This window comes from Diadema antillarum, unplaced genomic scaffold, assembly GCF_040938485.1.
Source record: "Diadema antillarum isolate AM-2024a unplaced genomic scaffold, OU_Dant_1.0 seq00000565_RagTag, whole genome shotgun sequence".
NCBI lineage: Eukaryota > Metazoa > Echinodermata > Echinoidea > Diadematoida > Diadematidae > Diadema > Diadema antillarum.
In genome coordinates, this window is record NW_027271504.1 from 254,809 (window position 1) to 314,631 (window position 59,823).

Consider the following 59,823-nt stretch of genomic DNA (forward strand, 5'->3'; position numbering starts at 1 on the left):
ATAACAAACCTTTTGTAGCGCGTCATTTCGGAGGCTCGTTATTCATACAGTTTGTCAATACGAAAATTGATAGAGTTCGTATAATTATGAAGCTTTTTTATTCGGTAAATGATAGGAATCTCCGAAGGTTAACCGAAAGGCTTATTTATTGGAACATGAAAAATTATGTTCGCTTATCCAAATGTGGAGAAACAAGTTAACAACTAAAATCCTCCAATTTCAAAACCTCATAATAACTGTTTTCACCTAAGCGAATATCAGGCCCATTCCACTTTTAGAAGAACGCTTAATATCTATTTTTCGAAGAACATTTCTAATAACAAATCTCCTAAATTAACTACAATTTTTTTCCCATTTTGGAATAAGAAACCTTTGGACATCGGAGTAACGAATCTTTGGAAGAGCGAACGTATCAAAATGGCAACCTTAAACCTATTCTTAATCATTACTTTTTTAACATGTGTTTTCAAAGTAAGCACAAAAGCACAAATAAATTGACGATCTCTCTGTCTCTTAAATGTAAAATGAAAAAAAAAAATCTTGGAAAAAATTACAAATGAATATTGCTTTTCATTGATGAGTATAAAACAACACCATGTGATGATAAGCGGAGGATTTGTGTGTTTTCATCAGACAATAATTGTATACTGCATGATTTTTGTTCGCTTGTGACGGCATTTCGATGAATAAAAAAACATAAACAAACAAGCAAAAACTTCTCCAGAGGAATTTGGTATAACGGGAGTGCACTGGCAATTCTTTTCTCTGTGTGTTGGAGCTCGATCCCTTCTCTGTTTCTCAGTCATTTTCATTCAACTGCTTCCACGTCCTTTTGAAACTTTTCCGTTTCTTATTCAACACATGCTCATTACAGACTTCGCCCGTCATTATCCTGAATGTGATTAAGTAGCACTTTTCGAATTTGTTTTGGTTTGTTTTGTTTTGTTTTTGTTTTCTGTTTGGTCGCAGCATGTTCAGGCTACTGAGGGAATGAGAGAAAATCGTCATGAAGAGAAAAATAAGAATGAATTAAGGCATTTAATATCATGACAATTACAGCGAACGTCCGTTATGGAGACCAAAACTGGATGTGTTCTGTTTGAGACGGCAGCTACCATACTCAAAAGATAAACACTTAGAGCACCTGTCACTAAAATGTGGCACTGATCCTCTTTCTCCTACTATGTAATCCACTGACTTATTCAACCAACGAACATCCGTGAAAAAAACGTTTTCCGTTTGTTATTACAGGTAAATTGAGTGCTGAACGCTATTCACTTTCGGGTATGAGCGGCTCGGTGATTTGGTAATATTTTCAACTAACATTAATCTTATGTGCAGTGATATATTTGTAATTGTCAGAAATTTCCTTTCTCGGACAGAACGTCCGTGAGCGAAACTTTCAGAACCTGTAACAGTACAAATTGTCTCCAGAACCTCATTAGAAAGAAATTTAAACGCACAGAAATTACAGATTACGCAAAATTCCATTTTCCAATAACTTTGTTTGAAGTGTTTAGCTGTTTTTTGTATAATTAGAGGGAAAACAAGCGTAAAATTGTGAGTAAATTTTTAATTGTTTGTTCATCATAATCACATAACGCCTTAAAAATTCTGAAACTACTGCTCTAAACTCATTTTCTACTTTGTAAAACTTTATTTGTCGCTATTCGAGCCAAAAGTTTTAAAGAATACAGGACACTTTAGGGACAAGTTATCCCTATCGGAGGGATTGCATACGTCACGGACGTTCTCTGGAATTATCACGGACGTTCGTTCTACTACTAGGGTCATGTTACAGGACGGATAACTAATCGGCAGAGAGTACCTAGCCTTCCTAACGCTTTCAAAAATTTGAAAATGTATTGTTAATGCAAATTATAAGAAATTTGACATCCTTACAACATATGTATTGCTCAGAGGGGGATCAGGAGGTGCATTTTCAGAGAAAATATTAATTATTTGCTTGGTTTTTGATGAATTGCATGGTCCAAAAACTGCGGACGAACCTCAGTCCACTCCAAAAATGGCATGCAGCTCCTCGGCTAGAGAGCCAAACGTAAAATGCACCTTCGCCATCAAAGCAAGATGGTGTCCCACTCGAAAACGTTTTAATCATCACGGACGTTCTTTTTTTCTTGGAGGTTCGTCTAAAAATATAATTTCGGTTCCTATTTGACAAAGGATGGACAGAAACTCAAAACAAACATATTATCGTGTTGCTAGATCTTAGTTGATTACGACTCAGAACAATATCGCCAATAACGTTTCATGGGCTACGATCTTTATTAGAAAATAGCGGAGGCACGTCCGTGACGAAAACTCAGTATAATTTTGCATAAAAGAATATTACGTCCCATGTACAGCCAGCAGACGTACAATTTTTGCAGGATATGTTCATTAGGTGGAACACCAAATTTTCGTATACGTTACAGTTGGGACAACAAAATAGAATTTGCAGCAGCGATAGAAATGAAAGCATCACGGACGTTCGTCTGTTTAGGACTTTGATATTTTAATTGTTCTCTGTAATTTTATACGTGCTCATAAAGTTCTTATAATTTTGTGGTACATACCCATGATATGTCAGATCCAGAACATGGTCAGATATTAGATGCCACGTACCATTAAAAATGCACATCATTAGTTTGAAAAACAAAAATTATTGTGAAAATAGCGTTTTTACAGTATTTTTACGCTTTAAGTCCTTGTGAAATGAAAAATATCAGGCAAAAGTCAACCAAACCATATATTTCCTGAAAGGAAATTTACCAATCTTTGAGATGACATGAAAAAAATCGGGTTTCTTAGATCATCCTGGCGTGTTCCAAGGGAAAGAATGTCATAAGGTACGAAAATTGGCAATTGTACATCGTTCAAAATTCTCACCCATATATATATGTTGCAGAATATGTTAAAACAATACAGCTGCTTATTTTTGTTTATATTAATGTCATTGTATACATGGGTCTCATATCGAATTAAATTCAAATAAATAATATCATGAAACAAAAAGTGTTTGCGCGCACGCATAATGTGTGCAGATAGTAAAATTTGAATGTCAAGAGTCGTTAAAGGTTTAGAGTTGAAGAACAAGGTCCTGTATACTTAGTTTGACTTGTATGAACTGACTAGTATGAAAAAAAAAGAAAGATGATGTAAAAAAACTGTTTCTTTGTTTTTTATCAATAACCCACAAAGAAAGTTTACAGGGTACTGCAAAGTATTTTTTCGTAACTTTCTATATACAAGAGTACGTGGATTTTCCACTGCTTAGCTTAAATTAAAAAGAAACATGGGATTGAATAGGCCAGTGGTTACGTGCGGGGTACAGACAGAATCCGATACTGCGCGTACAGACACACATTACCATAATCTCATGATTGAATCGAAGACTGATTCGGTATACCGTAACGCACTCGTAACGCACACGCGGAAAGTGTATGGATGGTCCTTACCTACATTAATACGGAGATATGTAACGGTTTAGTCCTTTTCCGAGGGGCACCCTAGCTGGATAAAGGCGATAAGCATGCATCCATGTAATCCCAAGGATTGTCGAAGCAATCAACCTTCCTCCCTTTCACACCTCGAGGTGTGTTAGATTTCACCACTGATTAGATTTCATCCGATTCAATTACATCGCTGGGGCTATCATTTTGCCGAATTGCTCGGATCTCCTAAAATTTTCCCCTGCCAAAGCACAGGCCGGCCCAACTTTCCCTGTTTCCTTCAGAAATACACTATTATTTTCTTAATAATTGTGATTTGACATAAAATCCAAACGTACTTTTCCGTGAAATTTCTTTCGAATTGCACTTTTCAACTACATTTTCAGAGAGAGAAAGGGAGGGGGAGGAGAGAGAGAGAGTGAACATTATGGGTCGTGTTTGTGTGTACAAGTGAGTTCGAGGATATACTGGATTAAAAATATTCTGATACAGATGTATTTCATTAAGAAGTCGTTTTTATCTTTGTGTGTATGTTGTTGTTCATGTATTGCGGAAAAACATTAAAAATGGAAATAATAATAATAACAAAATCCGTCCTCATTCCCCTCGCAATAATACCAAACAAAACAAGTACAAGAAGACAAGTCAATTCTTTTTTTCTGTCTCAATGTAAGACTCGTCACGATTTGTTCACGCAGGATGAGTAATCGTTGCTGGGATACCTAAGCCCTTAACCTCTAATATCACAAAGCTTAGGATCACGAAGAAGCCTTGACATGTCTATCACCTTGACTACAAGTCATCTTGGGGGCGGGGAAGGGGTAAGGTGTGTCATTATGTGTGTATGTATATAAAAATTAGTGCGCGTGTGTGTATTTGTTCGTTTGTTCGTTGGGAGCGTCACGGGGCTCACTTTATCCAACAACGAACGACTAGTTATAGCATCATATATGTCTTGCCCCCCCCCCCCCTCCCCCGCACGTACACATACACACACGCACACACTTACGCACACGAAAAACAACAACCACAACACAACAAAACAAAACGTTCCGCGGCCCTTGATGTGTACAAGTTACGAGTATAGTCTTCTATTCAACGTTTTCTATTTCTGATATGGAAAGGTGAGATCATGTTCCAAAATTTCATGGACTCTTCTCCCATTGATACCAAGTTATTCTTGGAGATTATCACAAAATATGACAGATTATGTCGGTAAGACTGAGAAGAGAGAAAGGAGAAAAAAAGGAAAGAAGAATAAAGGCAGAATGAGAGCGAAAAACAGACAAGCAGACTTTAGCAATTACATCATGACTAAGAACAAGGGCTATGAATGGTTACACATTTCAAAGCCATCCACCAAATTATTCGACGCAACCATTAATGATCGTGTTTATCTCGTCTTCGAAACCATCAATACTGAATGCAAAGTGTAATACCTAAAAGAGTGTGCACAACTATTCAGGACAGAACCGCTTCCGAGTTTCGAAAATGATCAAAAAGAAAATAATTTATTTTCTATAACAGAAACGAACGCACTGCAAAAACCATTACGTCCGTTGAAAAATAATGCAAGTGAATGTGTGATTCAAAACTACTGGTTCATCACAATAGACAGAAATGACTTAGATATCTAGGGAATGATGATATATACTTACAAATGTTGAGGAAAGGATAAAAGCTGTAAAGAATACAATTATCACAGAAAACACACAGTACTTCTGTTTCGCCTAACACACATAGGAGTATACACCAAATGTCACCTGTATAAAATGGGGCGCAGCAAATTATGTTTGTTAGTTCATGTAATTTCCATTCAGCACTTTTGTTCAGCTCATATCCTAAGTGTTAACTGAATTCATGCACTTGCTAGACACTAATGAATGTGAATAAACGACAACCTTTCGCTGTTTCTTGTTGAGCTTTACTTTTCTTCTTCATGAAAGTAAACTGATCACAACATCCAAAGTTACTCGTTATTTGATCTATTCTATTTTAGAATATATCTATACAATGTAATTTGGGATTTTGCACAGAAAACAAATTATCCTAATATTTGTTTATACAAATAGATTAAAGAGCTTCCAGTATCACTTTGATATTACGTCTAGTGTTTGTTTCTTTGTTTGTTTGCTGTTTTTCCCACTCTTCTCAGTGGTGGAATGAAGAAGGCGACATTCATGATCGTACAATTTGGAGACGTTTATAAACTCTCAGTTACTATTGCCTAAAAACGAATCAATAAGGAAGAAAAGACTGATTGAAAATATCCGACGTTTGGAATATCTGCGATACTATAATTTTGCGAGTAGGATATAAACGTATACTATAAGATATGGGCGAAAATGACAAAGCTTTATTTGGCTTTCTATGTGCCACTTGATGACACTACCGGAGATTTCATTGTAATTATACAATACTGGTAGCGTTGATCGCTATATGACTATACTATGTATGGAAAAAGGCACGATGTAAACAACAACAAATGCACCCAAACGTTGTATGGAAGGCCATAGGTCCCATATTTAGATTATACAACTGCCCGCAGTTGCTGTTTGTTGCTATTTTCTGTCCCGGCAGCATTGGGCGCGATGAATCATGGGACGAAACGATTCCATAACAAAAACAGGGCGGCGGATTAGAAAACACACGAACACAACATGCAGACAACGACACGAAAAAGTTGCGGATAAGAGCGAAGGTCTGAATATCCCACTGATATAATAATCTACCGCGACCTTTGCGGCAGCCTATAGCCATGAACAAAGCGAAAGCACGCCAGCTGTGACAGCTTCATGTTAAACCAGAAGCTTTGTTGCCATGGCTAGGTGATAGGATGTGATATAAGATGAGATTCTTTCAGAATTAATCTAATCACATGTTATAAATCAAAAGGAATATTGATAGCAATAGCTACATGCAATTACATTGATATCAGAGTGAAGGCAAACTACACGAGCTTTTCAACACAAACAGTCGTACTTACTGCACAACCACAAGTCTTCGAGTAATTTACTATACAAACGTTAAAATGAATAAAAACAGATATTCCTGCATTATAAATGATACTAGTGTTGTACAATTAATTACATCACCTTGCCAGCACTTATTCCAGAAAGAAAACACCTTTGGATTATCAACATTGTACACTTAACATTGGAAACATTGGAATATCGTAAAGACGGAATCCATATACAGTACGTGGTTTGCATTGCAGATAAAAGGCACCACGGTAAAGGCTTACCTGACGATTACAATACTTTCACCTCATTGAGAGACTGGTGACGTAGAATGTGTGGTGACATTGCACGCGTTGATTGGATGCTCGCCAGCGAGCAAGTGACGTAATTACAACACACGCGAGTGGAATCATGATTAGAAATGATGCAGCTAAAATGTATTTACAGCACACTATCAGAGAGGAAAGCGACTTAAAGTAATGTAAAGAGTTAGCATGACATAATGTGTTGGTTACACAAATCAGCTCTACAGGGTACACACATCATACACCCATCTCTGCACAGTTTACGATATCATTTCACAAACGAGGTCCTATTATTATGCAAGTCAGTATGTCTTCATGGAAAACAAATTAATGACAGCACTTGATCGTTGCCAAGTGAACATTATCACACAACACATACCAACAACGATCTTAAGAATCGCGATGGTAAGAATTTCATATTATTGGATTTGTTTGTTTGTTTGTTTGTTTGTTTCCAGCTTGTGCCTGCCGGCATAATAAGAAACAAAACAAAACACGAACTTGCATCTAAACAGTATCTCGGCTATACTTGATACTGCCACTTACAAGTGATTTAGAAGTGAATGCAAGTCTTGAAGGAAGACAAAATGATAAAATCTAATCATCATGTAGTTTTCATTGGAATTAAACAGCTATCTATAAGCAGTAAACCGCTTCTGGTATTTTCACCATTACTAATGCCATCGATAACGTTGGTCCGGATTCTCAACGAAGGAGCAACGTAACCTCTAAATGCTCCTCCATGTCTGAAAAAACCCCACAAAAACAATAATATAATAACCACAGTTATCATGTTTTCCTTGTCACTTAGGAAGTATGAAAGCTTAAGACTAACTTTAGAAATGGATGCTAAAGACCTGAGCAGAACCTCGCAAGTAGGCCTACTTGTGAAAATTTCTTCTGTTTGATGCCATTTATATAAATATTCATGTCATTATCATAACCCCTTTTGGCAACTTTTACATTGTAGTCCTGGTCACATGCCTATACAATGACATTATTTGTGTAAAATACTAGTATTGCTCACTAGATGTGTACTTACTGCAGTATACAGAGGACCACACCATGAGTTAGTCACAATTGTACAAAGTAATCAACATCCCATGTCTCGAAATATGAGTAATGCCGTCGCAAACACCACGCGTTTATATCACAGATCCTTTGCATACCCTGAAAACGCAGAGAAATGTAGCGTTAAGGCACGTTTACACCGCATCCTGAATGGCAACACGGCGCGGCAAGACGTTTTCCCGTTTCCACAGCACGTGGCACGGCACCCTTGCAGTGTGAATACAGGATTTCGTGGAAAGCTGTGTGCCGTGTTGCCGAACGGACCTTTAGTCATACAGCCATTATCATTAAGAAACAAGAATATCAAGTATTATTGCGCGAGAGCTGTCATAATTCTGAGACTTGAGACTCCATATAATGATATGTCAAATGAGTAACCGACATGCAAAAGATCATAAGAATTTGTTTTACTTCCTCATCACTGTTATAAATTCGAAGTTGCAGTTATACTAAATTCGTAGACTCTAAATTCCTTCTGGGAAGTATATCCCATTAGAATGGGTGTCTTCGTGACGTCACCGTGACGTGTATTGGCGTAGTACTGCTTGTTTGTTATGTGAACAAAATGCTGCCGCGATTGTTCTCTCCAAAGACATAATATTTTGGTTAAAACTTTGTTGCTATGAATTCGTCAACGGAGAGAAGGACAATTCCTCCACAGGAATCACAGGTAAAATCATATCTTCCTGGGTTACAAAACAAAAATAAACCACTGCACTGAGCATGATGGTATCTGGTTGGTGAAATTACTTGTAACGCCAAGTAAATACGGTTCTTGATTTAATGAATGCCCAGTAATGTCTGACTTGATCAAGCGCCATTCTCTTCATTGTTGTCGTTGTGTTCTTGGACATACTGGACATCCTGAACGTCTAAAAACATCCATCCAGTCAGTATGAGAGTCTATCGCAAACTGGCAACTAAAAGAGCCAAAATTAGCGAGATGGTAACGCAGAGGTTCCCCGGGCAGAGGCCGTTACCCTTCCCAGTTCCGCCACTGTCCGTCGAATTCTGACCTAGATCGACTAGCTTCTGCGGGTCGCAGCCCAAGAAGTCCACGCCGAATCGCCGCGGATAGCCATCCTCCACTCGCTTGAGCGTATCATTGTAGCGGTAGTATTCGAACCCCTTGAGAAAGTACGCGGCTCCATCTAAAGTACGGCAAATGTAAGAGAAAATAAAATATTCATGATATCCCTAGAGAAAATTGATTTCTAAAATAACGAGTGTTTTTTTTTTTCACTCTTGACGAGCTATGTGAGTCTCCTGTTTATAATATTATTATACAACACACTTCGAATATTGAAATTTTACTCGTTTTTTTTATTACGCAATAGTTGTTGCTGAGTCGGTTATGCATCGTGGATGTCTGAAGCAATGTATTTAAATTACATCAAGACTGAAGACTGATTTATTTACTAATTTATCAAGGGGAGGGAGGGAAAGAGTATACAATTGTGTTGATATTGTTGTTGTTGTCGTCGTTATATGTTTGTGGCCGATTGCATATCTTCCTTTCCGGTCAATTTTCCTGGTATACCTGGCCCCATAGTGTCTGTGCCACAAATGTGATATGTTATATAGTTTTTATGTTTGCATTCTAAAATCCTAGTAAGTATTGTTCATAGTATCAGCATCATATATCAATGAGTAAATGTACAAGAGTATAAAATGAACATGTTTTATTGGTATAACAAATTGGTGCTGTTGTTGTTTTGTTCCAGTGTTCCACGTCTTACAAACTTGGCTTTTTTAGTGGAACACTGTTTTCCATCATTGTGATTATTTACTATTTCTGTTGCCATGGCAAAGTGCATTGTTTCTTTTTTATGACATCATTCGTGCACATACTTTATATTGTATTTGAAAAAAAATCCTTTATCAGACGAGTGTAAGAAAAATGAAAAAATTGTATCACTTTGGATTATTTCAACTTTTTCTTTTCTTTTTGATGATGGAAATGAATAAACTATTGAATTGAATTGAATTGAAAAATTGAAAAACAATCATGACAATGGGGATCGTGCTGCTGAAAAAGTCATGTCGGATATTGAAAATGCTACATGAAGTCCAGTTGGTTTACAAACTAGATATAATTAGCTTTATGCGAATATTGCTGACCATAAAATTGTGCCCTGGCTATATCTATATTTGCATCGCATTAAACATTTCATGCAAGGTAACTGTTATATTCTCAATGTTGGATGGTGGTCTAACTCCTTAAGAGCGTAATGTGCATTTACAAAGTTACGTAAACAAGTAAAAGTACAATTTTCATTGAAATCGTGACCAAGAGAATTTGGAATCATGCTCCATAAGTTTCAAATACAAGACTATTAATGATACATATTTTGTATTTCACGTATTACCTAAAGAAACCGAGCATCTTAAAGGGATTGTATAGTTTTGGTTGACACCTAACTGTAGGTTTTTAACGTGTTTTTTTTTTTTTTGAGAGAGAGATAATGAGAAACCTCTTATGAAATGCGAAAGAGCATGTCATCCAGGAGGAACTCCTGGTTTATTTGATGAAAATTTGGTTTAAAACTTCTGAGATGTCAAAAACAGAGCGATCCTAATAAAAGGTTGACTCCCCTTTTATTACGATCGCTTTACTTTACTTTGTTTTTGGATGTCTCAGCCATTCCAACCAAATTCTATCAAATATACTTTGAATTCCTCCTACAATGGTACGCTCTGTACTATTTCATAGGTGGTTTCTTAGTATCTTGCAAAAAGTTAAAAGCCGAGTCGTCATTTCCACCAATGTACCCACTATACCATCCCTTGAAATAAAGCCACTTCAGTTCTTACCTTTATGGAGAAAAGCTGATGATACAGGGGTTGGCACGCCCGGAAATACTCTCTTGATGTTGACCGGATACCCAGCATCCACGGTCTTCAGCTCTTCATCATACCGCCAAACCTTTCGCCCCTTTATAAAATATGTCTTGGGATAATCCCTGAATCCGATAACCGCATCCAGATTGCCTGGCAGATTCGGGTCGAGATCCTTGATTGGCTTCGGATATCCGGGCAGCATCCTCAGTCCATCGTACTTGTAATACTTAGTTCCTGTTAGCAATTAGACAGAGAGAAAGTTTTGGGCTGATATTATCATAAACAGTGCTAAACAAGCAGAACACTATCATTTTATCTATCTATTTTTGATGGGGGCATAATTACTCACTTACATCATTTCCATAAAGGGTAACGACTGATCTAATGCTCAATTCACTGAGCGAAACTCAGTGAATCGAGAGTAAGATTAATACTGATCGTAAATCTGCCTCACGAAGATACTTATGCTAGATTAAAAAATCTCGGCAGGTCGAGAGGTACTTTTGTCGATACATTCAACTTAAGATCAATCTTACGATCAATCTTTATAAAACAGGCCCCAGTTTTATGATGTTTACGTCAATCATAAAAACATAATGGTATAGGGTATGTTTATAACCAGACTACTACACAGATATGAAAAAAAATACATTGTCAAACTAATATATCAAGGCATCTTAAATTATATCAATCGAGGTACTCCAGGGGTAGCTTTTGGCTTCGTCACAATATTATATAGGAGTGCTCCAGAGAAGGCACAGAAGTGTAAACACTGTCACTACCTCATGATCTCAGGCTTACGCACAGGGATAAACATTACGCATATCCAAAACCGTTTTTTATGATCTGCGTATATGAAAAGTGTTCTAGATGACATTATCTTTGCTTTCATTTATGGCAAGATTATATCAAATACGTTGACATGAAAGGACAAGTACTCTCTAATTATTCATTCCTGACACTTTCAATGTGCCTGCGTCACATGCACATTACAGTGAATGGTTGATTATACCATACTACGCAATAATCATTTTTATAATTTTTCAGCTTTGCATTGAGGTTTCTTGGCTTTGTATTTGATTTCGCCTGAGCACCAAAATAAACGATGGGGTGATTGCGTTCAAGTGGTGACGCCGTAATTTTGAAGAAGGGAAAGGGGGATGGCTTAGTCAGCAGCATTAGTCATTAATAGTCTATAAAAGGCCTGGATTCGAGGCCCAGTGAAACCAGCTGAGCAATGTTATGTATATATCATTATGATGTCCCCTTTGACCAAAAAAAAAAAAAAAATATATATATATATATATATATATAGGCACGCACACACACACACATACACACACTCACATCTCGCAAAAACGCGAGTGATGCCGAACCCTTTTAATTCGCCCAAATATACAGTAGCACAAGCGCTAACTGTGGCAAGCAAATGAACTAACATTATAAGGGCAATGTTAACAACAGCAATAACAATGATAATGATAACAATGACAACAGCAATGATAATGGTAATAATAACAAAAATAGTAAGTGAATAGAAGACAAGAGAAAATTATACCTTTAAAGAAAAATATCTTCTGGTCGTAGAATCTCTCGTAGGCGGCGTCGATGTCGTTGGGGAAAGCCCGCCAGAAAAGCTCGGTCAGCTCCCCGGTAGATCGCGAGATCAGCTGCTGGGGGAATCGGAGCCGCCAGTACTTGGCCCCCTGGATGGATGACACATGAAACAGAGAGGGAGGGGGGGGGGGGGGGGGGGGGGGGGGGGGTAACAATTATCATTCATACTTACTCATCACTTTGATGAAAATATATATTTTTTTCCAATAGAGGGAAAATGTGACATACATGTCATATATGACGGAAGCGTAACAGGACACAAAGGAATTCTGATGACAAAGATTATGCTGCGTTTACACCATTCCCGGCAACCACGGCAGCAACGTTTCAGGCCACCGTGGACAAAACGGGATGGACGTGAAAACCGCGGTGAGACGGGATAGGCAGACCGTGATTGCCGTGGATGCCGCATCAGATTTTTAAACTGTCAAAGAAAAAATAATAATAATGCCTCCGGCACCCTTCGGCCGGAGGCATAAAAATGGCATAAAAATGCCACGGCAGTCCCGGTGCTACTGAAGAATCTTGTATGCCGTGATTAAACGGGGTGAACGCAACGAAACAAGATGGCACGTAATAGGTTGTAAAAAAAAAAAAACAAGCTTGGAGGCGGTCCGTAGCGGAACGTGACGGAAAATATTGATAGTCTAACCTAACCGTACGCTGTGAGAACAGCGTCTGATAGCTATATTACTATGTTCACAGGGACGAGGACTGGAACGAACAAGACTAGAATGCGAAGGAGGAGAGGGGACAGGAGGAATGTCTCATCTACCCCCGGCGAACTACGTCTCGGGCAAATGTGGCTGCCGTGGCTGCCGGGAGCATGGTGTAAACGCAACTTTAATTGCGAGGACCATACTATCCACGAGACAAGTTATTCACAATTGCCCAAAAGCAGGTGATGGCGCTGTTTCTCTTTACCAGTCTTCTTCTGTTGCGTCTTTCGCACATTTAGAGAGAGGAAAATGGGGTTGATACTCCATCAAATCGATATTCAAGAGAAAATGCTTATTTGCTTATTTTGATACATCCCCTGTGAATTAGGACATGAAACTGAAAATTTTCTCCTCGTGGAAATCACTGCGAAGCCCGCCGGTTCGTAAAGATAGGTTTTCATGCTGTAGGAAGAACGTCTGATGTACTTATCGTTGCCCGTAATAATAATGGAAGTAAAGGTGATGACTAGCATGGTAGAGAGCAGAGATAACAACTCATACAAAGGATCTAAAAAGCTAATGAGAGAGGTTATTAGTCCTGGGACAAAGACTTCATAATAGTGATAATGATGCGCCAGTCTTCATCTTTTCGCACGTCGCTTTTTTTTTCGGTTGGTCATTTCCAGTTGTCGCTTGGTAAACGTGGCCCGTTTAATAGCGGCACGTCCGTGCACAGCTGCATGTTGCAAATGGACACGGCCATGTCCACATGGCTGATGAGTGGTCCAAAATATTGTCAAGTTCTCTCAATGCAAATGCTCTTTCTTATTTCTTGAATTCATTTGTTTAACGAGATGTCGGGTGACACTCTTCAAGTATTTACAACAATGTCTTCTGCCTTGATTTTAGAGTCATGGGGAGAGGGTGTAGTTAAATTGAATATATCTCTGATACATTACTTTACTGCAGTCAGAAAAGATAATTCAGATGGCACTCAATACATTTAGCCAGTTGGCAATCTTGACGCTGAGCAGATTGAAGGTTGAGATGACGCATTTCCTGACATACTACTCTACACAGTGTTTGGGCAGAGACGAGTTTAGAAGGGCCTCTGGTGTGTTTGCAGGACAGAGTGCATTTGTCCCTCTATGGACCTAGGACCGGCTTGACGTACGATTGGCTGACGTAAATGCTTTTCAGGTCTTATTACCCCGTCTATCTCTTAACGAGTAGTGATTTTGGCTCAAGATCCAAAGGACCCTGGTTCTATTCTCGAGTCTAACTGAGCAATTTTGTGAGCAATCGTACCGTCCTCTCAATAAAGAGGCAGGTTACTCTGTTCCTCGGATAGGACATTGAAATTGGAGGTCCCGTGTGTGCGAGAGTCACAACTCACACAAGTAAAATATTCCGCTTCAATCATTCATGGTGCATAACCCAGTGAAGTGGTTCCGCCTAATATCTTAATGGACCCCATGGAAGACCGACTATTGCAGCCGAAAATGGGCTAGCCAGCCATGGAAAAAATGAAATAAACTAACAAACTATGTTAGTATCGGTGTTCAATTTAAACGTCACGCTTTTGGGTACGGATGAACGAAACAACTTATGATTTAACTGGATTGGCAGCGAAGCTTCAGGATATTGCTGCAAACTCTGTGGCTGCAGAGCTGAATTTACATTCGGAAATGTTAGAGCTTAGAGAAGACATAATTTCTAAAGAAATGTTTGACAAGAAATAAGTTATTTGATTTCCTTTCTTGTAGTTTCAGGTTTATGGTAGCGTCTGGCACAATAGTCTTGATTCCCGTGACTTTGGGATTAAGAAATAAGTTACCTGGAATGCAAATAGTTCTCCTCTGATGAGAGAGATAGCATCGTAGTCATTTCGGCATCGCGAGTCCGGCGATTTCGTTGGAGGAACTGGAGTTGAGCCAGGATCTGGGCCGGGGTTTGGGCCGGGGTTTGGGCCTGGGTTTGGGCCTGGGTCGGGCTTTTGGGTCGTAGGATCTGACGGTCTGTCGGGTGGGCCTATAGTGCAAAGAACATGACGGAGTTAAATGTAGAGTTAGTTAATTTCTAACGAACTAGTAATATCATATAGCTCCATAATTCGGTACAAATCCCGCACGTCATACAATTACCAATTGTACCAATTGATTATAAAGACCTGACATAATATCGGAAATTCATTTTTAAAGATATTGCATGTATCTCACAAAATAGCACTACAAAGTTACTTGAAACTGAGATCGCATATTCGCATTTATTTTGACCACTTACTGAACTTTTAGTGGTCGACAGCAGACGCAGACGGCCGGCGACCACTGTTCTGGTTTAGATACGTGAATTAACTATTAGGAGTGACACCGACATTGGTTAACATTATGCAATATCGCCCTCACCGTAGATCATCTGTATCCCGAGCTGGTCGTCGTAAGGAAGCCGGAAGTTTTCGATGTAGCCCGGGTAAAACGGAGCCATGAGCGCTCTGCTATCCGTGGAGTGGGCCAGACCCAGACTGTGGCCGATCTCGTGGGCGGCTACTTGGAACAAGTTCGTGCCTGGAAGTCGTTTCGTGGTCCAGAAAACGATAACAAGAACAACACACAAAAAGGGGGGGGGGGGGAGAGACAAAAACAAAATACATAAAAAACAGGTTAGTTACCATAGAAACTGTTGTGGCTTGGCATATAAAACAACCCAGAGGACCCTATTTTGAGCGCCCCTGGTAGCAATGGTTGTGCCCCTAGGCAAGGATTTTATCCTCATTGCCTATTATTGAAGATGATTACAATGCCGATGATTTCCATGTTACCTACGTATAATCACGGTGATAATACTCTTTTACTTAGCGTCCACATGAAATCGTTCACATTTTAACTCAATTTAACTACAGCACTATACCCCACAAAAACATCATTGTAAAACATTGAAAGGTCAAGTTTCAAAGCTATAGTTTTAAATGAAGTGGTGTTGCTAGTGGGAGTTAAGAGTGGACAGACGTGTATGTCAAAAACAATGAGAGACCGAAGACAACAACAGCGACGAGAATGAATTACTCTTACTGTCAGATAATTTCGTATTATGGAGTAGTATTCGACTACACTTTACGATCGCGTAATTCACGTTTGCTTGTACATTTATCGATGAACAGTCAGGATGGGATCTAAAGCCCGCCGCACACTACACGACTCACGATTATATGACTGACAAACTTCGGATCTGAAATAAACAAGCGTGTTTATTCTGAGACTATTGTGATTTATTTTGGATCCAAAGTCAGTCGTATAGTCGTGAGTCGCATAGTGTGCGGCGGGCTTAATACTGAAAAAAAAATAGAGAAATGGGTTTGGATATAAAGGATTTAAAACCCTGAACAGATTCATCACAGACTTCTTTGGAAAAGGATTTAAAACCCTGAACAGATTCATCGCGGACTTCTTTGGAAATGACAACCTACCGTCGTAGGAGTTAATGGTGAATGTTTCTTCGTCATCGAAGTGGACGTCGCCGTCGAGTTCGCCCCAGCCACTCTGGGGAGGGTAGGCGTGGGCGAGGGTGAAGCCGGGCCCATCAAAAGGGTACTGGTCACCGTGGTCTCTGACGCCGAAGCTGAGGTAGATGTCGGCACGCCCGCTCGTCACCTCGGTGAACTGCAGAGGGGTGACTTTTTCCCAGATCTTAAAGGCCCGCCTGAGCTCCGTGTCAGTATCTCTAGAGGACATATCCGCGGTTCTCCTCAAAATACTGTTAAAATTGAAAATAAGCACGTAAGGAGGAGACCGAAGTGATTCATTTGGGAATAAAGGCTTTGTAGAAGTGTTTTACCTCGGGACGGTCCATCCCACTTTATTCTGTTGTGAATTCTTTGGCCTCTGGAGCGCAAGTATATGTCCCCTATCAACTTCATATCCTTGCTTACGAAATTGTCGGCGGTAGGTATAGCATTTCTGGAAAGATTTTTTAAATTCCATTTGCAATATCATCTTTGAATCTAGAGACTTCTTGTGGATAAGATGCTCTGTCGATCGGTGGTTTAGGTATGTCGTGGACTTATGAGAAAATTTGGTGGGAGAAATCTTGATGGATGAGTGAAAAAGAAAAAAAAAACTTGATTCCAATAAAAGGCAAAAATCTGCATTTCTGACAAATTTTCAAAAGAATACTAAAATATTAATCACATTTTCTTTGCAACAACAACAACAACAACAAAATCACATTCAATCAAATTCACCGTAGAAGAAACTGGATATGTCAATGCGCTTCTTCAAAATAACTGAGACCCATGAGTGATGGATGGACATGAAGTTGGTGTGATTTTCACATTGCAACATACCGGAATGTCAGCTTTCTCTTTGTCCATTTGCCTCCTGTGTGCGCGTATCTGCGCATTCTTCCACCGAGGACGTGTCCGTCGCTATCCTGGCCCGACGGATCGGGGACCCCGCATCGTGGTTGGCGCATCTTCGCGAGAGTCACTTCGTCAACGCGGCCCGTCAGGGGCACATCCATGTACAGCTGCATGTTGCGAATGGACGCGGCCATGTCGGCGTGGCTGATAAGTCTCTCAACGCTGGATGGATCGTTCAAGGGAAGGCCCTGGTACTTCTGCATGTAGTTCTATTGACAGAAAAGATATCAGAAACACATCCACAGTTAGATTTTATTTTGAGATGCGATTTATTGCACAGGAAACGTTAGTAGTGTTGGATCAACGAGCTATTTCCATGAAACCTGAATGATCAATGAAAATAAGAGTCTCATATGATTTTTTTTTCCAGTGCATGGAAAAGAAGCATTGTTATCAGTAGCGGTACTGTGGAATGGTGAATAAGACTCTTGACTTTCATTGGAGGCTAGGTTCGAATCCCGAGTTCGAATACCGTCATGTGGCTACGTCCTTTGACAACACTTTTTTTTACCGCTATGTCCATCTCGACCCAGGTGTATAAATTGGTACTTGGGAATGCTGGGCCCTCTGGTAGCAGTGGTATCACTGAAAAGACTTCGCTGGATAAAGAAGACCATATTATCATTATAATCTTGTCACATATCTGATTAGACTTTCATATTCTAATATCCCATGCCCCCCCCCCCCCGATCAGGTTTACTATGTGCAGATCAATGAAATAGAAACCAAAAATGTCACCAGACAGACAGTTTCCAATCCCTCTGAAGGACTGAGCAATGAGGACAGTACCTGGCCTTCGGACACAATCACTGCTGCAAGCAGACTTGAACCAAGGACATCACAATCAGAAGTTCATTGTCTCATATGCACTGAGCTGCAGTGGCTCCTCAACTTTGGTGATAATGGTGTTGACACGAGGCTACAGGAATTAACCCATCACGTGATCGTACTTGGTGATGATTCAATGTCATGTGATCATTATCAAGGTCACACAGAGTGTGACAATGACCGGGGTTTCCGCGAGTACGTGGATGAATTTATTTCTGACTTCAGTCCGTGGTAAAAATCCTCGGAGGCCAATAATGAAATTACAACAAAACAAAGTAACTAACTAACTAACTAACTAACTAACTAACTAACTAACTAACTAACTAACTAACTAACTTACTAACTAACTAACTAAATTAATGACAGAAACTCTACTACACATCACGTGTCCTTTGAAGACTACACCGCATATCATCGAGTCTCCGTTTTGTCCACATTTCCAGTAACTTGTCCAGGGGTATTCTATTGTGTCACTTTGAATCAAACACATCTCCATCATCAAATGATAAGGGTCAAGGGGACCAGGATGTTGATTACAAGCTTTTGTTTGTTTGTGTGCTTGTTTGTTTTTATTCTTGTTTTGTTTTCTTATTCTGCGTTTTTGCAGAAACATTTTTCATCTGTATCAATATTGGTCTTAAAATTCCGATGTCTCTTTGAGAGAGAAAGGTCCCTTTTTCACATGTCTCAAGTAAATCTTTGGAAAGATTACTTCTACTTGGTTCCATATCCAATTGGCAAAAACTTTATTTGTGCTTGAGCAAGGGAAAATAGCGATGTGACATTCTTAACAGTGGTTGTGGAGGTTTCGTTTTAATCATAAGCACAACCACACGCACTGGTATAGTTTTACCACGGGAGAGTTCATTTATGACGGAATATTGATTTGAAGGCAGATAAATACAGTGAAAACAGAATGAAGTTCGAATGTAAAAGTATTCCTACTAAATGGGTCGACACACGATTTACTGGAAGTTTAATCTCAAAGATAAGCTGTCGGTGTACGAAGGGTAGCATCGGGAAAATGAACCCTACTTTTGTATCTTTGTTTCCCGCTGTTGGCGGTTTCGGAGTAATTAGACCACCGCCCCTTTGTGATTTTCGGTATTCTGGTTTTCGTTTCGACACTTTTGTCTTCTCGACCTGAAAGTATAAAACAATTTCAAATAGATGTATTTCATATTTTCGATGAATAATCACTGATATTCAAAAATACTGAAAAGAACAATCACAGGCTTTGGTAGCATCGTTATTTAAGGCAACGCCCTGAAGTACACCTCTTGCAAAACACAAGTGTGAAAGTTCGTAAAAAGTCTAATGACATGGGTGTCATGTGATGTATGATAGCTGTCAACTTTGCCTGCCATTCAAACTTTCAACAATTGCCGTCTCTTGATACAGAAGAACGGAAGAACTGTAGGGGAGTTCTGACACGTGTGTATTGTAGATGCTCATAGGCTACTAGCAACAGTACTTCATTGATTCCAGGCAGCGTGGAATCTTCGAATTGGGAGTTAAAATATTATGTCATGATGTAACCATACGTCATATAATATGGCAGGCACGTGAAGGGAAGGGAACGCGTATTAGTTAGGGGAAGTCTCCTTGGTCAGAAATGCCATCCAAAGGAGTTATGCTATACGTCTCTCTCTCGGCGGATGTGCAGGCTCGGAGTGCCCCGATTAAAATAGTCATAACCTGACAACTTTAGACAAGAAATGATGCCAATATCGATCATGCTTCATATTTGACTCACATTGGAAGATTGGGAGATATAGTGAGGGTTGATAAAATAAGATAAGATCATGATAATCATGACGATCATGAAATGTCACCAGACGCTGTCACACTTTCCTTTCTACTGACAGAGGCAATTACCTCCTCACTACACAATCTCATTGATGTTAGTTAGTTATTTGTTTGAGCAAGTTTTTTTTTATTTGTTTGTTTTTGTGTTTTTGCGAGGTTTTTGTTGTCTTTTTTTTTGTTGCAAAAAGCCGTACGGCTGAGGTTGCTTTTGCGACAAACCCGATGAAGAATGCACCAAACCAGTGATCGAGGTGGAATCCACCTCCCTGGTACCACCCGCCGTTGAACGGAACGCGCATTTGTCCAATATGAATGACATTTCAGAACAAGGTACACTATAGGCCTACTTCCACACAATACCTATATTTATAAAGCCAAAGCATCGTGGTAATTACCAACAGTTGAAGAATTCTTCTTCTTTGCCATACCCGTTACATTTTGCCGCTCTGGCGAGGTTTTATCTACAATGTAGTTTACGGATGTTGTATGAATCCTGTTTAACATGCTTGATCATGCCATTTTCGGTCAAGTCAAGAATGAAACAAGCATATCTATTTACCAAGAAACGGCTAGCCACGGCTAGGTCTCTGCAATAATCTTGCTGAATTACATTTCTCACATTTCAGCCTTACATGTACACATAATCTATAAAACTTCATTTTAGTTTCCTTTATAGTTAAGACATTATTTTCTTTCGTTTATTCTTGCCTGATCATTTCACCTTCAAACTGCGACATTTTTATTGCCATACTCCTTCAAGACTGTATATGAAGAAGAAAGTGATTAAGAAACCTACGCCTGCTGGGGATGCGAAAGCCAATAATTAGAAAGGAGTCGATCTATACCTTTGAATTTATACCATAAAATGCCTTCTTATCGCAGGTTGTGCACTCTCGTCATTCCAGCTATTTATCTACCTTCCACAGCAACCAAGCTGCTTCGTGCGGACCTCCTATCTTTCGTATTGTGCATCTATTTGTTGTTATTTTCTTTCCTTATTTGGTTAGGGACACTGTTGTTTTAATGGGTATACTAGTACGTATTTCGGACATTTACGGCCAAGTGCTTCAGTAGATACGATTGGATTTACAAACAGTTTCTATGGAATGGATGAGCAAGTAATCTATTTTATTGTGCAGGTAGGTCAAATCGGTTCGCCGCTCCGCAAACAAAGGCATAGGTAATAAAGATTCGCCAGTCCTCATTCTATCCGGAGCCCTGCATCAGGAGTGACAGATAACTCTTCCACAAAAAGCCCAGACAAGCGAACAAAACAAAAAGACCAAAAAAGTTTGAAAAGAGAGAAATATACCCAAGAATTGCGAAAGGAAAGGAGAAAGACAACTTTGAGAACCCTGCACCACATTTTCACTCCCTTTCCATATTCCCTCTCCCTCTCGCTTACGTCAGTGTGACGGTCCCACGTGCTAAGACTTGTGTATGGTCATTGCTCCAAATGTCACAGCATCCCACACGCATCCCGTTGACAGAGTACGAGTCTCCAAGGTGCTTGGTGGGTATGATGTGCGTTAGTCACATGCCCCAATATAGATTGTGTGGTGAAGTTTGCATCAGTTGTCAGTGGCTGGTCGGAAAGAGGTTATAAGGGCAATTTAACCCCGGTTAAAGGGTTCGTGCAGCCAGCAACCATAAGAGTTAATCTCTTTGCATAAACTTTCAATAATAAATAATGATATGAAATTCAAGGTAGCCCTGAACGCCGGATGGACCTAGCACTGCCTGGATCATTTTCAACTATAAAATACGTGTGACATCTCAGAGCATCATCCTGTTTCCAGTCTTAAGAAAGGTAGAAGGGAAACACGAAATTACCGTGACTGTTAGGACGTACACATACTGTATCACAAAATTCATACTGATAGGATTAATATGGACGAAGACTTTGGTGTGCTTGCAAGCAACAGGGGTTCCCTTTTACAAATCTCACTTATACAATTATGCACTTTGAAACTGGTCATCAGGAAGTGTTGCCAGACATCTGAACAAGAGACTGTTGCTACAATCGCAATTCTTCATGCTCTTTATTTGCATGAGGAGCGACATGTGTTTCTAAAGTTTCCTTCCGTCCATGATTATTGTGTAATTGTTCAACGCGGCTTTCACTTTCGTTAGAGGACAAAAGACCTGCTGCATATCCGTTGATCGAGGGGAGGTGGTGATATTCTTTAAAAAGCAAAGTACATTATACAAATAGTCAATGGTCATGAGAGGAACGGTGCAGGATTTCACACGATCAAATAGATGAGGAGATCTAGTAAGCTGAGTATAGATTGGATATACTGCATCTCGCCTTTCACCGAGTTCAAATTGAAAACTGTGATGAATTGTACAGGCAAATACTTCACAGGTATTCGACTATTTAAATGGTTTGATACCCATCATATAAACCCGTCCAGTGATTTGAAGAATGAATGAATCATCGTACGATTTGTAAAGGGCACGTTTGCCCAAAAAAGAACACTTCCGCACAGTCCGTCTCAGCTCAGTTAATTCAAACCGGGAGTCATCAAAAAATAAACAATGAATGAAAAATCATATTGGATTCGGCAGTCTGCGCGTGTGATACTCTCACTTGTGACGTGACAATCAAGTTCCCGTTTCGAATCAATACAAATTGATTAAGTGGAATTTCCTTTGTGTTTGGTCAGGAATCGGATCGTTTTTGTACTGTAATTGAGTCAAGTCAGTGACTCACATGAAATACGAGGAGTGAGTCGACGTGTGACCGAACTACACTTGAACCTGCGTACAGAGAGCTGCATATAATTAATCATTGAATGAATGTCATGATTGTGACTAAAGGAATATTTTGTCACTTTGAATTCGCATTTACAGTAGTGAACATCAAAGAAAGGCATTAAATGACGGCCACAGTATTCTTCTGGTCTTCCTTTATTCGAAAAAGATCTCATCATGAAATAGGCTAACACTCTTACGGTCATGTTTTTTTTTTCTTTTTGTTCATTAAGTCATTTCCATCAATTCTGATGACGATATAATTCACAAATTCGTTGATATATCATGCAAGCCAGCTATGGTCTCAATACCTCTACACTCCTCTGTGTAAAGGAAGCTGATTTTCTCCGGAGCTCTGTTCTTGTGATATTACGTTTGGAAGACAGCGTGAGGATGGGGGGGGGGGGGGGAGGAGAAAGGAAAGTAAAGCAAAATGAGGTGTCATTGGTCTAATCACCTCGCTAAGTGCTGGAAACGAATGTGAGTTTGGTGCGTCTTAACGCCATTTTGAGATGACCCCCACACATCTACACTCACACTGAACTGAAAGTCATCTACGTTGAGTCATTAGAATCACCGGATATCTCACCTTTTCTTCTTTTCTTCTTTTTCTACATCTAAAGAAATCTAAGTCATCAGGTAATGCTTAAATAGAGACGGAGAGAGAGAGAAATATGTTAAAGCTGTAATATTGTGGGTTCGCTGTTTAAACACAGCGGTTTGTCTTGCTTCACTTCATTTCTTACGCGGGACAGGTAGTATAATTTGTCCCATTGTCCGTGAGCTTAATCAATTCAAGCAAATACAATATGATCTGCTGAACCAGAAAAGAGGAAAGTAAGCTAGGGACTGAAATCTCGTTTCTTCTGAGCAAACTTTCAGATTCTGCTCAAGGAATTCCAACGCCAGGCAACAATACGAATTGAAATTCAGTGTGTACAATATACAGCTCGTAAAAAAAAAAAATGACGCATTTTATAACGATTAGTGGTTTCTACCACAATGTCATCAGCGACAGCGGTTGACATGTTCACAAACAATCAACTATTTGAAACGATTTTAATCTCTCTCTAAGTATGAGATAATGACTCATTTCAGATACCTATCCTGCAACAAAACCTGAATGTAGACCAGCCTGTAAACCCTATTCACACAATAAAAAGGATTTAATGTGATAAGAGTAATGTGATAGGAGTAATTTCCTGGGCATAATTTATATCGAATGGTGGCTTGAATCAAGGCAATGGTGCAAATCAAATTGGAAATCCGCTGTTTTTTTAATTTCATGTTGGCTTTAACGAGAAAAAGCAGTTAAACAACCCAGGTAAGCCGGACTATAAGCTAGGAAAGCTGCCGGATTTCGAAGTATCGAAAATCACGCGGTTTCACGACTAAGTCCGCCACAATCACATAGAAAAATCAGACGAGGTGACGACCTAGATCACATGTAAAAATCTGTCCATTATCACACTAAAATATAGGAGTGCAAATATGGACCTCTAGGGGTACAGACACTTGTCCCTATACAGGCCACCCTAAAGGTACACATCTGCACCCCTATTTTTGGTGCAGACATGCACAATATGGGGCACTTATTTACACCTCTGAGGTGACAAGGGAGTACCCCTAGGGGTTCATTTAAGTACCCTTGATGATACAAATCAGTACCCCTTAAAAAAATGCAGAGTACCCCTGAGGGGTGCATAAAAGTACCCATGATGATACAAATTATTACCCTTGAAGGTACAAATAAGTACCCCATAGGGTGCATGTCTGCACGCTAGGTAGGGGTGCAAACTGTGTACTCCTGTATGGGGTGCAGATGTGTACCTTTAGAGTGGCTTGTATAAAGACAAGCATCTGCACCCCCATAGGGGTCCATATTTGCACCCCTATTTTTTTTAGTGTGTAATATATAGTTACACTATTGAGCTACATTGTTTTAGTAGCTCCATGGTTACACAATCTGTAACCCTACCTCCATTTCGACAAAGTAGACATTGCTATGAGTTGTTATAAATCTGAATCAATTTGAAGGATATCTTGTAGTCTTTCTTCAATTAATGTTACTTAAGAGAAGGAAGCAAGTGACGATTTTGTGTGCTTGTGTGTATGCGTACTGAATGTGTGAGCGTGCGTTTGTTCATGTGTGTGTGTGTGTGTGTGCAAGTGAAAGGAAACCGTATAGTCATGACATCATCATCCTGCTATGTATTACAGCTATCACTATTCTGGGAGGTATGGAATGCAAAATTTTGAAAATGCATTTTCGTTTGTTTGTTTGAGTTTACTTGAACTTGGACGGGAATATCCCTGAGCGCGATGTTCTAAGAAATGGTCTATCACATAGGTGGTGCGATTGCATTGCCAAAGAAGGAAATATAGTTATAAAGCCAATTTCTGTATTCCTTTCTGTCTCGATCTCGAAATAATAATTAAAATGATAATGATTAAAAAACAAACAAACATGAGACCAAGTACGTATATAAAGCGCCCCGGAGTCCTCTGAATATTGACAGTTCACCTTGCTGGATGATGTCACGTAATTTTCAAGAAGAAAAAAAAAATGATCTCGTTCCGGTCCTGTATGATAGCATGCCATATGATGCACTGGAATACGGAATTTCCGAAAAATATACAAATTCTCTACGAGAAAAATAATATATGTGACATCAGAAGGCGAGACTAGAGCTAAAGGGTAGGCCCCCTTACTTATGACCACTATCAACCACAAGTTGAATGTGTGATTATGTGGTTGCATCTACCGTCTAATCACAATGACACGTCCCTTAACTTGCTGACGCAGATGACTTCACAAATTACTAGACTAATTTAGAGAGCCCGCTGCTTCCGTTGCTCGATAGTAGGCCTGGTGTGGTATACTGCACATCAACACAAAGTTCAAATCCAATTCCACCGTTAAGTATATTGAGCAGATTAAACAAACAGAATAGAGAAAATTCTAGCGATATCGGATATAAGTTAAGATCTCACGAAATAGTTTATTACATGAGATGAGATCGTGATGTGATCACCTCACGAGTCTCCGACTAAACCGCACATCAATCTGCATTAAATTGTTTCCTCTTTGACAAACAGTCAGGAGAAAATCTAGCAAACTAGGCCCAATAACTTTGTTTTACGAACTTAACAGCCATAAGTCTTTAAGGAAATGGGTAAAAATTGTTACAATATTGATCGCAAACACATCATCTCTTTTAGAACTTCAGAATTTTGACCATAAAGGAAAATTTTTGAAATACTATAGTCACCATGACCACATGAAGTGGAAATGTGCAACTATCAACTCAAAAAAGAAACTTCCCTGATGTATTCCGTAAACGCTGTATAAACGTTGAAGGCAAAAAAAAAAAAAAAATAGACGTACTGCTCCGTCTATAATTCTATGCGCAATAATTATTGTCACGTTAAGTATTATTGCCACTGTCTGCAGAAATAATGTTAATATTTCCAGATAACCAAGACAACAACAACAACAAAGAGCCTGGAAAATGGCCTATACAGTGATGACGTAGACAGCGTTACAAGTGAAACCCTGATGACACAATGGAAACCCTGTAAATGGGTAGGCCGATACAACAGGTGTTATAGTTTATCCTTATATCGCTATACAATGCTACATCTCTCTCGGCCTACACACGTGGGTGGGGGGGGGGGGGTTGAGGAGGTAAAGGAAGGGAAAGGAAATACGCGAAAGATGACTCATAAAGAGTGAAAGAGAAAAGAAACTATTATTCCAGCACTCTTGGAGACACGTCCGTTTCAATAAGTGTAATTGATACTACTATGGCCTTCAGTGTGATCAGCTTCCTGTCTAATCAAATGACAGAAAGCAATTTGATTTGGTTAAAACAAGATCAGAGTCAGAGGAGCTCTTCCACTCCCCATTAGAAAGACTGGTATAAAAGTGATCAATAGAGCGAAGTTTATTCGACACGATTACACCATTTTCGGTCTATTGGGACTTTTGCATTCTACATTACGATGGTTATCATGTTCACGCAGTTATTTCAGTATTCTGTAGTGTTAATGATATAGTCATTAATCTGTTGCATTTCATAATTAGATTCTTATTGGCCAGGCAACTTGCAATTTTATTCTTTCTCAGTAAAAGGGAGGACCTTCTTTACAATCATGCATTGGTGAAGGTTACGTATATGCTAAAGTCAGTGCGATGATTGAACATGGATGAACATACGGATTTAATGAATGTTTGAAGATTGTGAAGCTGCTGATTTGTTTGCACACCCTTCGTAGTTTTGAATATGTATAAACGTACGTGTGTAATATGTGTGTGTGTGTGTGTGTGTTCGTGTGTGAGTATGCGTTTTAATGTCAAGAGTTCGTTAAAGGGTTACAGTTAAAGAACAAGATCCTGTAATTAGTTTAACTTGCATGAACTGACTAGAATGAAAAATGTGTGTGTGTGTGTGTGTGTGTGTGGGTGTGTGTGTGGGTGTGTATGTGTGGATTCTATGGTTTGTCATCATAACATATGAAGTGAAAAACCCCATTTCCAGCATTTCAGTATAATCAAAATATTCTGTAAACGTATCTTTTATTATGTATTCTGATGTAATTTATGTCTCCAATTTCTGTAAAATATCTATATGTTTCTGCTGGAAATGGAAAAATGAATGAATGAATGAATGAATGAATGAATGAATGAATAAAGATGTAGTAGGCCTATATGATATGTGATTTACGCATGACTATTTGAAAGTCAAAGAAAGTCATCTTGGGGAGTGTGTGTATACGTGTGTGAGTGTGTACTAATCAAGACAAGTGAGAGAACGTTGTGTACCAAAAATAGAGAGACTGTGTGATGAACAACAACAATAACAACAAAAACAACACACAACCAAGACATAAAAGATACTCGGAAAGGTCAGCACCAATTTGTGATACATCGCCTAAAGGATTTCTGGTGTATATCCTGAGAAGATATTTTTGACAATAATAATTGAGCTCTGCTGTTTCTCCCTCATTACAAGCAAAAATTGTGACCATGACAGTTGTTTCTTTTCACACCATAATTGTGTCAGTAGACTTTAAAGTCTGGAGATTTTCGATGAGTAACTTTCCCTGCGACAAAGAAGGGAAATCCAGGCCTTCGGGCATGCGTCATTTCGTTGCCATGGTAACACGATCACAGAACCGCTCGGATGTTTACCTGGATTATGCCTGCAGACAAAAGGAGGGACAATACACAACATCCGGGGATCCTCGTACAAATGTGGGGTCAAATGTCATTGGTGTGATACATACACCGGCCATCAAAACAATAACAACATTACAGATACATGAATAGCAAAAGGAAATCTGTAAAAACATGAGGAGGCGTGGTTTTATCGTACCCTTAGTGGGATTAAGAGATCTGTTTTAAATTTCATGGTGATAAAGCATGATGCCTATTGTTTATTCCTTGTCCGTTTGTTAGTTGTGGTTGTTGTTTTTTATTCTGCTAGACATTGCCTGAAAACAACACATAGCATAAAGCACAGTGAAAAAATGCCCTGGTCTAAGAGCAGAACTTCTAGAAATCATTCTAACTAATTCAATTCAATTCAATTCAGTCATAGCTTATTTCCAATCAACAAAATCAAAACGTAATACAAAGTATACATGTCATGAAATGATATTGTCCAAACGTTTAAAAAAGATTCATGTAGTATAGGAAATAAATTATATACAACAACATAATGTACAATAATTACGAGGAACAATGCATGTATACTTCGTGAACGTTCGGAAAATAACTTCAATTATGGAAAATAGCGATCCACTAAAAAGCAAAGCTTGTTGGACGTGGATCGCTAGATAAATAATAAGTAAACAATATATTATTCAAGTTTCTTTTTTTTTTACAGCTGTTGTATCAAATGTAGATTACTTAAGTCATTTGTAATAATATAGTTATTTTGAGATACGCTGGCTTCGGCAATGATAAGAAATAAGAACAGAGTATCAATGCTAATGCTCAGACAGTGTTCACTGAACTGCGTGTACCGGGAAAATAAGGACGACACACTCGTACAGACCTATAATCCTTCAGTGCACTCTTTTAGCACAATATGAAGTAGTTTCATACATACTTATCAGCTTATCGCGATTTCTTTCTTTTTTTTAGTGGAAAAAGACACAATGATATACATCCTTGAATTAATTTGTACTCAACAGTATTACGGTTTCACTACAGTCAGCAGTTCTCTTTTATTATCGTTCATTGCCAAGTTGTGATATGGAATCAAACCAAACAGGACTTTATTAAAGAAGGACCCTCCACGTTTTGAAGGCATGAACATTGATGACTTTATTTCTACTCAGAGAAGAAACAAATTATAGTTTTGATCCTCGCTCATCGCTCATTCCAATTAGGAGCTGTGCCAGCATTTCCTTGTGAAGATGTATAGATAAACGTGCCTTTGCATAAAACACCATTTAATAACCGATGGTAATAGCTATCTTTAAACTGCAAATCATCGACAAAAAAAAATATCAAGACCTGCAGCATAGATACACTGCATGTACCAGGAAGTGGGGAGCAAGATGAGAAATGAGAGCAAGCAAACAAGTTAAGGATCGGCGTCATCTCTTAATTAAAGAAAACCTCGCACATCTTGTCACTGAATTCTTCTTACTCGATTCCAATGCGTTGTTTGTTTGTTTTTTAATAAAGCACACAATAACAAAGATACGAAGAACAATACGGTTACAATAACAAGCTATACATATTATACCCTGATAAATTTTATGCCTCGAATAGTCATGATGCTGTATTTCATTTGGCGAGGGGTGAGTGTGGGGTTTAATAGTGATCACTGTTGCGCAAGTAGAATTTGTGAACTTGCAAATTGTTATTCAAATTCATGAAATTCTTCCGTCGAGATGTTTTCATTGCAACTGATTAACAAATTGCCCTACATCGACGTAAATAAGTCGAGTATGTACGCCCATGATTTTTTTATCATGGCTACTACTAAAACACTGATCAATTCAGTGCTTATTTACGTATTTACGATGTAGGGCAATTTGTCAATCAGTTGGAATGAAAACATCTCGACGGAAGAATGTCATGAATTTGAATAATAAAGCAGTACCCGCTGCATGCTATAAGGATTAGAACCAAAACTTGCTGTCGGGCGAAAGCTCGGTGGTCTAGTGGAGATGACACCTGTCCGGTGATCAGGAGGTCGTAGGTTCGAATCCTGCTCGAGTATGTACGCCCATGATTTTTTTTTTTAAATCATGGCTACTACTAAAACGCTGATCAATTCAGTGCTTATTTACGTCGATGTAGGGCAATTTGTCAATCAGTTGCAATTGCAAATTGTTGTGGTCGAATTTAGATGTCAATCTGAAATTTGATAGCTCTTGCATATAGCTGTTTATAGCCATGATAACACAATGTCACGTATACAACGCATTGCACAGATGTCTTTTTTTTTTCTTACTATGATCGTTGCCACTGAACCGACTTCGTCTTTTTGAACCACACGGAAAAAAGGAAGAAAGAAAAAGAAAATAAAGAATTAAAACTTAGTCGTGAGGCCTTGCCTACCTCTAGCAGTCTCGTGATCGGATATTGCATTAGACATTGACTATATTAGGACTTATACGAACTCGGTCAATTTCGTGATTTGTCTCGGCAACGAGAACGCATTTGGCGGTTCTCCTCCGGGAGCGGAGCAACTGATTTAAATGGCTGCAGTGTGGCAATGAATTGCACTTTAAGCAGTGTACATTGTAGAAACATCTTGCAAGTGCACCTTGACGTGGTTATACCTGGCTTTAATATCCTCTGTAGGGAAAAGTGTGGTCCACTGAAGGATCGAATTTCATACCAATGACCAGAACTGGGAAACGTTTCCATTGCCGCTTTCAGGATCTGTGCTCGACATTAAAGGTATACAATTCAAAATAAAATTTATCTGATGGAAAAAAAAAGAGAAGTGAGTTCCTCATGCGGTCGACCTTCACAAGTGCAAAACTGTGAAAGTAAGAGGAACTAATTGTATAATTAACAAGATGTGAGACCAAACGAAATGAAGATTATAATGGGGCGAACTTCTGCAGTAGAGAGCCCGCGGTTCAGTATTATCGAAATATGGCTGATATTTTGTGGAGAATGCTATACAAAGAGGGTTAAGAGTCGTCAAGATGACGAACAAAACGAGGTGTTCCATGTTCGAAAGGACACTTAATAGCGCGCATCGGTGCGTATAATTTCCTGAAAATAAGGGGTATTTTGATCGTAGGTATTGCTTTGCATTAAGATTGAAAACATATAATTTGCATGCCTGCAGAACTGTCGATTATAATTGCTCCAAAATCTTAACGTACGCCTTAAAATCTGTGAAATGACGCTGTAATAACAGTACACGATTTAAGACAGGTAACTACGCAAATGCTATAAAGTATTAGCAAAAGGAGGGGGGGGGGGTATCGGAAAATATACTACAATGTTATAGGCTGTTCAAAGCTTTGAATACCCGATCTTGGTTACTACGCATTTTTCGAATCAATTGTCGATAATCGACAAATCGGGACACAACAGTATCCACCGATCTTGCGCGCTAGACTGAATCGCATCCAACTTGTTGGAAAATATGATTGCTAGGGGAACGTTCTATCTACCCACAATGCTGAACGGAGAGGGCCCTGTTGTGAAAACAAGAGTCATAGGCATACGAAATTATTCTACACTTTTCATTCAAAATACTCCAAAACAACTCATCATCCTGGCCAACCGCGTCAGTCAGGTAAGTTTCTTGGTAGACCCCTTCGATCGATGTATTGCGAGCAAATTCCAAACGGTGGAAGACGAATTTTGAGCCCTCCTGCACTGTTTTAGTTTTAAACATGGCCATCGTATGGAGACATCCGTGTATGGAGACATCCGTGAATGAGTGTCAAGTTACAAGATATTCGCATTCTGCTGGCACTGGTCATGTTGGGAGGCCCAACGCAGTCATTGCATCAGAAGACAATCTACAACATACAATGACAATCCTACCACAATGCCAAACCATAACGAGTGTGATGGCACCGTGTTGCTGGTATCATCATCTTTAATAATGTTATGCAGCAATACGGATCTCGAAATCCGTTTTCATCAAGTGTATAGAGATTTGCATAATTTTGAAGACAGAATTACGTTCGCGGAAAATCATATATACAGGTATCTCGGACCAAGCGTACATAAAAGCAGGCACAAGACCGAAGGCCTGACTACCTACAGGTCGCTCCCTTTAAAACGAACAGGGTTAATTACGAAAGTCCATCGCATAGAAGTAAAAATGTAGGTTCCCAAATTACTTTCTTTTTAATTTATATAATAATAAAGATAGTAATTTGGGGACCTAAACAGAACATGATAATGAAGTACGAATAAGATATTATCTTCCTTACATTTAATCGAGGATCGCCAGTACTATTAATATTTCTAGAGTTCTATCAGCATTGACCAGATGTTACAATGTTAACAAGTCGAACCGCTAAACATCCTTTATTATAATTAACCTGGTCGCTACGTATACAGCGGATATGATTAAAAAAAAAACAAGTTATTAAGAGAAGAGCTAACATTCCATTTCCGATCGGGCTGCGTTTTGTTTCCGGGAATGTCTCTAAAATGAAAGAGGATACGGAAGGCACTGAAAAGAAATGTCTATGACGCCTCCATACACGCTGGGTTCTTCTTCGCACCTGAATGGCTTAGTTAGATGATACATGTATTCTCATGGTTCTGTAAAATCAGTTGTAGGATACAGTTATAGAAGAGCCAGAGCCTGTGTATAAACCATAAAAATGTTTTTGTACGTCATGAAAACTTATTTGCATGCATCCTTTTGCGACTGTAATAATTTCTCCTTTTTTTATCTTCTTGCTGCATATCAGCTCATGAGATATCAACAAAACAGACAGAGATAAAGATAAAGACGTATTAAATCAAAAAGGACGTAAATATATGAGAGAGTCGTGGTCATTGCAAAGAGTGGGCCGTACGTTAAGAACGAGCGTTAATTGGAAGGTAAATGAAAGGTGATGTACAATCGAATTGGCATTTCCACAGTCGAGTGTGATAACACTCTTAGTCTTACCCATGTTATCCTAGAATCATATCGGTCTGAAAGAGTGTGGGCCTATGCCCGATCGTGAACACTTTGGAGTTCCTTTGTATTTTCACGTTTCATCATTTTTCATACCTTCAAAAATTACCAGAAGTGCAGGTGAGAATACATATAGGCATAGCGATGATTGACAGATGAGCTCATCAAAAAGAAGCGAAAGACTCACCAAGAAGGAGAATGCGTGAAATTCAATTGCCTGATGCGTGTATAGTGTCGCGATTGTGTGTGCGATTATGCATCTCCGTCAATGAAACCAAGGAGTTACCAGTGAACTGGTAACTCCTTGATGAAACTATGTCTGGAGTCAAGATCACGAAATCACTTACCAGCGCCTCAATGAAATCAGCTTGTGAGTTCGCAACCCCGCCGACAGAGCCCTGACCGGACACTGCTCCGATAACTGCAAGCACGACGAGAAAGAAGTTCACGAGAACTTTCGTACATTGTATCGACAGTTCCATGGCTGCAAGCAATACAAAGCCGCCAAGTTCACGAAGTGACCTCTGATTGTAACACTTCACCAGTTCACCTTACACAGCGAGAGGGAAATATCACCTCTCCTTTTCAAGACGGCAAAATAGGGTTTGACCATCCAGTATAGATTGCACCAATCGACTGTTTCACCGGATCTCTGTTCTCCTCCTTCGAAAAGTCAATCCTTGACTTCAGTGACACGGTCACTCTACTATAGAGTCTTAGTCATCCGATTCTATTCGCAGATGATGTGATATGATTCAGAGCTGAGCTGTCGATGCAAAGAATTCAGCTTGACCAAGATGTTGGCCGTACCGTTTCTTCAAGCAATCTTTCCAGCATGCAATTTTTCAGTTGGCTCGTTTAAGACTCCTCGGTCCTGTCTGAAGTTTTTCGAGCCATTTTTAAGGCTTTATAGCCCTGTGCCACATCATGCATGTGTGCGCACAACCTCCGTGTCTCCGTGTATACAGACCGCACTTGTGGTGAATGAATAGTCTCTGATTTCGAGTCGCTTGAACGTAACCCTTACATGCAAACGAACTCGTCAGCTTCCTTGGCGTTTGCCAGAGCGTGCGTGCAAAGAGACTGAGGTTTGCATCAAGTAGTACTTAAAGAGATGGGTGTATGTTGAGATGAGGAGTGAGCTTTTAACTTTTTTTTTGCAAGATACTAATACATCACTTATGAAATGTTAAAGAGCATTATAGTCTAAGAGGACTTCAAAGTTTATTTAATGAGAATCGGTTTTGAAATAGCTGAAATATCCAAAAACAGAGTAAAACAGAGTAAAACAGAGCGATCCTCATAAAAGGTGGTGGTGTTAAAGCGATCCCTTTGGTTTGGATATCTCAGCCATTTGTAAACCAATTTTCATCAAATAAACTTTGAACCCGTCTTAGGATTACATGCTCTTTCATATTTCATGAGAGGTTTCTCATTATCTCACAAAAAAGTCGAGAACCTGAAGCCCCACCTTAACCAAAACTATACAAGCCCTTTAACTTGCGTCTACTAGATTTCTACTTCTAGGGGATTAAAAAAAAAGAACTGCAGAGAAATAAAGCCAAAAAGTGATAAATCAAAAGCTAGAATCTGATATACAATGAATTTCCTACCCTCAACGAAGTGGAATGCAAGAATATCGACAAATATCACATGAACTTTCTTTCTTGAAGTTTTTATTGAACGAGATCAAGAAACAAATCAAACAAATCAGAGTTATTATTCACATGATTATACAGAGCGGCTAAAAAAAAAGTATACGTAGCAAGTCACAAAAAATGAGTTCAAGATGATGTCACAGCAGTTGCTAAATAAAACACCAAGGTGAAGTTATATATCAAACTTCCATTTCTTAAAATGCAGAGGCAATTTACTATTTTTGTTTGATATATAAGATTCTCTGTCCTTCAAACGTGCTCTGAATTCCACATCAATGTCATTCAATAAGAATTGCTGAAACATGGCAATTACTAAGATAAGTATTGATCATTCCGATTATACGTACTGTAAAGAAGAAAAAAACACGATAAAAGTATCAGATATGGAATTAGTGACCTAAAGTGTCAATTCAAACTTCTACTGTCAACTATTCTTTTATTTTTAACAGAACTTTACATGAAAACACATTACTCGTCATTGTTTCGTTTCATTGGAGATGAATGTAGTGTGGAGTCCCTTGTTGTAAAATTTATTCTCAATTATATTATAATTCTTCACATTTATTCAATGAGGAATTCCAATCCAGTCAAATTAGTCTGAGAAGAAAGAGTGACATCTTACGAGTACAGCAGAGGAAATTTTTATCAAAATCGAATAAAAAGAATTTCAGTTGAATGGTGAAGTTTCGCTTATTTCTGCACAGCTTTTCTCGTATTATGAAAATAACAATACAAGCAATATACAAATGAGTGATCTGATGATGTCATCACCTCGGAATCTTCCATTGATTGAAGGCTATACAGTTGTACTGTTTCCTGAAACACTAGCGAAACTTTATGATGGCATAACTTCCTTATTTTTCATGGATTAGTGATTAATTAATTGAATTACTATTTTGGTTAAACTTTCGTTGTTGGCCGAGAAAATGAACCACTTCTTTTCAAACTAACTTTGTGATCTACACTGGAATTATCCCTTTAAACAAAAATTATAACGTTCTAATAAGGCTCATGAAACGACAACATCACAACCTCAAGCAAAATGTTTCGACGTAAAGGTTTTTGGTAACGCGGCTTTTTATGAGAGAGTGCTCTCATGATATCTTGGAAACATAATTCGTAATTCAAAAAAAGATATGATTATGCTGCAATAGCTTTGTAAGGTAAGGAATTAGAGACTAGTGCATTCCGGCAGTCGGGGATTCCGTTCTGGCGTCTCGTACTCCGGTGCGCGTGCAGGGTCGTGGGTCAGCCATCCGGATGACTCACGTTGACGGAATTCGGTGGCGAGTGAGGTCGGGATACACCGTGAACTGACCTTGGACCTACCAGGTGTGGAATAGTGGAAATTTATCTCTTCGGTTTTCTTTTTTCTTCTCCCTTTTGATTGTCAACAAAGAGCTGGCTGACAGTTCCCGAGACAATGCCACCTGTATGATTTCAGTGAGGATCTTCTGGAAACCATCGCAGGTTGCTTACCGAAGGGTAACCCCGAATGAAATGGAAATAAAGCTGTATAGCATGAATGAATACCGTCAGTGGGCACATGTTTGACCTGCAGTGATTCAAACGTTTGTATATAATGTGCGTCATCTGAACACATCTCGGAATTGTATGGTATACTAATCATGCCAGTCATTGATAGCCAGAGTGACTAATGTCCCAGGGCTCGATGCAGTCTTGATAAACTTGAGTTTTTCGTTTTCATTCGTGTGTTGTTGTTGCTTTTCTTTGTAACAAAGCTCATGTAGACACACACATCAGTCGATTATGCCTAAGCATATCGCAAAGCAAGTATATCGTATGCATGTTCTGGTTGCAGACTGTTAATTCAGATCTTGGTGCCTAATTCCACGCCCTGTTATGTAATATTGTTCGCCTCTTATTTAGGTATGAATTTCTCTTTCAAACACCATCTTTTAAGGGTCTTTTGTTTCCTTTTCTCCCTGGTTGTGAAGTATAAAAAAAAAGAAGAAAAAAGTGCATTAAAAGACGATGGTGACGTAGAAGGCATTAACTTGCATGCATCATGGACCTAACTAGGTCCATGCATGCATAAACGTCGTAGAGGAATTTTTTATTCCCTGTGCTTTGCTAGTGCTGACTCTAAAGTTATCTACATGTAGTTGACCTGCATGTATTTGCACGTAGGCAAAGCACACTGTTTAAGAGTTTCCGGAGATTTATAGTGAACTTTAAACCACAAAACACAATGTTGTGTTTTTACCTTCTGCCATGTTTCTGTGAATTCGTTGTTCACGAGATTGCCTGACTGTTATTCTTGGAGTCATGAAGTGCATTGTTGCTGTAAGGTTTCCTTAAGGGTCATAAACTTGACGTCATTTCAAGGTAACATCAGCACAGCGTTAGATCAAGTAGGTACTAGTTAGATGGACTTCATAACATAGTCCGTTAGTAATGGGACTCGAGTGGTAACGTAATAGGTCATAATCTCTTCTCATCCATTACATGTGTAAAGACGGTATATGTTTTAAGGGGGACATTTCCCGACAGCTATTAGTATTTGTAGATTCAGTGAATGTAGAACTGAGCATGACATAATAATCACAACGAAACACAGAGTATCTTAAAGGACAAGTTCACCTTCATAATTTGGAATGAGTGAATGCAGCAACATTATTAGAACACATCAGTGGATGTTTGGGGAAAATCGGACAATCCATTCACAAGTTATGAATCTTTAAAGTGTCTGCGCAGTCACTGCTGGATGAGAAGACTACTACAGTGTATATGATGTCACATGCGTACAACGATATGAGGAAAATATACACAGAATTTCATAAATTTGTATTTTTTGAAAAAAAGTGCTCATTTCCTCGACTTGTCGCTGACGTATGTTAAGGGTAATATTATTCCCCTGCCTTCTGAAAGAGGAAAGTCAAGAGTTCTTTTATTATGCGAGAAAAGTGAAAATATGCTGAATTTTCTTAATGTTTTCTTTATATCGTTGTACACATATTATTCCCCTGCCTTCTGAAAGAGGCAAGTCAAGAGTTCTTTTATTATGCGAGAAAAGTGAAAATATGCTGAATTTTCTTTATGTTTTCTTTATATCGTTGTACACATAATATGACATCACAGGCTGTAGTAGTCTTCTCATCCTGCAGTGACTGAGCAGAAACGTCAAAGATTCACAACTTCCTCAAATCCTCACTGATGTGTTCTACTAATATTGCTGCATTCACTCAATCCACATGTCTATGAAGGTGGACTTGTCCTCTAAGATCGCATGCATGATCACGGTCTTCCAGCATAATAAAACTTAAGTACAGTGTATACTAAATCTTCACGTACAGCGTTAAAACTTTTCAAAAATATGCCTTGTCATAATCCGTTAAAAAGCGTTGTCAAACATGTCCAACATGAACTTGATAAAACATGAAAAGACATGCACAAGAACTAGAAAAGAAGTTACTGTTAGCACTAAATGGCACAAACGGTTCTTAGAGTGCAATTCCACGCTATAATGATGTTTTCCATATCATTATTTCCTGACCATAGATGTGAATTTGTGCACATTTTACACACTTGCACGGAAAGGGCTAAGTTAACTTAACTCAACAGATTAAACTCAGATACAGAAAATTTATTGTTTTATTTACTATATTAATTCATCACAACCAACTTGAAACTGAATGGGAATGGCCCTCAAAGGGGAATTTCAGCGCAAATGAAAGTTAGTAGTCTGAAAAGGAGTACAGTTTTGTAGCACAGCAATGAAAATTTGATCAAATCAAATGAAAAATAAGCAAGTAATGACATTTTGAAGTTTCGCTAATATTTCAGGAAATAGTTCATGAACAGACATACGAGTAGTCATAATAGTGAAATGATGCTGTCATCCCCTCACATCTTGCAATATCATTATAATTATTTTGTACTAAAGATTGTGAAATTTCCAGTTTTTTTCATTCAAACGAAATAAAGCCAAAGTCTCAAATCCTGATTAGCTAAGTGATCATTATTCAGAAGATGTTCAACTAGAAATAACATCGTGTTTTACACCTCAATAACAGAAACATTGAAGTTTCGTCAGGCTTTTTTAACACGATCAAATAAAGATAATTGTGAGGTGATGACGTCATCAGCTTATTCATTTGCATGCTCATGTCATGCGAGAACTGTTCTGCAGAAATTCTAGAAACTTTGAGATTTCATAACTTGCCAATTTTTTTTTCGATTTTTATTTTTAAAAAATGCTCACTGCTGTACACGTATAGGACTTTTTATTATCACGTTAACTTATACCCTATAGTGATAACTGGACAAAAATTCCTTCTTTGAATTGTCAATTGATTAAACTCAGAAAGAAAAAGAAAATTGTTTTATTTAGTGTGTTAGTTCATCAAAGCCAACTTGAAACTGAAATTGAATCATAGTTACCTAAAGGATCTTTTAAAAACTATCAAGTACAAGGTAATTGAGAATAAAAGAAGTTTCGGATGAAGAGCAAGTGTTACGTAAAGGGTTGTGTAAAAATAAAAGACGTCGAATAATGAACATGATACCGGATATGAATTCACGTCCTCGTCATTTACTATGAACTTGAACTAAGGCATGAGTTTAATTTGGGTTACAACCATATTTCATGACATCATGCTGTGACTTGGTTACATTTTCAGGTTCATAATGTTGATGACGGTCAAGGGATGATTTTTCCTTTCGGAAAGGAACTACGGTTAATGAAATAAATTGGAGATCTGAAGAATGATCACTTTATCTGTCATGTAGACCTATTTAAAAACAGTTTCTAACTTGGTTGCGCATTTGCATCTTTGCCCAAATTTGGACCCATGACATTGAACTAATGAACAGTGAAACATGCCAGTTACCATGAACTTCAAACGTCAGCTGAACGTGGTGCCAATCACCTTCGGGCCCTGGTCCTTCCGCTATGTGTAGGGAGTGTTTGACTGCACCTTTCTCACACGCTTGCTGATCACAGCTGGTAAGTCTATTGAGAGTCCTTATAATAAAGTAGGTAGGTTGGTAAAAATAAAAACTTGTGTTTTCTTTTGTTTGACTTTTCTGAGTCAGAAAATGCCGAGCCGATTGCGGATGTCATGAGAACCGTCAACTTTCTTTTGCTTACCAGGAACTACTTACCAATCACAAAGTTAATGGGCAAAATGTTGATACTAACATGCATTCCCTTTATTGGCTGGCGAAATTATCGGGGATGCCACCCAGTAGAACGAATCCCAATTAATGCACTATACAGAAAACGCTTACAGAAACAAGAAGCAAACAAAAATCAGACAAAAAAACACACAAAACAAACACACATTGTCTGAAACTGTAATCCTGGGAAACCTCTTCATGATCTGAAGGCCTACATCACATGATACACCAGCATGTTCCATGCCCAAATTTGGTAATATTAATGATTACGATGACATAATGTATAATTATTCATAATAGTTCAGTCATTTCCCATTAGACACAATCATCGGGCCTGCTCTTCGAGGAATACAAATTGATAAAGTTTCCTTCTGCTATATTCATACAAAATCTATACATGTAATACACCCAGACGGCTTCAAATGACTAGAACTGAATAAGGATATAATGTAAAAATAACTGTAGGATGTTATATAGAACATTCGTCACTGTTTATTATTTTGCGATTTGTTTTGAGCCTTTATAACCCTCGATGTCACACACACGCTTGTCACTCAGGAAAACAAATCGTCATGACATGTCTAGGTTATTTCCGAATTAGATTTATTGGGAACACTATAAAAAAAAAGACGGAAAATGACAGTGCTATTATTATATCTCAAAGAGGAACCGCAGACACCAAAACGCATTTTCCCCAACTTCATTTCACTCCATTAATAGATACGTGAGACAACATTATCGCGTAATGCAGTCTCTTTTCAACCATTTATTTATCTATTTACCTATTTATTTATTTATTTATTTATTTATTTATTTATTTATTTATTTATTTATCCAGTCTTGTTTCAACAGGATAGCCCCATCATATATATATATATTATATATATATATATATATATACGAACTCGAACAGTTTTCGCTAAAAACACAATTATGTACACAGGTCCTAAATATTGGAATGATCTCCCAACAGAGTTTAAAAGCTGTTTGTCATTATCATCCTTTAAGCGTAAACTCAGACAGCATGTATTGAATAGCTACAACACACAAGTGCACTAATATTCCTTTTTATTATGCTCATGGCTGCTCTGTTATACTACTCGGTTGTTGCCATGTGAACAGACTCATGCATATACATTTTAGTTGCATGCTCTCTCAAATTTTATTTATTTATTTATTCATTTATTTATTTATCTATATATTTATTTATTTATTTATTTATTCAGTCTTGTTTCAACGGGGTAGCCCCATCATGTCTGTATGTATATACAGTATATATATATATATATATATACGAACTCGAACAGTTTTCGCTAAAAACACAATTATGTACACAGGTCCTAAATATTGGAATGATCTCCCAACAGAGGTTAAAAGCTGTTTGTCATTATCATCCTTTAAGCGTAAACTCAGACAGCATGTATTGAATAACTATAACACACAAGTGCACTAACATTCCTTTTTATTATGCTCATGGCTGCTCTGTTATACTACTCGGTTGTTGCCATGTGAACAGACTCATGCATATACATTTTAGTTGCATGCTCTCTCAAATTCCAGCCCATCGGTGTTTTTCCTTCCACTTCTAGTAAGAACTTGGTCGTGTCGCATAGTTTCCCCTCCTTTCTTTCTTTCCTTTCTTTTATGCGTCCTTTGCAGCTGGCTGGTATATCACATATATGAATTGCAATTGATTCATGTTCTCCATTTTTCAAATCTTTCCCCGTGTCTATGGAAGCCGGAATGTTTAAACCCTAAAATTATAGAGTACTTAAGTATTTACGTCATTATCACTCCCATGTCTAAATTGCTACTAGAGCAACTGCTATAGTGAGCAGCATGTGGTTACTTGTTCTCATTTTATCACACACATAAATACATGTGAGAAGAATCTTCTGTGCCCCGAGTATTAATAGTCATTCTCTTTTGTTTATCCTTACTTTTGGTCTTAATTGTACCCGTGCTCCTCATCCTGTTCCCCTCACTAGCCTTTTGTTGGGACCTACACTCAACAAGCTTTGCTTTTTAGTAGGTTCCATCGTATTTCTCTTCGCATCCTTTACTTTGATTGAAAATGACACATCGACCGTTATGTACTACTTTTGTATTCCTATTCCCATCAATGTAATGATGACAAAAGATGTTGCAGGAAGCCGGCTGGTGGGAAGCTTTCGACCTTATATATATATATATATATATATATATATATATATATATATATATATATATATATATATATATATATATATATATATATATATATATATATATATATATATATATATATATATATATATATTGTAATGAAATGAGGTTAGAGCACTGAAGTTGCTGTCTCTGGTACGTCTGGTTAGGACGTAGGGGGCGTGCGGTGACCCCATGACCGTATGAGTTTCGATGGGGGTCACGGGTCGCACGTGGTTATACTCTCGCTCGGGTAGAAGGAGCGAGGAGTGGTGAGCTGACGCTCGTCGGGGGCGAACGTGTCCGCGGAGTCCCCCCGTGGTTTTGTAGTGTATTGTACACTAAAGTCTTGTAACGCTGTGTGTATCGGCCATTCGTGCGGCGATACAGTGGTGCATCGTGTCAGGCGACTGGTCCTGACGGGAAGCCGGATTGGCGAGTACGGTAATAAAGTTCTTCTTCGCACGCACTTCGATTGTCATCTCGGTGACTTATTGATGCTGTCTCTACGTGATGATGCGATATGATGTGATCCTTGTGAGTCTGCGTGAGGTGTCCGCGAACTTACCCAAAAAAGATCCCACACAATAACTGGAGAAATCCGGTTATATTACAATATATATATATATATATATATATATATATATATATATATATATATATCTTAGCTATATATATATATATATATATATATATATATATATATATATATATATACACCTCCCCTCCATCCTTTGCTTCGTGCTCTCATTCAATACGACATTCAGCTCAGCTCAGAAGGACAACATAACTGCGAGTCATAACCGACATGCGCCTAAACATAGATACAAGAGATGTTGAGGTATGTCACACCTTGCATCCGAACAAGATTTCTCCCCTCCCCTAAAAAAGAAGAAAAAAAATTATGCAAGAATGATTAAGCAAAAGAAAGATAAAACGTTGACATAAACATATGAAAGAGCATAATGGGAAATAGTAAGTTGGACTGTAAAGACAATTTGTTCACTCAAGTTTTGCTGTCAATTCGAACAAAAAATAAATAAAATGTCCGTAGCTACCTCGTTGATGTGTAGGTTCAATGGATACTGTCATGAACACAATGAATGAAAATCCGAGTTTTGATCTATATAGCGACCAAATTCCGCACACTTACAGTGGAGAAAGAGAGAGAGAGAGGGAGGGGGGGGGGGGAGATAGGATAGAAAGAGAGGGAGACCTTTGTCAGAATTGGGTCAGGTAGTATCCTTTATATAGGTGACATAAGATTTTGAACATGATGAAATGTGAAATGCTTACATTGTGGGTCACCAGCTACCGTTACTCGACCTCCGAAAGAGACATCCCTCGATGTTCTGTAATGTGGGAGAGAGCATAGAGGTGTGACTGGTAAAGGAAACTGGGCTGGACTTTGGTGAGAGCTCTGATCTGCAGAAAGGAGTAATATCATTATTCCCGTTACGTTGATGTTGATCCACCCAAGATGTCCCTCTTGATTCAAGTCAAGACCTAGCAGCTGTTATGTGCTGATACTGATGAGAGCAGAATCCCGAATATAGAGAAGTATTGACAATGGGGACATGCAAATTCTTATTCGATTCAATAATTTTTGTTCTCTGTTTTTGATAAACACTATTATACTAACGATTGCCATTAGCAGTATAGTTATCATCATCATCATCATCATCACCATCATCATCACCATCATCATCATCATCATCATCATCATCATCAGTATCGTTCATGAATTCATGAAGCCACTGGAGTATTTTGGACCAACTTGGATCAGCTGTGTTGTGCAGAAGCGGCCCATCAATGTGGGTAACGTTGAGAAGAGCGGAGATTGTACGTGGACACATCAAAAGAAGGAAAACGGAAAATGAACGGAGGGAGAAAGCCCGTGGAAGGTAGGGAGACGTTGATGGCGTTCTTCATAATCATGAGATAATTAATGGTGATGGCGACGATGACGATACTGATGATTGTAACATAACAATGACACCTGGTGACAGTAATGGTGATTGGGAAGAGGAGAATGGTACATTCAAATGTTATAGTAATCAGTGATGATGAGGAGAATGGTACATTCAAACGTAGTAATCAGTGATGATGACGACAATGATGATGGTGATGGTGGAGGTGGTGGTCAGTATGGCAAAGATCAAGTGACTGATTATTACATTCAACCATGACCTTCGAAATAAGACAAGGGTTCTCAAAATATGTAATGGTGGACAACAATTTCAGACGGTAACAATATACTGCTACTACATTCACGATGTCGGGGCTTAAAACAGCTTTTTCCTCATGTGAGGTCAAAAGTTCGACTGCGGAATCGTTGCTGTGGTATCGCAGTCACCACGGATCCCCGCCAGGTACCAAACCAATCGACACTCACATTGTGATTCGAAGGACCCGGAGACCGTACGTCAACAAAAATGTCAAAGATGTCTTTGTATAGTTTATTATGGCGATGAGTCATTTTCACAGTCAAAGCTACTCAGAAAGCAACAACCCTGAGATATTTTGATATCAGACGTCGGGTTTGGTCTTTCATCAAAAAGCATAGATTTCGTTCGCTTACTAACAGAAAGCCTCTATTGAAAGCGTTCAGACACACGATTTCAGCTGTGGTTGTGGGTGACGAATACAGTAGCCACTATCAAACAATGATTACTGAATATCCTTTTACAGCTGTAATTACAATTCATAATGAGCATGTGTAGAATCATTTGTAGAATTGTGTGAAAGACATCTATCGTTTTCATTTCGTTTTTCATTTCATTTCATTTATTTTTATTCGAAATAAAATGAAATGAAATGAATCTATCAGTTGAACTTCATCGAAGACGTTTCATCCTTTTTATGTTCCTGTCGCAGATTCAGCATGCAGGGACCTAATTCAGTGATGTCAGTCTTCAGGGTCGGATCCAGGAATTCCGTAAGGGGGAAGGGGCGCTGACAAATTTAAGATGGGTTCTTTGAAAATAAAAAAATGAATGAATAAATAAAAGGAGCGCACGTGCCCCCTTTCGTTTTGTCTTATGTTTTAACAAAAAGTTACAGGGGCGCTCCGGGTGCGCCTCCCCCCCCCCCCCGGATCCGCCACTGGTCTTAATGACGTTAGGAGATCATATTTTTGTAGAGCATGAATGAATCGCTTGATTGATACCATTTGCTATGTATTGTCAATCATACTTCTGTGAACGAGAGTGCAATTCCAAACGACTTCAAGTGGGTTTCAATAACTAAAGTGAATTTATAAGCATGCCGGAATGTGAAGGTTCCATCAATAATAATAATGTACCGAAAATTATAAAAAAAAACTGTAAACAAAGCGTGGAACTTAAAAGTTTTGCAGGTTTCATGAAATATTGATATCATTCGTAGTAAGCTCATGTATACCAAAATACCCTTATAGTCTGAAGCTTTAGACGACTTTTACCATAAATCTTTACATTGAGAGTCTCCAAACAAAGTTCATACGGACTCACACTCTGAAAAACCAAACAATAAAAAAAGATAGAAATCGCGACAAGAAACTTTCGCGAATCAAAAACAAAACAAAAAAACTAAATAGTTCTGCGCAAGTGACATCATAAATTGTAGTAGTGTTCTCGTCCAGCGGTGGCGGCACTGAAATTTCAAAAATGCATAACTTTTCAATGGATTGTCATATTTTGCTCAAACTTTTATTGATGTGTTCTACTCATATTGCTGTATTCATTCAATCCACACATAATTGTTTCATGGAGAACTTGCCCTTTGAGAATCGGGCCTGTTCCTTATTTTATTGTACTGAGAAGATGGATGGTGCAGGTGAAGCCTTTACCAATATGATAATAGCGCCCTCTCCCATTGATCGTCGGTCATTGTCGGTTGTCATAATTATCAGTCTTGTCATTCTTGTCTGCAGCTTCCAAAATTAATATAGGCCCTATTATTCTTTTGCCCATTTTTTTTCTTTCTCCAGAGGTACCTACATATAACAAGTGTTTGTCTTTTCAGTGGGTCCCTCCATTCTAGTATATTTCTTGTCGTTTATACTTGTCTTTTATTACACTTCTCTTCTTTTTTTTTTTTTTTTGGTATTACAATATCTTGCTACGTTTTGTCAGTAACCTGTCAAGTGCATCTCACAATATCGTCTACACTCACACAGTATTCCTTTGCTACACAAACAACAACAGCAACAACAAAGAGCGATGTGTATGCCATCTTCATACCGAAATTGAATATAAGATTTTGATTGAATTGAATTAAACTGAACTGAACCGAGTTGAACCATGGAGCTACTAACAGAGATGATATATGTGGATATTACAAGGTTGGCTGGGGTCTTGCAGCTTGGCAAGGTAATAATAATTATCTCCATGTTCTTCTTGACTTTGATAAACGGAGCGGATACAAGCAAATTTAGCCAGGAAAAAAAAAAGTTAGTGAATTAAAAAAATCAATATTCTTTTCAAGATGTAACGATCATACCCTCCCAAAATGTTCCACTTCCTTGTACTCTAATTTCTCATTCCTCTTTGGATTTTTTTTCTTCTAGATATATAAAAGAAGATGTTACGGTTTTGCGGTGATGACTTTGCAAAAGAAAAGCCAACTAATGGTCACAATTGTGATGAAATGATGATTGTGCGAAATTTTCATGTATATCTTTATCTTATCTCACTTACAAATTTGACTGTGTTCGGTGTCACTGTATCAATTTTGCAAGAGTGGCCAGATATAGATAACTGTATATATGAACAAATGCACGTATCATTGATCTACTCCTCTTGCTGAAGTCAATTTGACCTCGAAGTAATGGAAACTATTTATTTGAAACGTGTTTATAGAGGAGATGATGAGAATTATGAATATCATGTACAGTCATTGTTTGCTTGAATTTTATTCAAGGAAATATAATGCGTTTGAAAAGATTATCGATAGCGCGCAGTGAACCATTTACTTTATAGTCAGCAGTATCACATAGACCAAAACAGCGACGACATCAGTATTTTGAAAAGCTCACACAAATACTGATTTATTTATATATATAGGTCAAAAACATGGTACCCGACTAAAGTGATATTTGCCCTAGCAGATACCAAATGATAAATATTTGCCCGCGACAAATATGACGCAGCACAAATTCTAAACTGCCGCACATTAATGTCACACTCCGTGGATATTCACTCAATCAAAATGAATATAGGCCCTATTATTCTTTTGCCTATTTTTTTTTCCTTTCTCCAGAGGTGCCCACATAATATAAGAAGTGTTTGTCTTTTCAGTGGGTCCTTCCATTCTAGTATATTACATGTCGTTTGTACTTGTCTTTTATTACATTTCTCTTTTTTTTAATTACAATATTTTGCTACGTTTTGTCAGTAACCTGTCAAGTGCATCTCACGATATCTTTTACAGTCACACAGTATTCCTTTGCTACACAAACAACAACAGCAACAACAATAAGTCAGTGATGTGTATGCCATGTTCATACCGAAATTGAATATAAGATTTTAATTGAACTGAATTAAACTGAACTGAACTGAACTGAGTTGAACAGACATGATATATACATGGATATTCAGTGGCGTATCTAGGAGGGGGGGGGGGGGGGGGGCAAGGGGGGCACGTGCCCCGGGCGCCACTCCTTGGGGCGCCAAAAACGAAAAAACGAAAAAAAAAAAGAAGAAAAAAAAATCGCCCCGACGGGGGAGAATGGGGGGGGGGTAGAAAATCAAATCAAACAAGATGAAAACAAAACATGATGATCAGATCATGACGAGGACAAATGACAATGTTTATTGTGTTCACACAAGAATTCCATGTTTTGTAAGCTGAAATACAAAAATTTTCGGCTCGCTCGCTGCGCTCGCTCGCCAAAATTTATATTACATAAAAAAGAAGATAAGAACAAAACGTGATGATAACGCGGACAAAATTACGATGTATATTGTGTTCACACATGCCATCGTTAGAAGGCAAAATTTTACGCGGAGCACTGAGCGGCTGCAATTTCTTTAGTTCTGAAGCGATCGCCGATTGGATCAAAAGAGGGTGTCAACGGTTTCAAACATACGGGGGGGGGGGAGCAAAAAAACCCCAAATCAAACAAGATAAGAACAAAAAGTAAAGACGACGCGGAAATATACAAATTTCGGCTCACTCGCGCGTACTAATTTAGAGTATTTTCTCAAGTCCTCAGTTTGTTGGTATAAATCGTTATCTATAAGGCGGTCACTATATCTTGATTAGAATTGTAAGATTTAATAAGCCAAAAAATAACAAGAATTCCATGTTTTGTAAGCTGAAATGCAACAATTTTCGGCTCGCTCGCCAAAATTTATCAAAAACAGAAAGAAAGATAAGAACAAAACGTGATGATGACGCAGAAATATACAAATTTCAGCTCACTCGCACGTACTAATTTAGAGTATTTTTTTCAAGTCCTCAATTTGTTGGTTTAAATCGCTATCTATAAGGCCGTCACTATATCTTGATTAGAATATTGTAAGATTTAATAAGCAAAAAATGACAACAATTCCATGTTTTTGTAAGCTGAAATACAAAGATTTTCTGCTCGCTCGCTGCGCTCGCTCGCCAAAATTTATCAAAATTTATTACATTTAAATCACCCTCAAAAGACTCCTCTTAAGTGCTTGAAAAAGCATATCATGCATGTCATGTGGACTTTTTTTTAAAGTCCCTACAGGAATGGGGTTGGGGTTGAACACTTTTTTTTCAGAAATTCGGGGCGCAATTTTCGCGCTTGCCCCGGGCGCCGTTTTCCCTAGATACGCCTGTTGCGACACGGATTGTCGCCCCTACACGGATTGTCGCCTCCTGCTCGGGGCGACAATCCGTGACGGGCGTTGGCGGCACGGATTGTCGCCCCCTACACGGATTGTCGCCCGCCCTCGAAGCACATTTTGCTGGGTAATATCGTTCTGGACATAATCATTGAAATACTAACACATAACTTACATGGCTACATCCATGCAAACATGCCATGTAAAAAGTCATGGTGAGGTTTCAAGGAAGTGTGTATGTGCGCGTGCACATGATAATTTAGTGTCCGTTTGTGCGTGTGCGTGTGTGTGTGTGTGCGTGTGTGTGTGTGTGATGGAAGAATGTGTTTATTATGCCAGTTTTTTGCGTATGTGTTTTTTAGCTGCGCGTGGGGAGGGATACCTAGTAAGCTGTTGCTGGCATAAACATTGATATTGATTTTATCAGCAGCTTTGAATTTGATGAGTTTGTTTGGCAGATTTGTATATGAATTCGGAGTGGAGCTTGCGTGCGGGCGGATGCTGCTTTTCTGCATACGGTCCATTATGTCTTATTTATCAACATTGGGAAATCGTTTCATCAGGAAGGATGTGGTATCGGTTCGGGTGTGCGTCGGTATGTGGGAAGGGGGTTACATTTCGTTATTGCAAAAGTTTGTTATTCTGAAGGCTCATTCGTCCGAAGGCTCATTCGTCCGAAGGGTCATTATTCCGAAGGTTCGTTATTCCGAATTTCATTTTTGGATCAACGAACCACTAGGTATAGGGAATTGTGTGTGTCGGATAAATGAAGCCTCGGAAAAAACGAAACTTCGGAATAACGAACCTTCGTGTGTGTGTGTGTGTGTGTGTGTGTGTGTGTGTGTATGTATGTATTTGGGTCGGTGAATGTGGGTGTGGGATGATTTAGGTTTTGTTTAATCAGGGGTTGGTGGGTTGGGGATTGGATTTGAAGAAGGATAGTTATAAATGGTATGACGGATGTTGGTAGGATTTGATATTTAGGATAGATGTAGGCCCTAGATTTGTTTCGGGTTGGGAGGGGAGGGGGTGGTGGGGTTTTTTATGACTAATTTCATTCTAGATTTGTGTAATATATTTGTGTGTGTTTTTTTATGTATATGCCCTTGTAAGTAAGAAGGTGTTACATGATCCAAACCAATATATTCCAGGAATATAGGTTTGGTAGGGCCCTATACATGCCAAGAAATTATTAGTAGGGTTGGTCTGTAATCGAGTTATCTATGTTGAAGTGAGATTATTTGTGGTATAAATTGACAAATGGATTTGCTTTTATTTCGAATTGCCATTTGTAACTTTTTTGTTCATGTTGAACCCAAAATGGGTCGATTTATGAATGATTTGAATGAAATCAATAAATATCAAGGAAAAAAGTGTTGAGTTGGTTTGTTTGCATTATGAGGTTTGTTTGAGTGTTTGTTGGTGTTTGTTTGTATTACGTATGTATTAGCGGTGTGCAATGGCAGTTCGTTTGTGCTAAAATCAAGTAACGATTGACAAATTTTTTACGGCGTGTGGAAATTATCCTCTCATGCATAAAGCATGCCAAACCTATTCTGGGACAAAAAATAGTGGTATGGACGTTCTAGTTTATAAGACTGATGGAAGAAAATGACTGCAGGGAAAAATGAACAAAGACAAATAACATTTGGGGAGGGTACCTCCCTCGTATGTATTTTCTCTCGGTCTCTCTCTCGCCTAGCCCGCCTCACCGCTGATATTTGGTTGACACACCCATACTATTTTTAGATCAACGCTGGTGTGAATTCTTTAAACACGTGCTCATACACTCTGAAGGCGTTTGTATTGCCACAGTAGCGCCACTATATTCCACATACACACGTAAGCATACAGGCACACGTATACACACAAACAAACCACTACCACTATGTAACCACCACACATGCACAATTTCTACATATTGTATTATTACACTCCAAACACACACACAAACACACACACACACACACAACAAATCATACACATCACATATCATGCAGCTCACAATTTTTTTTTGTAATATTCTTTTATTTGAGTTTCATTCAATGTGAAATCCATATTAACAATAAAATTAATACGTCCATCAACAAAAAAAAAAGAAAGCAGCTGCATTCTTCTTTCTTGTGCTGCTAAATCACTTTTCAAACATACAGTACAATATATTTGATTCTTTTAACCAAATCATACCCTGTTTTTATAAAAGAAATGACATAAAAATCTGCATAATTCTCAGAAAAAGCTATTTTGATCAGCCTAATCAAGCCAATCCGAATGTGCCTTATCACTCACACACCGACTAAGAGATGTGTGCTACTCAATCACTTTTTCACTTAACTTCCTTCTTTTTTGTTTCTTTTTTTTTTTTTGGCAGAGCACACACTATATACATAAATATATCAGATAAAGTATAACTCTTAAAAGGGAAAAAAAAATCTTGATCAACTTGATCAGATTGCTCAATATCCACTTCATTATATAAATTCTCTTACACTCTCTTGAGAATACAGCAGTTCCTAAAACATATTTAAAAAAGCATTCTTTACTTAACCGAACAAAACTCATCATTTTTTTCTATCTAACCTATCAACCACCCCTCCCCCCCCCCCGTACAGCACAAAATAACCATATGTGTATATCATCAAAATACACGCACGCACACACACACACACACACACACACACACACACACACACACACATACGCATAACTTACCAGTCATACCCATCCCACCAAAGCTTAACACCGGAGGAACCACACCGAGCCCGGGGCGACAATCCGTGACGGGGCGACAATCCGTGTCGCAACAAATTTTTTTTTGCCAACACGGATTGTCGCCTTCGAGGTCAAAAACTGGGAACTGCACAAGCGTCACGGATTGTCGCCAGGCGACAATCCGTGACGGGGGCGACAATCCGTGCCTCCAGCGCCCGTCACGGATTGTCGCCCCGAGCAGGAGGCGACAATCCGTGTAGGGGCGACAATCCGTGTCGCAACATACGCCGCTGTGGATATTACAATTTTGGCTGGGGTCTTGCAGCTTCGCAAGGGAATAATTATCCCAATGTTCTTCTTTCTTTCTTTAAATCAACAACATGTTCTTCTTGACTTTGATAGACGGAGTGGATACAAACAAAGTTAGCCAGGGAAAAAAAGTAAGGGAATTAAGAAAATTAACATTCTTTTCCAGATATAATGGTCATATACCCTCCCAAAATGTTCCACTTCCTTGTATTCTAATTTCTCATTCCTCTTTGTTTTTTTTTTTCTAGATTATTATAGAAGAAGATGCTATACGGTTTTGCGGTGATGACTTTGTAAAAGAAAAGCCAACTAATGGTCACAATTGCGATGAAATGATGATTGTACAATATTTTCATGTATATTTTTTACCTTATCTCACTTACAAATTTGACTGTGCTCGGTGTCACTGTATCAATTTTGCAAGAGTGGCCAGATATAGATAACTGTATATATGAACAATTAATGCACGTATCATTGCTCGACTCTTCTTGCTGAAGTCAATTTGACCTCGAAGTTATGGAAAGTATTTATTTGAAACGTGCTTATAGAGAAGATGATGATAGTTATGAATATCATGTACATTCATTGTTTGCTTGAATTTTTTTCAAGAAAATATCATGCATTAGCAACAGTTATAAAAGATTATCGATAGCGCGCAATGAACTATTTACTTTAGTCAGCAGTATCACATACAAATACTGATTTATCTATATATATAGGTCAACAACATGGTACCCAACTAAAGTGATATTTGCCCTAGCAGATACCAAATGATAAATATTTGCCCGCGACAAATATGACGCAGCACAAATTCTAAACTGCACATTGTCACACTCCGTGCATTTTATACTTCCAACTCTCTTCATTGTCTTATTACCTTATTTCATTGTATATATATAGCGAACCTCCACAGTAACGAGCATTATTCCATTCTCAGAATTACCAACCTTCGAAATAACGAACCTCCGGAACAAAGAACTGTAACTCCACTCCACTTAGTATCAGGTGGTATCGGGTAGGGAAGATTGAAATGGTATTTGAAGATGAATTGGTGATTATCATGGTCTCCTCACAAGTTTCTATCAAACAACGCCCAGATATTTTGTTTTCTCTTTCCGTTTCAAGTAGAAAACACACAAAAACCTGTTATTTGACTAGAGAGTGAGTGTGCAAACTAGTACACTGTAGTATGGGCTCATCTTATTATATCAAAATCTTATATGAAGGTGAACTATCTATGGCGTGTTTACTGTGATAATGTATGGGGAGGTAGAGAGAGAGGTAAACCATTTTCAATATTTCAAACTGCAAAATCACATATATGTAATCGTTTTATTTTTCCTTCGACGGATTGCCACTCTTTAAGTTTGTGTATTATTATACTGCACAGCTTATCGAACACTATTGAAATCGAAAATGTTTGACTGTTTTCACATAAGTTATTGCAGAAGAATGATTGTACATGGACTTTGCCTCTAGTAGGCAATTGAAATGTGACCTCTTACCAAATGACAGACTTTGCGCCTGAAGGCAAGTATATATGACCGGGCACAAAATTGACGTATGTGACACATGTTGGCAGGGCACCTAACCAAAGTTAGCTGCCGAAAGCAATCTGCACAGAAGCCATTGTATCTTTACGACGTGCTGTTTCCGGTATCTATAGTGTTCGTTGGAAAGTGGATGTAAACTTCCAAAATGCCAATTTTACACGTGTCTACCAATGTAAAGGATGTCGACATCCCAAGTGACTTCCAAGCAAATCTGTCATCGGCGTTCCAGAAGGCAATTGGAAAGCCAGAAAAGGTACAAATGATAATTTGATAAGTTGTTTGCAATTTCTTCTTGCATTGACGAGCGACCCTTCATATTTGGTAAAAACATAATAATTCACCTGATGGTTGATTTACATACATAGTGCATGTGAATCCGTTATACGATCACTTGTACAATGAAGTTTCATCATGCATCAGCATCAGCATTTTCCCGGAACGAATTCTAAAAACACCGTAAAGCGTCTGTGGCATAACCAACGTGATGTGGAGAGCTTATTTCGAAAACACATCACAACATTCCATTATTACGCTCTACGGACAATATTATCGCTGTCCCGTATAAGCCCTCATCAGTTTATTATGTCTTTGAAGAAAATGGAGGGAGAAAGCAAGGGCAAGCCCAATTTTATATCGACCATTTCTATTTTCTGATATCCTCTTATTCAATATAAAGGAATAACAGAAAATTAGAAAGTGATCGATCAGACTTTGGGATTGTCAAGCCACATTCATGGTAGAAATATATTATTCGTCTTCACCGAAAGATATGATGCATGCATTACAAACGATGACTATGATGTGTCATCAATAGGCAAAATTGGTAATGCGGATGAAGATGACGAGCCTGCATATAACGACGGTAATGACTATAATTTATCATTCATTTTTTTTTTTACTTGAAGTTTGATAATGAATGGTTATATTGAAGACAATTTAGATCATAATATAATCATACATGATGGCACTGATGGTCATTATTTCCTCATGTTCATGTGGAACAGAAGGATTTTTTTTCTGAAAATATTTCTTTCTTTCTTTCTTTCTTTCTTTTCTAACATAGTATATCATGGTCCATTTGCTCCCTAATCAAATGATGATGTTCGGAGGGTCCAGAGAACCATTCGCAAAGGTGGACTTGGCATCCATTGGAAACCTAGGCGTGGAAGAAAACAAGGTTCTTACTCAAGTCATCTCAGCTGAGTTGGGGAAGATTGGAATAAAACCTGATAGGTAAGTGAGGTTCTTTCCAAAGATAGCACGCCGTAATTTATCAGTCCATGGCTTTTGCTTCGTCGACTTGCGATTCACAAAGTACCGATTTCTGTCTGCAGTGAGTATAGGTCTAAGTTACGTCCCTGCAACAAACTCTGATCGTCCATTCTGTTTCCTGTTCAAAGATCCGATCACGAAGATTGAAACGTTGAGTGAGTATAATCGGTCGTCAGTCACAATGGCCGGAGCCTAACACTAGCTATTGAAACATTTAGAGGGGTTTCACTATTGACTCCTCTCATTCTTGATGATATAGATATAACTTCAGACTTCAACTTTAAAAAGACTTCAAGACGCAGCATGTACATTATGGTTCGCAACAGATGATTGCTATTATCTGACTGTAATTGTATAGTTCTATAGAGAGCAAATTGGTATCAGGTCAACCTATTCTGACATCACGGGCCAGTTTTATAAGGAGTAACAATTGATCTTATGCGCTCGAATTATCAAGAATAACTCGGTGAATCGAACGTAAGATCAAGATTGATCGTAAGTCTGTTTCATAAAGCTATACTTACGTTTGATTTCTAGCACAAGTTTTTAGCAGATAGAGCGTAACTTTTCTAAATGGCATTAATCTCACGATCAATCTTAAGATGAATCTTTATGAAGCAGGGGGTGTTTCATAAAGCTGTTCCTCAAGTTACGAACGACTTAAGAACAACTGGTGACCAGTTCTTGTGCTGAATTATTGAAATTCTGAGAAGTATAGCACACAAGAACTGATCAACATTCGTTCTTAAGTCGTTCGTAACATTAAGAACAGCTTTATAAAACACCCCAGGTCTCTGATCTGATATTGCTCCTCTTGATCTCTACACACATGCAGATTTTTTTTTAAAGATATGCTTCTTCCTATTCTTTGTGATTTTGTTTGTGTGGTCAATTTTAAGTGTTTTAACCTTTATGATTTTTGTTTCCTATGCCGTCTCTTCTGTGCTTGTTGTATGCATTCAACCTTTTGTCTGTGACCAGATGCCTTATTGCTAAAGATAAAATTGTTTATGAATCCATCTTCCAACTACAGAATCGTGGTTGTTTTCAAGGACATCGCAGCCCAAGACGCAGGTTGGAACAACACAACTTTTGCATTCTCCAAAGAGCCAGTCTAGCAGACTGTACGATGGAACGAACCTTCACCTTTCTCGAAGTAAAGAGTTCTAAAAAATATATGAGTGATTGCTGTACAAATATAGGCCCATAGCTTAGGCAATAGTTATAATTATATATATATGGATATGTCATATCTATTTTTCCCGATCGTTACACTTCATTTTCACAATTACTTTTTATATGTTATTCCATGACCATAGCTCGGGGAAAGATGAAGGAATAAGAAAGATAAAGGAATGGAGGTAGGTATAAGAGCATTCCAAGGATAAGCAAGAGACGTCTCATCTAAAATAAATCTAAATGAATATCTAAATAATAATGATAGATATTAAGGTTTATCCCCTTATCGAGTGCTTGTATGTTTCCTTAAATAAGTTTCACTTTCGACGCATGTTCATACTCTCATTTTGTAGAAATGATACCGAAAGAACAATAAAATTGTTCAAATAGGCTATAGTTACCGTGGTTAGTACGAATATGCCAACAACACTCTCAAAGATACAGTTAAAAATTATGTGCTAAATTCTAATATGACAATTTTACGAATAGAACATAGGTTTTGTAATATGTAAAAGCAAGTGCTTGATTTTTCCACGTGTGCATGAAGAAGTTCATATATTGAAGTTCAAGTTTATTAAGTGAATTTGTTTCGAATAATGTATAACATGTATTCAAATGCGGAAAAAAAATAATCACTGTACTTTATATTGATCTGAGCTCAAGTGAAGAAATATATTTATTTCATTTACATCTGCGTGAAGGAAAAGGACAATAAAATAGGAGAAGAATAGTAGACGGATAAGAAACATTAGCCTTTGCGTTTTAAAACAGATGAATCAGGTTTTCGAGATTCTATTGCATGACTCACATCTAAAGATAGAAAAAAAAAAACCCTGAATGTATTTTCTGAAGACCAACCAAACATAAGAGTTATAAGACTTGACAGCTTGTCGTTCGATGACATTATTCCTATGTAAATTACCGCCCAAGTACTATTGAATGTTTTCATGGATGTCATTACCATGATTTCTTTATCATCTATAACAAATGTTTACTCGTATATGAAAACTGATACCTTTTGCTGTACATTGTGTAAAGGCAATGACGAAAAAAATATTTTGAAAACAACTTAATGTTTATGTGTGCCTATATACATGTACATGTATAAGTGCATTACGATGATAATACAGAAACCAATAAATCAAATTTTAAAAAAATCAAATCAAATCAAATCAAATCAAAAGGAAAGAGGGAGTTCCATGCATGGTTTTCAAAGAAATGCATGGGTTTCAAAGAAATTAATCTTTTCACAATTATCCAACAAGGCGATCAAATGACTTCCATTTGCCATATCTGAGAACATTGTTGGCTCAAAACACATTCATCTACGATGGGCCAAAGTATTGGAATTCACTTCACAACAATATTACAACAGCTCAATCGCTGAACTCCTTCAAGAATGAATTAAAATTATTTCTATTGAAATCTTACAACACCCAACCGAGTTAGTTTCGTTTTCCCATCTCAGTCAAGTCATCATTTCTTTGAATATGAAACAATTATGAACTTTTTTTTTAATATAAGTCCTCCTTATGATTATGTTCCTGTCAGTGTTCCGCACATATCGAAGTGTCTATTCTCTCTTTCTCCTGCATTCTTACCAATATAATCATGTATGAAGATTTTTGCATTATGTTCAATCCAGGTTGTATTTCATCACTTATTTTACATCATGGAATCCAGATTGCTTGCGTCCACGATGGCACGTGCTGTAGTTTTGTCCCCTTTTTTCTTTTTTTTTTCTTTCTTTTTCCCTTCGCAATTATTTTGATGTCAGTTGACATCGGTTCGTTTTATTTTGTTTTATATTGCTGTCTTGTGTATTTTCTGAGGGTCCCATATCGTACAAGCTCTGCTTCTTAGTGGGACCCTCCACTTCCATCCTCATCATTAGTTGACTTGTATTACACGCTTTATCTATATATTCACAAAGATATCATTGCGTTTTTTTCTTCATCTGCTTCTCATTTTCATATGTACTTTGTCAAATCACATTCTGCAATTATTACAAATATCCTGTACGTATGCAATGTATATAATATCTTTGTTTATTTGATGGAAGTGAAAATAAATGTGAATCTTGAATCTTGTTTTCACCATTAAAATGGCTTTGAGCTAAATCGACATCAGGTATCTGACATTATGATTTCCTTTCTGGGTCCCAGATTTGGTCTAAAAAGGCAATCAGGCTGAAAACTATTAGAAACTTAATTCTTCTGAAAATGAAAGATATTTATTCATTCATTTATTTTTCAATTTCCAACAGAAACATATAAATATTGATTGATTGACTGATATACATTAAAAAGTGGGGGAAAAAGAAACTAAAGACATGGAGACCTATAACTAACCTAACTAACCCGAAACAAACACCCTGAACAAATCCCTTCCACTATATAAAGATTTTATCTTGCTGATGTACGAACAATATTGTAACATCCTGCAGAATTGTATGTTCACAGATAAATCATCTGTCACTGTCTGTGCCCATGTGCATGTAGAAGTATACGTGAGGGTTTTTGTGTGCATTGGTGTGTGTGTGTGTGTTTGTGGGAGTAAATAGTGATTTAATGTGGGTTGAATAATCGTGGCTGCATGACAGCAACTGCTATGCTCTCAATGGTACATCGGAATATTGTAACATGCACACACATGAATAAAACAAACACAATTTCAAATCATGAATCACAAATTAACAATTTATGGAGTAAAAGATCTGAAAAGATAAAATGACAAAATTCGCTGAATCAAAATTAGGAATTGATTCATAAACGTGAAAACGTGGATATAAATACTTACGTTGAGGTATGTGTAAGCTTTCCTGATTGTGTAATTTTTGGGAGCGTGTATATTTTGTGTCTGTGTGTTTGAGTATGTGTATAGATTATATATATATATATATATATATATACATATATTTAAATATATATATATAATAGATGTATGTGTGTGTGTATGTGTGTGTGTGTGTTTGACGAGATATGAATGTAGCCGAAGGTTAGCTAAAAAAAAGTGGTCACAAAGACTAGGAAAGAAAAAAATTGAGGCAATCTAAACAGCTGTGCCCGAAATAGCTTATGGCATTGAAGAATTAGCATCAAAAAAGTATAGTGTGAGGAAGAATTATATTCCTGCAAAACACATCTAAGTACAAATGGCTATAACATAAAAAATCGACGATTCAGGTCAGATCGTGCAAGACAAAGCCATCGGTCGATGTTCATTGTTCCGGAGATTCGTTTTTCTGAAACAGAATAAGATGAAAATAAAGTGAACGGTAAAACAAAAAAAAAAATGAAATAGGGTTCGTTAATCCGAACATTTTCGGCGTTATTTCGAAGGTTTGTTTATCCGAAAATGAAATAAGGTATTTTATCTTTTAGTGCATGATTATGCGAGCTGATTATGCGCGCATAATCAGCTCGCGAGACCTAAGTCAACATGGCTAACAGCCGGCGATTTCAACATCATTCACGAGAGGAAATCGGCGAGAAGAAGGTTAGCACTTACACTTAAAAAGATAAAATCGTTACCCCCTGCTTGTTCTCACGAAATACAGGAAAATTCTATGGTCTGGTGACATATTCCATTCGGCCTCCGGCCTCATGGAATATGGCACCAGATCGTAGATATTTGCCCGTATTTCGTGAACAAGCAGGGGGCAACTAATATTATTTCGAAGGTTCATTCATCCGAAAATGAAATGAGGTACATTATTTAGGAGGTTCGTTAATCCGAAAATGAGAGAAAGATGCGTTATAACTAAACCTTAGAAATAACGAAAATTATTTCATTTTCGGACTACTAACATCCGGGATAGGAGCCATCAACGATGGGACGGTGACTCATGTATTTTTGTCAGCCCTCTGCCCAATTTAACAGCCAGCTTTTCGCGTCTGCTATCTGGGATCGGTTGACACGGCGTTTACAAAACATGGTTTTGCTGTCTACAGCTCCCCGAGAATGATGTAACAAGCCCTAGATTCACTAAATTTATGTTTGTTTGTTTGTTTGTTTGTTTTGTTTTTTTTTCCATTTTTCGTCAGAGCAGAATGCCAAACTGGGACACAGTACTGCACCACAGGCCGCACATTCAAACAATAAACAGAATGATGATTGATCATAAAAGGGAAAAAAACAATTGGTGCGTGTTCAGTCTTATGTTCTC

At 38.2% G+C, this 59,823-nt stretch overlaps 2 protein-coding genes across 2 annotated transcripts; one reads left to right on the plus strand and one right to left on the minus strand.

Moving 5' to 3' along the window:
• Positions 1 to 8,655: 8,655 nt before the first annotated feature.
• LOC139735135 (collagenase 3-like) lies at positions 8,656 to 33,642 on the minus strand. The gene is made up of 8 exons (XM_071645901.1): positions 33,194 to 33,642; positions 17,245 to 17,528; positions 16,369 to 16,655; positions 15,311 to 15,469; positions 14,743 to 14,936; positions 12,188 to 12,335; positions 10,603 to 10,863; positions 8,656 to 8,939 (listed from the first exon to the last, which is right to left on the minus strand). The coding sequence occupies exons 1-8, from the start codon at positions 33,326 to 33,328 to the stop codon at positions 8,692 to 8,694; spliced, it is 1,716 nt and encodes a 571-aa protein (XP_071502002.1). The 5' UTR covers positions 33,329 to 33,642; the 3' UTR covers positions 8,656 to 8,691.
• Positions 33,643 to 53,233: 19,591 nt separating this feature from the next.
• Positions 53,234 to 57,746, plus strand: LOC139735136 (macrophage migration inhibitory factor-like). The gene is made up of 3 exons (XM_071645902.1): positions 53,234 to 53,457; positions 54,268 to 54,437; positions 55,510 to 57,746. Exons 1-3 carry the CDS (start codon positions 53,350 to 53,352, stop codon positions 55,592 to 55,594), a joined length of 363 nt encoding a protein of 120 aa, XP_071502003.1. The 5' UTR covers positions 53,234 to 53,349; the 3' UTR covers positions 55,595 to 57,746.
• The last annotated feature ends 2,077 nt before the right edge of the window (positions 57,747 to 59,823 follow it).

Bases quoted from the DNA above. Each gene is read 5' to 3' on its own strand.
- LOC139735135 (XM_071645901.1), bottom strand. From the start codon at position 33,328: ATGGAACTGTCGATACAATGTACGAAAGTTCTCGTGAACTTCTTTCTC. The intron at 14,937-15,310 runs GTGAGGGCGATA...TTTGCACTATAG, and splicing joins CGGGATACAGATGATCTACG to GCCCACCCGACAGACCGTCA. The intron at 12,336-14,742 runs GTAACTTATTTC...TCATCCATCCAG, and splicing joins GAGAACTATTTGCATTCCAG to GGGGCCAAGTACTGGCGGCT.
- LOC139735136 (XM_071645902.1), top strand. From the start codon at position 53,350: ATGCCAATTTTACACGTGTCTACCAATGTAAAGGATGTCGACATCCCA. The intron at 53,458-54,267 runs GTACAAATGATA...TTTCTAACATAG, and splicing joins CAATTGGAAAGCCAGAAAAG to TATATCATGGTCCATTTGCT. The intron at 54,438-55,509 runs GTAAGTGAGGTT...TTCCAACTACAG, and splicing joins ATTGGAATAAAACCTGATAG to AATCGTGGTTGTTTTCAAGG.